Genomic DNA, 72,089 nt, shown 5'->3' with positions numbered 1-72,089 from the left:
CAGGTATTCCCTTACTCAGGTACTCCCAATACTCAGGTATTCCCTTACTCAGGTACTCCCAATGCTCAGGTATTCCCTTACTCAGGTACTCCCTTATTCAGGTACTCCCAATACTCAGGTATTCCCTTACTCAGGTACTCCCAATACTCAGGTATTCCCTTACTCAGGTACTCCCAATACTCAGGTATTCCCTTACTCAGGTACTCCCAATACTCAGGTATTCCCTTACTCAGGTAATCCCAATGATCAGGTATTCCCTTACTCAGGTACTCCCAATACTCAGGTATTCTTTTACTCAGGTACTCCCAATACTCAGGTATTCCCTTACTCAGGTAATCCCAATACTCAGGTATTCCCTTACTCAGGTACTCCCAATCCTCAGGTATTCCCTTACTCAGGTACTCCCAATACTCAGGTATTCCCTTACTCACGTACTCCCAATACTCAGGTATTCCTTTACTCAGGTACTCCCAATACTCAGGTATTCCCTTACTCAGGTAATCCCAATGATCAGGTATTCCCTTACTCAGGTACTCCCAATACTCAGGTATTCCTTTACTCAGGTACTCCCAATACTCAGGTATTCCCTTACTCAGGTATTCCCAATACTCGGGTATTCCCTTACTCAGGTACTCCCAATACTCAGGTATTCCCTTACTCAGGTACTCCTAATACTCAGGTGCTCCCAATACTCAAGTATTCCCTTACTCAGGTACTCCCAATACTCAGGTATTCCCTTACTCAGGTACTCCCAATACTCAGGTACTCCCTTACTCAGGTACTCCCAATACTCAGGTATTCCCTTACTCAGGTACTCCCAATACTCAGGTACTCCCAATACTCAGGTATTCCCTTACTCAGGCACTCCCAATACTCAGGTATTCCCTTACTCAGGTACTTCCAATACTCAGGTATTCCCTTACTCAGGTACTCCCAATACTCAGGTATTCCCTTACTCAGGTACGTCCAATACTCAGGTATTCCCTTACTCAGGTACTCCCAATACTCAGGTATTCCCTTACTCAGGTATTCCCTTACTCAGGTACTCCCAATACTAAGGTATTTCCTTACTCAGGTACTCCCAATACTCAGGTATTCCCTTACTCAGGTACTCCCAATACTCAGGTATTCCCTTACTCAGGTACTCCCTTACTCAGGTACTCCCAATACTAAGGTATTCCCTTACTCAGGTACTCCTAATACTCAGGTACTCCCAATACTCAGGTATTCCTTTACTCAGGTACTCCCAATACTCAGGTATTCCCTTACTCAGGTATTCCCTTACTCGGGTATTCCCTTGCTCAGATACTCCCAATACTCAAGTACTCTGCAGCACTCAGCAGTACTCAGTTACTCCACAGTACCCAGTTACTCACAGTATTTGTTTTGCTTCTTGTTTTGTCTTTTCATTTCATTTTAATCGCACAACATTGATACTTTTTTTTGCTTTTTTGCTCACTTTTAGCATTTAATCTGAGCATCAGATACATACTTTTTGAACTCAGGCTCACTCCTAGTGCTCTTAGCTACCCTGACTTACTGCCCAGTATTATACTCCTTGCACTGATTGCTGATATTACTATTCATATACACTCTAGAAAGAGAGTCTGATACATAGATTGGTCTCCTCTAGCCATCACCGTGGATGCCACACCATGTTGGTCTGTGCTCTGTTTGTCCTGCTGGGTCCTCATGGATCCCAGACCCACAGCTCCCGGGATGGACATTCCCAGCGGCAGCCAATGGGACATGAGCATACGATTTCCCCTAGGTGGCCCCTTAGTGTTTTGCATTAGTATAATAGTATCTACTATCTCTATTACATGTCACAAACTGTTTTATTTCATAGAAATGATGAATCGCATCAACCCCTGAGGAAGTGAACGGTTGTTTATGAAATGGAGTGGAGCACAGGGTTTTCTTATTGGTTTATGATATCGGTTGGGTTGGTGGTGTTCCTATGTCAATTGTCAACATACAATTTTATGGTGTTGCATACTTTAGGGCAATGTTATGTTTATGTCTATTTGTCAATATTTTTTTAAATTTTTCTTAAATAAAGCATACTTTTATTTTATGACATATGGTGTCAGTTATGATTTACCAACAAAGTCCATTTTCAGTTTTCCCATTCATTTGTTTACGAAATGCGTCGGACTACCAGGATGCATTTTCATACCTACCATGGGTCGTTCTATGGAATACTGAACTTGACAATAATCATATAAGATACAATGTATAACATCACAGATCTGTGTGACAATACGGTGCTTGTCTGTGTTTACTTGCTGACATTGTATGTTCCAATATACTTGCATTATATATCTCATCATTGGGCGTGTCACACCTCATTTATAGTCCCAAGGGCAAATCTTTGCATCCTTCTATGTTATTTAGGGATGGAGGTGCGTCACTGGGTGCATCAGGCCATTTTATTATTATTATTATTATTATTATTATTATTATTATTATTATATTCTGCTGCATGTCCTTAATAAAAAATCTAATGTCCTCCATTCCCCTAATTATTTTTGTTGCCCTTCTCTGGACTTTCTCCAATTCCAGCACATCCTTCCTGAGGACCGGTGCCCAGAAATGGACAGCATACTCCAGATGTGGCCGGACCAGAGTCTTGTAGAGTGGGAGAATAATCTCTTTATTTCTGGAGTGAATCCCCTTTTTTATACATCCCAGTATTCTGTTGGCTTTGCTTGCAGCTGCTTGGCATTGCAGGCCACTGCCAAGCCTGTTGTCTACCAGGACCCCCAGGTCCTTTTCCATCCTAGACTCACCCAGAGGTTCCCCCCCTAGTGAGTAGCTTGCTTTCTGGTTTCTGGCCCCCAAGTGCATTACTTTACATTTTTCAACATTAAACCTCATCTGCCATGTAGTTGCCCACCCCGTTATTTTGTTCAGGTCCGCTTGTAAGGTTTCCAAAACCTGCATAGAAGATATTGGCATGCTTAGTTTAGTATCATCCGCAAATACTGAGATTGTACTAGATATCCCCTCCTCTAGATCATTTATGAATAAATTAAACAGGATTGGTCCCAGGAAGAACCCTGGGGGACCCCACTTTCCACACCCGCCCAATCCGAGTACTCCCCATCAATCATCACCCTCTGGACTCTCCCCTGGAGCCAGTTCTCTATCCAGGTACTCACCCTATGGTCCATACCTACCTTCCTTAGTTTGTACAGTAAGCGTTTGTGGGGAACGGTGTCAAAGGCCTTTGCAAAGTCCTTAATCTGCTTGTCTTCAGCAAACTGTTTGCAGACTTTCTTGTCCATCATCTTTAGAAGAGGCTTCCTTCTGGGATGACAGCCATGCAGACCAATTTGATGCAGTGTGCGGCGTATGGTCTGAGCACTGACAGGCTGACCCCCCACCCTTCAACCTCTGCAACAATGCTGGCAGCACTCATACGTCTTTTTCCCAGAGACAACCTCTATATAATGCTGAGCATGTGCACTCAACTTCTTTGGTCGACCATGGGGAGGCCTGTTCTGAGTGGAACCTGTCCTGGTAAACCACTGCATTGTGTTGGCCACCGTGCTGCAGCTCAGTTTCAGGGTCTTGGCAATCTTCTTATAGCCTAGGCCATCTTTATGTAGAGCAACAATTCTTTTTTTCAGATCCTCAGAGAGTTTTTAACCATGAGGTGCCATGTGGAACTTCCAGTGACCAGTATGAGAGAGTGAGAGCGATAACACCAAATTTAACACACCTGCTCCCCATTCACACCTGAGACCTTGTAACACTAACGAGTCACATGACCCCGGGGGAGGGAAAATGGCTAATTGGGCCCAATTTGGACATTGTCACTTAGGGGTGTAGTCACTTTTGTTGCCAGCGGTTTAGACATTAATGGCTGTGTGTTGAGTTATTTTGAGGGGACAGCAAATTTACACTGTTAGACCCGGTTCACACTAGCGCGACTTGTCAGGCGACTTGGTCGCCTGACAAGTCGCGGTGGGTCGCCTGCCATAGATTAGCACAGGACCCGTTCTAATAGGAGCGACACAAGTCGCTCCGACTTAGAAAAAGGGTCCTGTACTACTTCGGGGCGACCTGGAGGCGACCTGCATAGACTTCAATGATATGAAGTCCGTGCATGTCGTGCCGAGGTCGCACAGGTCGCCCCAGCAAGTAGCGTCGCCCCTATGTGAACGGGCTCTTATACAAGCTGTACACTCACTACTTTACATTGTAGCAAAGTGTCATTTCTTCAGTGTTGTCACATGAAAAGATAGAATAAAATATTTACAAAATGTGAGGGGTGTACTCACTTTTGTGAGAGACTGTATGTATGGACTCTGCACAGTACCACTTCTCCTGTCCTGTATGCCGGGTGTAATTCTCGGTATCTGTTCTTATTCTCTATGTATGGATATACAGCTCTTGCTCTCCAGTAGTGAATTGTGATGTAATGTCGCCATCTGGTGGCCAAAATCTAGAATTCCCTTGTAGTACTCCAAGCCTGGAAATTTTGATGTGCAAAATATAATGAGCAGCCTGCACAACTCCTGCAGTTATCAACATTTTACCAACCCCCCACCTCTATATGAGGAATAGATCCCCATATTTCTTCTCCTTCACCAGAGACACCTTTCTTGTCTGCTCTGTATAACTGGGTGTCCCATTGTTGTAAGACATTTCCATGCATGCAAAGTATGTAAAATCATGTAAAATGTAATATTAATAACTATATAGATATAAAATATTATATATATATATATATATATTATATATATATAGCTATAGATAGATATAGATATATTATATATACAGTATCTCACAGAAGTAAGTACACCCCTCACATTTCTGTAAATATTTTATTCTATCTTTTCATGTGATAACACTGAAGAAATGACACTTTGCTACAATGTAAAGTTACAATGTCCAAATTGGACCCAATTAGCCATTTTCCCTCTCCGGTGTCATTTGACTCGTTAGTGTTACAAGGTCTCAGGTGTGAATGGGGAGCAGGTGTGTTAAATTTGGTGTTATCGCTCTCACTCTCTCATACTGGTCACTGGAAGTTCAACATGGCACCTCATGGCAAACAAGGCCTCCAATTTAGAGGGATTAACCTTGTAACCAGACAAGGATCCAAACTCATCTAGTAGCCTATGAAGGTTGGGAAGAGTTATTCGGGGGCTTGTTACAGTGAGGAGGACATCATCCGCAAATAGAGAGATATTCCTAAACTCTCGTCCCCTGATTGTCATGAATCCGGCTATGAACGACTCAATAGTGGGACATCCCAGGGGACCCAGAAGCAAAGGAAGAAGACCCGCTCCGCTGTTTCTGGGACCGGGTGCAGCAAGATCTGCCCATTTGTCAGAAGCGATGTCCCCCATAGAAGCGGATTAGTGCCAGGTCAGTGCAGAGCAGCCAGACTAAGCGGCCATGTCGCTCGACCACCAGCCACGTCCCCCCCCCCCCCCCCCAGCAACCTTTAAAGTGCACAGTCTACTTGCCTTTAGTAAATCAACCCCTATGGCGTGCACCGATCTGACTTTTCTAGTCCCGATACGGATACCTGGCATTGTGTATCTGCCGATACCGATCCGGAACTACACACATACACAATATGCATGCGGCTGCAGTACAGAGCAAAGCCTCTGCTTCCTGTGTACGGCTCCTCCATTCACAGGCGGAGTGCATCTGATATCACTCTGCCTGTGAGCCGGACTATACAGGAAGAAGCGGCTCCCATCCCATACTACTACTACACCAAGTAAGGGATGGCTGAGCCGCGACTCAGCAAAACTGGATTGGCCCGTGGATCGGTTAATTTTACCGATCCCCCGATCCAGCTATTTTGGCAGTATCGGCGACAATATCCGACCTGTGTCTTCTTTGTTCACTCTGTTATTAATGAGTGTAGACACATGTTCATGACCTGCCATTGAAAATGGGTACTTCTCCTAATTCATAGTAAATTACTACTCATTTGAGAGTCACCCAACTCTTGGGTTAGTTTTCTTACCACGTTCCATGCGAGAAAGATTACCAATGTATTACTGTCAGTATACAGTGCCTTGCGAAAATATTCGGCCCCCTTGAACTTTTCGACCTTTTGCCACATTTCAGGCTTCAAACATAAAGATATAAAACTGTAATTTTTTGTGACGAATCAACAACAAGTGGGACACAATCATGAAGTGAAACGAAATTTATTGGATATTTCAAACTTTAACAAATAAAAAACTGAAAAATTGGGCGTGCAAAATTATTCAGCCCCCTTAAGTTAATACTTTGTAGCGCCACCTTTTGCTGCGATTACAGATGTAAGTCGCTTGGGGTATGTCTCTATCAGTTTTGCACATCAAGAAACTGAAATTTTTGCCCATTCTTCCTTGCAAAACAGCTCGAGCTCAGTGAGGTTGGATGGAGAGCGTTTGTGAACAGCAGTTTTCAGTTCTTTCCACAGATTGTCGATTGGATTCAGGTCTGGACTTTGACTTGGCCATTCTAACACCTGGGTATGTTTATTTGTGAACCATTCCATTGTAGATTTTGCTTTATGTTTTGGATCATTGTCTTGTTGGAAGACAAATCTCCGTCCCAGTCTCAGGTCTTTTGCAGACTCCATCAGGTTTTCTTCCAGAATGGTCCTGTATTTGGCTCCATCCATCTTCCCATCAATTTTACCCATCTTCCCTGTCCCTGCTGAAGAAAAGCAGCCCAAACCATGATGCTGCCACCACCATGTTTGACAGTGGGGGATGGTGTGTTCAGGGTGATGAGCCGTGTTGCTTTTACACCAAACATATCGTTTTGCATTGTTGCCAAAAAGTTTGATTTTGGTTTCATCTGAGCAGAGCTCCTTCTTCCACATGTTTGGTGTCTCCCAGGTGGCTTGTGGCAAACTTTAAACGACACTTTTTATGAACATCTTTAAGAAATGGCTTTCTTCTTGCCACTCTTCCATAAAGGGCAGATTTGTGCAGTATACGACTGATTGTTGTCCTATGGACAGAGTCTCCCACCTCAGCTGTAGATCTCTGCAGTTCATCCAGAGTGATCATGGGCCTCTTGGCTGCATCTCTGATCAGTCTTCTCCTTGTATGAGCTGAAAGTTTAGAGGGACGGCCAGGTCTTCGTAGATTTGCAGTGGTCTGATACTCCTTCCATTTCAATATTATCGCTTGCACAGTGCTCCTTGGGATGTTTAAAGCTTGGGAAATCTTTTTGTATCCAAATCCGGCTTTAAACTTCTCCACAACAGTATCTCGGACCTGCCTGGTGTGTTCCTTGTTCTTCATGATGCTCTCTGCGCTTTAAATGGACCTCTGAGACTATCACAGTGCAGGTGCATTTATACGGAGACTTGATTACACACAGGTGGATTCTATTTATCATCATTAGTCATTTAGGTCAACATTGGATCATTCAGAGATCCTCACTGAACTTCTGGAGAGAGTTTGCTGCACTGAAAGTAAAGGGGCTGAATAATTTTGCACGTCCAATTTTTCAGTTTTTCATTTGTTAAAAAAGTTTGAAATATCCAATAAATTTCGTTCCACTTCATGATTGTGTCCCACTTGTTGTTGATTCTTCACAAAAAATTACAGTTTTATATCTTTATGTTTGAAGCCTGAAATGTGGCAAAAGGTCGAAAAGTTCAAGGGGGCTGAATACTTTCACAATGCACTGTATATTTCACTTTTCCTCTATGTGGTCCTGACTGTGCGTGCTTTTGCCTTTCAACAAGCTGTTTTGTAGTTTTTGTACCACTTGATTGTTACATCACATAATGTTACTGTGATGGGACTCGCCGTCACTGGGAGTGAAAGATAGACACTATGTGACATATACTTAATGGACAATGAGAATATGGTTTGGATTGGATCAAGTAGGACAGTAATATTTGTCAGCCATGAATCTCGAGAAATATGTGAGGACTATTCTTGGCCTGTTTGATTCTGAACATATTCATTGAAAGAGCTAATCACATTGGCCTCTGTTCCATGTTCTTCAATGTCAGAGACAGACAGTCTGTCACTGGTGGTCTATTCCTATTGTCTGTGTATTGAGGTGTGATGTGGATTCTGTTAAGCCTGTCTGTCCCATTGTTAATTGTTAATGAACTCACATATTGTTTCGGTCCAGATGGCTAGATAATTAGTTCAGGTTAATTCTATTTCTATAAGGGAAACAAGGGGGGATTGGGACTTTATATGAGACTCCTGACCAACAGAGACTCCATCCCTGATACAATGGAACGGAAAAGCAAAAAAGCAAAATTGGGACTTTATATCAGGTGTGACCAGCCAAAAGGTAGACATGAATATATAGTAAGAGAGAGAGACCAGAAGGGTAATAGTAATAGATTTTAATATTACCCTTCTGGTCTCTCTCTCTTACTATATATTCATGTCTACCTTTTGGCTGGTCACACCTCATATTAAGTCCCAATTTGAGCTTTTTTGCTTTTTCGTTCCATTAATTCTATTTCTATATACAATATCATCTGCATATGATAATGTAATCAGGCAACCCCTGACCTGATGGGGTAATCTGATCAGGAGGGGGATGTCCATGCTGTATATAAACTGTGTGACTGTTCAATAAAGGAGAAGGTTCCAAAAACTTGTACAAGCTAAGTTGTCGGCTAGCTTTGTATGGGGGGGGCGGCTGGAATATTTGATATCTATGTTCAATCAAGACTGAAGGAAGCCGTATACTGACGGAAGCCCACAAACACAGTGTGGGTCACGGTTGCTTTACAGTTACCTTATTTTCACTTTTAGTGTTATGTATATTAAAACTCCCAATATACATTTATTAAAAAATGTATATTGTTGGTTTCAACTACTAAGGATAATACAAAAATCCTTAGTAGTTGAAACCATGCTTAGAGTTGTGTGTGATTTTATGGAACAATACAGTCTTTACTAATATTATTATAAAGGGTTTATTTACATGAATGAACAAAGTGCCCTTGGTGGCCATTGGGCATTTCAGTATTTCAAGTGCCACATCTCAAGTTAACATAAAAATTTACTAATATTGGGCTTTAAAGGCACGTATCATAAAGGGTTTATATCACGCCAACAGTTTGTACGGTGCTTTACAAAATGGAGGGGGATAATACAGCTACAATGCAATTTAATGTAGGAGGGATTAGAGGGCCCTGGTTTTTAGAGCTTACAATCTAAAAGAGAGGGTCAAGTGACACAAAAGGTAATAACTCTAAGGGAAGAGAGCTCATAAGGAATGATCTGATATAAAAAGTTAATTGGGTAGAGTCAGGATTAGCCTCCCTGGAGAGATGAGTATTTAGGAATCAGTTAAAAGATGGACAGAGTAGGAGCTAATTGGACAATTTGGCGTAAGGAGTTCAAGAGGATGGGAAAGGCTCTGGAGAAGTCCTGGAGGTGAGCGTGGGAGGAGCTGAGAAGGGAGCTAGAGATCAGGAGGTCTTAGAAGCAGTGAAGAATATGGTTTGGTTGGTATTTTGAGATGAGGGTGGTGATGCAGCCAAGCCAAAATTATGGATGGCTTTGTATGTTGTCTTTAGTATTTTTAATTTTATTAGTTGGGTGAGTGGAAGCCAGTGAAGAGATTGGCATGGAGGCAGAGGCGTAACTAGAACCTTCAGGGTCCCGGTGCAAGAAACCATGAAGAGCCCCCCGGACCCCTGGCCGGGGCCCTTCCCTTCAAGCATGGGGCTCTTCCCACTGATCCTGGGGCCCTTTACTCTCATTGTGGGGCTCTATATTACGGTCCCGCAGCGGGACTGTTTCACAAGTTCTGCAGTGGGCCCCCTTCCTGCCATCTTGGGGCCTCCCCACGGTGGTGGAATGCCAGGGCCCGGTTGCAAGTGTGACCTCTGCGATCCTGGAAGTTCACCCACTGGTGTCAGTAATTTTTATTTTTTGGTATTTTATTAGTTTTTTTTTATCATTTTATTTTATTTTTTTACAATGTGACTGACTATGACTCTGTCCATTCAGAAAAGGAAGGAGCTGGTAAATTACATATTTACCGACCCCTTCCTGGTTCTCTATTGTGACACATCCCCTGCAGCAGTCGGCAGGAGGAGGGAGGGAGCGCAGTGGGGGGGGGGGGGGGGAACCAGGGGAGCACACAGGGGCCCAGAGACAAGTGAACTGGATAGGAGGAGTAGCGGAGGCAGCATACAGAGGAACCAATCTCCTCCATTTTCCTCCTGCAGCTACAGGAGGAAGAAGGAGGACAGTGATTTCTCTACATGCTCCACCCCTCCTATCCAGGTGTACAGGGGAGCCGCACAGGCCCCCTGGAGCATGGGGCCTGGTTGCAATTGCAACACCTGCAACCCCTGTAGTTACGCCCCTGCATGGAGGGGTAGTGAACACTGAAGCACTGATAAGGTGGAAGAGTCTGCAGCATTCTTGATGGACTGAAGGAGGGTTGCCTGTGTAAAGGTAGGCCAACAAGGAGGGAGCTGCAATAATTGAGGGGAAAGATAACTAGGGAGTGATATATGCAGCTTTAGGATGTTGACGGTTAAGAACGGGCAAGATTTGAACAATGATTGGATATGGGGCCAAAAGGAGAGGTGAGAGTCCAGGATTTGCATTAGTAGAATCTTCCATAAGTCAACATTGGTCCATTAGATTACACCAAATTTTCAAGGACCATTTGGTTTGATATCTGTGTGGGACCTGTGACGCGGGACCTGTGACGTGGGACGTCACTACTGAGTGAAGCAGCGGTCATCTCGTTGGCGGTCAAACATTTCAGATAAGCTCTTTTTACTCTTATTACCTGTAAGCAGTTATTCGGCATAAGAAAATCAATAGTGGTTGATTAGGTGTTGCACTATTTTTGCTTTTTTCTGGTTTATATGAGTGATCAGTCTGCCTTGTACCATCTGTTTGGAGTCGCATCTAATTGGCTTGATCTTGGAATTGCTGAGGATTTCTGGAGGAGCAGTTTGGTGAATCCTATGAGCCTTCTTTTATTAGTGGGACGGTAAGCGGCAGTGTGATTGGGGTCACTCTCTCTCTCTTTGGTGGTGGTGGCACTTCAAGGAGACCAATCAGCTGAACCCTTCCTATACCTGGACTTTTTATATAGCGCTGCTTTTCAATTTTATACTGTTTTTATGTTTTATCCAACATATGTGCAGCAGCTCTTTTATATCTAATAGACCCAAGCACAGCTTTTTGTTTTATTTTTTCAAGTCCAGGGGTTTGTAGTTGTTTTTGGTGCTTAATTTTAAATAGGGAAGGGAAAAGGGAATAGTGGGATACTCCAAATTAACTATTCACATGTTGTGAGGACTCCTGTCTGATGATGCAGCCACGTTGCTGATCCACCTTGCCACTTAGGTAGATTTGGGATTAAGTCTCTTGCTAGAAGACTTGGTGAACTGCATTTATCTTCGGGGAAACTCTCCTCAGTATCACCTTTCTTGACTGCTGACACCTATCCACTGACTATACTACTTTTGGGGTGGCCCCCTCAGGTCAGGCCCCTTGATACAATCCCCTGTACTCACGATACTGTTTTTCTAGGGTCTCCAGTGTCTCCCTACTCAGTTAGCTTTCCTGGACCTCTTGGTTCAGCTCCGTTCCTCTGGTCCCCAGGCCAACTTCCTGTGACTTCCAAGAAACAACAATATCTCTCCTGCGCTCAAGTGGTATGCGGGAAGGTGAATCTTCTAGGCGGTTTTATGACACAAATGAAGTGGTCTTGCTGCCCCCCTCAGGACCAAGGGTATCCAAAAGGCACCACAAGAAAACAACAAGAGAAGGGCGCACCGACCTTGTGCATTACCACTTAAAAGTTTATTAAAATCAAAGAACGGTAGCGTACAATATACTCAAAAACGTAGCATATGAACAAGCATGTAGGAAATGGGCACCGCTCGCTTCCAGGACACTGCTCTACTGCTGGATAGCGTGATGGCGTCCTCAAAACCTGATGTGGCTTACACGTTTCGAGGGAGGACCCTCTTCCTCAGTGGCGGAAGAGGAAGTCCCACAGTGGCGATTTTGGCTCTGAGGAAGAGGGTCCTCCCTCGAAACATGTAAGCCACATCAGGTTTTGAGGACGCCATCACGCTATCCAGCAGTAGAGAAGTGTCCTGGAAGCGAACGGTGCCCATTTCCTATATGCTTGTTCATATGGTACGTTTGTGAGTATATTGTACGCTACCCTTCTTTGATTTTAATAAACTTTTAAGTGGTAATGCACAAGGTTGGTGCGCCCTTCTCTTGTTGCCAACTTCCTGTGACCACATGCCACTGCTACAGAGGAGGAGGCAGCCGCCACCCTCCCCCCGGGACTCTGCTCTCCAGCCAAAGACCCCGCAGCACATGTGCTTCTGGCTTTTATAATGTACTGAGACAGCTGGTCTCTGCCAACCACTAAGACTGTATCAAAGCCTGGGTACCCATTGGTCAGGTTTCCTCCCACTGTCCAACATGCTTCCCTATTGGACCAGTGTGAAACACTATCTAGACCCAATGAATCACACACTGAGCACCATGAGCAGCCCTAACTCTCAGATCCTGCTCTCTGCTAGACAGAAAGCAATATGGATTTCCCTGCTGCTCCTCTGATGGGCAGACAGAGCCAAAAACTATACTCTCTCACTAGCACCTACCTAGGAGGGGGGCTACACTCACCCCCTGCCAAACTGAGCCATGTCCTCACTAGCACCTACCTAGAAGGGGGGCTACACTCACCCCCTGCCAAACCGAGCCATGTCCTCACTAGCACCTACCTAGGAGGGGGGCTACACTCACCCCCTGCCAAACCGAGCCATGTCCTCACTAGCACCTACCTAGGAGGGGGGCTACACTCACCCCCTGCCAAACCGAGCCATGTCCTCACTAGCACCTACCTAGGAGGGTGCTACACTCACCCCCTGCCAAACCGAGCCATGTCCTCACTAGCACCTACCTAGGAGGGGGGCTACACTCACCCCCTGCCAAACCGAGCCATGTCCTCACTAGCACCTACCTGGGAGTGTTCTTCATAAGGTCTCACAATGTTCTGTTTTCTTAGAATACCATTTTGATTGTCTTAGCTAACAATCTATCTTCTTATAAATGGATTCCTGTATAGGTTTTTATTTTTCTATTGAATAATATAAATGCCGAAATCCAGAATTTCATTTTCAGGTTTCTCATATGTTCTTACAATTCATTTGTATGTCAATTAAGTCTTATAATCTGGAATACTATATACATTACGTAACTCTTATTATTCTTGAATAAACTTTAATGTGAAAAAAAAAACAAACAAACAATACAAGGTCACTGCTTCAAACAGCTTTAACGATAATTAGTACAAAAATTGATACAATTATTACAACTCATTATTTAAAAGTGTTTTCCTGACAGATATTTATGATTTCTCTATTGAGTATTATGTTTTCTGATAATTATATTCTGTGGCATGCTTTTTTTCCTGATGTTTAGCTCAGGGTTGAAAATAATAATATAACATTTTGGAAAAAATATGCATCCTAATATTCCAGCACTGGAGGCCAATATGGCGAAAACCTCCACAGCCACCATGTATTTCCCTCTGGTGCTCAGATAGGCCGGGATCATGGCAATCCAGACACTGCAGAACACCAGCATGCTGAAGGTGATGTACTTGGCCTCATTAAAACTGTCCGGTAATGTCCTTACCATGAAAGCCAGAAGAAAACTCACAGCTGCCAGAAACCCCATATAACCCAACATAGAGTAGAACCCAATAACTGACCCTTCATTACACTGAATGAGGATCTTCCCAGGATAGGAGTCCATGTCATACTCTTGGTAGGGAGGAGACACTGACAACCAAGTAACACAGATCAGAACTTGAACAGAAGAACAGGTCAGGACCAAAAAATTAGATACTTTGACTGTGACCCATTTTTTCCAGGAACTGCCGGGTTTGGTGGCCTTGAATGCAATGTACACAATGGTTGTCTTTGTCAGAACAGAAGAGACAGCAATGGAGAAGAAAATCCCAAATGAAATTTGTCTCAGCATGCAGGTTATATCCACAGGACATCCGAGGAACAAGAAGACACAGAGGAAGCTCAGCAAGATGGAGGTCAGGAGGATGAAGCTCACAGTCCGGTTATTGGCTTTTACAATTGGAGTGTCCCGGTAATAAATAAAGTTTCCTAACACAAATAATGTCATGCCTGACAATGTTAAGGATATCAATGAAAATATCAGAGCCATCACATCATTATCATAGGACAAAAATTCATATGTTTTGGATACGCATTTAGTTTTTTTCTCATCAGGCCACTCTTCATCGGGACATTGATAACAGCTGTCACTATCTGAAATGAAACAAGAGGAAAAAAGCAGAAATATATATAAAAATATTCAGTACATCTTTAACCTTTTCACACTGAGTGTGTGTGTGTGTGTGGGGGGGGGGGTCTATAGGTGCATTAGGGTGTGCACCCTAAGACCCCATTCACACTGGGGCGACACGACTTGGTGGGGCGACCTGTGAAGCTGTGCACCGCGACCTCGGCGCGACTTGCACGGACTTCATATAATTGAAGTCAATGCAAGTTGCCTCCAGGTCGCCCCAAAGTAGTACAGGACCCTTTTTCTAAGTCGGAGCGACTTGTGTCGCTCCTATTAGAACGGGTCCTGTGCTAATCAATGGCGAGCGACCGACCGCGACTTGTCAGGCGACCAAGTTGCCTGACAAGTCGCGCTAGCGTGAATGGACCCTAAAGCTCAAACACACGTGTGTGTGTGTGTGTATATATATATATACACAGCATCTCACAACAGTGAGTACACCTGCCACATTTTTTAAAATATTTTATTCTATCTTTTCATGTGACAACACTGAAGAAATGACACTTTGCTACAATGTAAAGTAGTGAGTGTACAGCTTGTATAACAGTGTAAATTTGCTGTCCCCTCAAAATAACTCAACACACAGCCATTAATGTCTAAACCGCTGGCAACAAAAGTGAGTACACCCCTAAGGGGAAATTTTCAAATTGGGCCCAATTAGCCATTTTCCCTCCCCGGTGTCATGTGACTCGTTAGAGTTTCAAGGTCTCAGGTGTGAATGGGGAGCAGGTGTGGTAAATTTGGTGTTATCGCTCTCTCATACCGGTCACTGGAAGTCCAACATGGCACCTCGTGGCAAAGAACTCTCTGAGGATTTGAAAAAAAAAAATTGTTGCTCTACATAAAGATGGCCTAGGCTATAAGAAGTTTGCTAAGACCCTTAAACTGAGCTGCAGCACAGTGGCCAAGACCATACAGCGGTTTACCAGGACAGGTTCCACTCAGAACAGGACTCGCCATGGTCGACCAAAGAAGTTGAGTGCACGTGCTCAGCGTCATATCCAGAGGTTGTCTTTGGGAAATAGATGTATGAGTGCTGCCAGCATTGCTGCAGAGGTTGAAGGGGTGGGGGGTCAGCCTGTCAGTGCTCAGACCATACGCCACACACTGCATCAAATTGGTCTGCATGGCTGTCATCCCAGAAGGAATCCTCTTCTAAAGATGATGCACAAGAAAGCCCGCAAACAGTTTGCTGAAGACAAGCAGACTAAGGACATGGATTACTGGAACCATCTCCTGTGCTCTGATGAGACCAAGATAAACTTATTTGGTTCAGATGGTGTCAAGCCTGTGTGGCGGCAACCAGGTGAGGAGTACAAAGACAAGTGTGTCTTCCTACAGTCAAGCATGGTGGTGGGAGTGTCATGGTCTGGGGCTGCATGAGTGCTGCTGGCACTGGGGAGCTACAGTTCATTGAGGGAACCATGAATGCCAACATGTACTGTGACATACTGAAGCAGAGCATGATCCCCTCCCTTCGGAGACTGGATGGCAGGGCAGTATTCCAACATAACGACCCCAAACACCTCCAAGACGACCACTGCCTTGCTAAAGAAGCTGAGGGTAAAGGTGATGGACTGGCCAAGCATGTCTCCAGACCTAAACCCTATTCAGCATCTGTGGGGCATCCTCAAACAGAAAGGGGAGGAGCGCAAGGTCTCTAACATCCACCAGCTTTGTGATGTCATCATGGAGGAGTGGAAGAGGACTCCAGTGGCAATCTGTGAAGCTCTGGTGACCTCCATGCCCAAGAGGGTTAAGTCAGTGCTGGAAAATAATGGTGGCCACCAAAAATATTGACACTTTGGGCCCAATTTGGACATTGTCACTTATAGGTGTACTCACTTTTGTTGCCAGCGGTTTAGACATTAATGGCTGTGTGTTGAGTTATTTTGAGGGGACAGCAAATTTACACTGTTATACAAGCTGTACACTCACTACTTTACATTGTAGCAAAGTGTCATTTCTTCAGTGTTGTCACATGAAAAGATAGAATAAAATATTTTAAAAAAATTGAGGGGTGTACTCACTTTTGTGAGATACATACAGTATATATATATATATATATATATATATATATATATATATATATATATATATATATATATATATATCAGTAGAGCAGTGTATGGTTTCAGTTGAGCAGTTGACCTATCAGTAGGGCAGAGGTTGGTTTTCTTAGGACAGTGGATGTTGTCAGTCAGCAGAGCAGAAGGCGGTCAGAGATTCCCTAGTGCCATCCTAAAGCACCCCCTATGTGCCCGCAGTAGCAGCTGGAGGGGGAGGAGGGACACAGACCGAAAGGTAAACCAGATTCCCAGCACCAGAAAACCAGTGTAGACTTATGTTCATATTCGTGTGCTCACATGCTCATACTTCTAGGCAAAGAGGCATTAGATGTATCATTCCACTTCATCGTTCTCGCATTCATGCATACACTTGCACATGTACACGTGCACGTGCTCATACCGATTTGCGTGCATGCTGGGCACCCAGCAGCCTGTTTAAACTGGTCTGCACCATAAGCATTTGCTGAATGGTCTTCAGCTTGTACCTGATTCCTGAGACCCAATCCATTGAACCCGCTTACCTGTGTATGAACTAAAAGGGGGGTTTGGAACTATGAATGAAACGTGGAGCACACACGCCTCCATACCTGAATCTATGTATAAAGAAGGGGGGGGACTTTAAATAAACCTAGAAATGGGGTCCGCCTTGGATGTGGGACTTTAAGGGCAATAACCCATCACAAAGTAGACTCAAGTAATAAACAAGTATAAAATTTATTCAAAGTATTCAAAATAACTTAATGAAAGAATACTTTAAATGAAGTATCTGCGGCATGGCCAAAAGATAGTTGATGTTAAAAAACATATTACTTATTGTCTTGAACAGTAAGTAGCATAGCATAATACAGTTAATGCATACAAGAGTAAACGGACGAAGAAAACGATAATAGCAGCATAGCACATTGCATTGTGTGGTGTAAGACAGCTGTCCTCCATGTCATATAATTACTTAAAAGGCAGAATAATATGATATAATCTAAATTAATAAAACACACTAAGCCATCTATAAAGAACATAGTGCATCCAGATATTCCCCGACGCGTTTCATGGATTCGCTCCACTTTCTCAGGGGCGGATGCATCAAATATCTGCAAGGAGACATAGATAAGTAGAGTTGAGCGGACACCTGGATGTCCGTGTTCGGCGGGTTCGGCCGAACTTGAAAAAAAAGTCCGGGTCCGTGTCCCGGACTTTTTCCGAACTTTACCCGGACACCGAACCCCATTGAAGTCAATGGGGACCCGAACTTTCAGGCACTAAAATGGCTCTAAAAAACCAATGGAAAGGGCTAGAGTGCTGCAAATGGCAGCAAAATGTAGTTAAGAGCATGGCAAGTGCTCTGCAAACAAATGTGGATAGGGAAATAACTTAAAACAACAAAAAAAAAAAAAAACAGAAAAATAAAACAATTTTCTTCACCTGTGAAGGACAAGGCCCATATGGAGTAGGAGGGAGGTTGAGGTGGCGGTGGATGTGGCGGTGTAGGTGGAAGCGGCGTTGGAGGGGGACAAGATAGCCAACACTTCTTTTTTTTCAGTCATTTTAAATGAGGGTACACCCCAAAAGAGTGAGAAAGATCAAAAATATAACAATGGCTGGGTAAGGTCGGTATCCATCTCTATTCTGCACAAGGTACGGAAAAGTCCTGTGGGATCCATGCGCTTGTCCACATTGTCTCTGGACAGGCGGCTGTGCTTGTCTGTGATAACGCCCCCAGCCGTGCTAAATACACGTTCAGATAATACACTGGCTGCAGGGCACGCCAGCACCTCCAAGGCGTAAAGGGCAAGCTCAGGCCATGTGCCCAATTTGGAGACCCAGAAGTTGAAGGGGGCAGACCCGTCATTCACTACGTGTAGGCGTGTGCACACATACTGCTCCACCATGTTGGTGAAATGCTGCCTCCTGCTAAGACGTTCCATATGAGCTGCTGGTGCTGCTGTTTGTTGTGGCGTGCTGATTAAGCTTTACCACATTTCGGCCATGCTAACCCTGCCTTCTGAGGTGCTGGCGGTGCCCTGGTTGCGTTGGCGACCTCTTCCTCCTCCTCCTCTGCCTTGGCCTTGTGCTTCCACTGTGGCCCCGCTGTCAGGTGGGAATGCCAGCAGCATCGCGTCTACCAGCGTGCGCTTGTACTCGTGCATCTTGCGATCGCGCTCCAGTGAGTGAATTAAGGACGGTACGTTGTCCTTGTAACGGGGATCCAGTAATCAGTACAAGTTAGAATGTGGGCAACTCGGCGGTCGTTGTGGAGACACTGCAGCATGTAATCGCTCATGTGTGCCAGGCTGCCCAGAGGCAACAAAAGGCTGTCCTCTGTGGGAGGTGTATCGTCTGTGTCCTCTGTATCCCCCCAGCCACGCACCAGTGATGGCCATGAGCTGGCCTGGGTGCCACCCTGCTGTGAACATGGTTCCATCTCCTCCTCCATCTCCTCCTCCTCATCCTCCTCATCCTCCAGAACTGTGCCCCTGCTGGAAAATTTTGTCCCTGGCGTTTGTGTGTGCAGGAACCCACCCTCGGAGCCACTTGCGAATGACTGCCCTGAAAGCCTTGGAAATGTTACCTCTTCATCCTCCTCCTCCTCCTCATCCTGTGCCACATCCTCTTCCATTATCGCCCGAATCGTTTCTTGAAGGAGGCATAGAAGTGGGATAGTTAAGCTGACAATGGCGTCATCGGCACTGGCCATGTTGGTGGAGTACTCAAAACAGCGCAACAAGGCACACAGGTCTCGCATGGAGGCCCAGTTATTGGTGGTGAAGGGGTGCTGTTCCGCAGAGCGACTCACGCGTGTGTGCTGCAGCTGAAACTCCACTATGGCCTGCTGCTGCTCGCACCGTCTTTCCAGCATGTGCAAGGTGGAGTTCCACCTTGTGGGCACGTCCCATATGAGGCGGTGAGCGGGAAGGCCGAAGTTACGCTGCAGCGCTGACAGGCGAGCAGCAGCAGGGTGAGAACGCCGAAAGTGCGCACAGACGGCCCGCACTTTCTGCAGCAGCTCTGACATATCGGGGTAATTTTTAAGGAACCTCTGCACCACCAAATTCAGCACATGCACCAGGCAAGGGATGTGCGTCAAACCGGCTAGGCCCAGAGCTGCTATGAGATTTCGCCTGTTATTGCACACCACCAGGCCGGGCTTGAGGCTCACTGGCAGCAACCACTTATTTGTCTGCTGTTCCATGCTCCTCCACAACTCCTGCGCGGTGTGTGGTTTTTCCCCCAAACAGGCAAGTTTTAAAACTGCCTGCTATCGTTTACCCCTGGCTGTGCTGAAGTTGGTAGTGAAGGTGTTACGCTGACCAGATGAGGAGGCGGTAGAGGATGAGGAAGCGGAGTAGGAGGAGTTAGGAACAGGAGGCAAACTGAAGTGCCCTGCAGTCCTCAGTGGTGGAAGGACATGCGCCAAATTGCTATCCGCTTCAGGCCCATCCGCCACTGCATTTACCCAGTGTGCCGTTAGGGAGATATAACGCCTCTGACCGTGCTTACTGGTCCACGTATCGGTAGTTAGGTGGACCTTGGCACAGATGGCGTTGTGCAGTGCACACCTGATTTTTTCCCCCACTTGGTTGTGCAGGGAAGGGATGGCTTGCCTGGAAAAGTAGTGGCGGCTGGGCACGACGTACTGTGGGACAGCAATCGACATAAGGCTTTTAAAACTGTGCGTCTCCACCAGACGGAATGACAGCATTTCAAAGGCCAAGAATTGTGAAATGCTGGCATTCAGGGCCAGGGATCGCTGGTGGGTAGGGGGGTACTTCCTCTTCCTCTCAAGTGTTTGGGAGATGGAAAGCTGAACGCTTCCACGGGACATTGTGGAGATGGTTGGTGACCCAGGTAGTGGTGTTGCTGACAGATCGTCTGTGGCAGGTGCCGGTATCACTACAGATGTGGATGGAGCGGCCGAGACTGCAGCAGAAGAGGAAGCAGGAGGAGCCAGAGACCTTTCTTGGTTTTGAAGGTGTCTACTCCACTGCAGCTCGTGCCTAGCACTTAGATGCCTGATCATGCAGGTTGTGCTCAGGTTGAGAAGGTTTATGCCTCGCTTCAGGCTCTGATTGCACAGGGTGCAAACCAATCGTGTCCTGTCATCAGCACATTTTCTGAAGAACTTCCACGCTAGAGAACTCCTTTGAGCTGGCTTTGGTGCGCTCGGTCCCTTGCTGCGTTGGGCAGTAGCAGGCGTAGTGTCTAGGGCACAGCCGCTCCGCTTCTGCACCCTGCTCCCTCTTCTGCTGTGCTGGTGGCTCTGTGCGACCACCGCCTCTTCCTCCAAACTACTCAGGTCACCTGCATGACCTTCATTCCATGTGGGGTCGAGGACCTCATCGTCCTCCACATCATCTTCCACCCAGTCTTCACCCCTGCCCTCCTTGTCGGTCTCCAAAATTCTGAGTGCCGCAGCAGTTGGCACCTGCGTTTCGTCATCATCGGAGACGTGCTGCGATGGTCCTTCCATGTACTCATCTTGAGAAATAAGTGGTTGGGCATCGCTGCACTCAATCTCTTCCACTTCTGGTGCAGGGCTAGGGGGATGGCCCTGGGAAACCCTGCTGACAGAGTCCTCAAAAAGAAGAAGAGACTGCTGTATGACTTGGGGCTCAGACTGCTTGCCTGATTTGCAAGGGGGTGAGGTGAAAGACGGTTGGACATCGGCTGCAGGTGCCAACTCTGACCTTTCTGCAGTAGACTGGGTGGGAGACAATGTGAAGGAACTGGAGGCACTGTCAGCAACCCAATCTACTATCGCCTGTACTTGTTCTTGCCTCAACACTTGTAGAGGCGCATGATGCCCTACCAAATACTGCTGCAGGTTCTGTCGCCTACTCACACTTGAGGAAGGTGTTTGACTTGTGCGTGTAGCTGGCACAGATTGACCACGTCCTCTCCTTGCAACAGGAGCTCTACCAGCAGCACCACGACCCAAGCCACGGCCCCTATTTGACGGTCTCCTCATATTTCTGTAATTTATGATCTTGCCCTAGAAAGGTGTTTATTGAATAGCGGAACAAAACAACAACAGTATCGCACGGGTGTATCTCACAGTCAAATATGCAAAGTATGCCACAATTTCATTTTTTTTTACCCCAAAAGGGTGTTTATTAAATAGCGGAATAGAAAAACAGTATACAAATACAACGGGTGTATCTCACAGTCAAATATGCAAAGTATGTCGCAATTTAATTTTTTTCACCCCAAAAGGGTGTATATTGAATAGCGGAATAGAAAAAAGGATATAAAACGGTGTATCTCACACGTACAAACACAGACTAGGCCCCGATTACAATTTTTTGTACCCTAAAGGGAGGATGAGGAAGAGGAGTAGGAGGAGTTCGGAACAGGAGGCAAACTGAAGCGCCCTGCAATCCTCGGCGGGGGAAGGAGATGCGCCAAACAAATTTAAAAAGGTGTATCTCACACGTACCGATACAGACTATGCAGTAATTTAATTTTTTACACTCCAAAAGGGTGTATATTGAATAGCGGAATAGGAAAAATTTTATAAAACGGTGTATCTCACACGTACAAACCCAGACTAGGCCCCGATTACTATTTTTTGTACCCTAAAGGCAGGATGAAGAGTAGGAGGAGTTGGGAACAGGAGGCAAACTGAAGCACCCTGCAATCCTCGGCGGTGGAAGATGCGCTCCAAAAATTTGGAAGGTGTATCTCACACGTACCGATACAGACTATGACGCAATTTAATTATTTTTACCCCAAAGGGTGTAGATTGAATAGCGGAATAGAAAATATGATATAAAATTGGTGATTTTTCAATAGCACATGTGAACACAACAGTGTCTTATGTTTTATGTCACGGTCAGCTCTGCAGCAGGCTATGAAGGATAAAAAAATTCCCCTTTAACTTTGTCATTTTTAAATAGCAGATTAGTACAGACTATGCCACAATTTATTTATTTTTTAACCCAAAAGGGTGTATATTGAATAGTGGAATAGAAAAAAGTATATCAAATTGAAAATCACTCAATAGCACATGTGAACACAGCAGTGCCTTATGTCACGGTCAGCTCAGCAGTAGGCTATGAAGGGGAAAAAAAAAATTCCCCTTTAACTTGATTTTTTAATAGCAGATTAGAACAGCAATCTGTAGTAAAATATAGCTGAACGCTGCACACAACAGACTGATAAAAATATATTTTTTTCTCCCTTCTCCTCCTCCTCCTCCTTAGTGGGCTCAAGTGAGGGCAAAACGATCGTTCACTGCACCACCCCCCACACAGCAAAATCGATGTAGATCGCTAACAGACAATTGTTCTATCCCTGCCTAATCTCTCCAGCCTGTCCCTAAAATGCTCTAATAACTTTCCCTGCCTACACTCTGACCTGTCCCTACATTCTTTCCGGACACAATTTTTCACTGTCTGTCCCTAATCAGCAGCCAGCACGTATGATGTGTGCTCTCTCCCTACACTACAGCAGAATGACGCACCGCGCTGTGTCTCTCGAACTTATAAAGACATGGGTCACATGCTTCAGATGGCCAATCACAGCTACTAATACATTTGTAGGCATGGCTGGGATGGCTTAAGGCACACCAGTTAAACGCTTGTTAATTGGCTGTTGAAAGCCCGCCATTAAAAGCGCGCCAATACATACAAAACAGGAAATAAAATGACCGAACACAGATTTTAAACCCGAACATACAGTAAAGTTTTCGGGTAGCAAAAATCCAATTATTCGGTACGAACCTGAATAATACAGTCCGTGTTCGCTCAACACTATAGATAAGCTAATATGGCCTAATGTTGTACCCAAACATTGGGGATAAAATATACATGGGAGGAGGGAACTACTCATCCCTTTGAAATACTCACATATCGGCCATCTCTGGGGCATGTGTAACTGAAAACTAGGGGCTGTTTGAGATATCTGTCCCGGGAGCTGTGGTAAAAGGGACCCATGGAGAAACCGGGCACAGATGTTTGATCCCCAAAAAAACAAACAAACCTGTGTATGACCCGGCTTTACCCTGGACTTCGTCTCTGCTCTTGCATTAACCTTATTCTGATGTCTCTGACCTTGGCCTGTTTACTGGACCCGTCTTTGCCGACTGATTCCGTACTGCCCTGCCCAGCGGTTGCCGACCTTGGCCTGCTTCCGGGACTTGCTCTGCCTGCTGACTTGGTCTTTTGTTGCCCAGCTGCCACTAGTCACTGCCTGCATACTGGCTCTGCCCCCCCCCCCCCACCCCAAAGTACCTTGTCCCTAACTGATGAATGCCTGCTCTTCCGGGGGACAGTTCGTAATCCTAAATAGGTAAGGGGCAGGGCCACCAGGTTATGTCACCTGGTGGTCCTGCCCCCTTGTGACATCACCAACGTAGCATGCATTGGTCTGTGAAGTCACAAGGGGGTGGCTGGGCTACTAACTGACACTTTTGACACTTTTTGGGGGATCAGTAACATTACTACAGTAATCAGTGCTAAAAATAGGCACTGTTACTGTAATAATGACACTGGCAGGGAAGGGGTTAACAACAGGGGTGATCAAAGGGTTAAATGTGAGCCTAGGGGGTGATTCTAACTGTGTGGGGAATCGGCTTGCTGAATAAACACAAAGACCTGCGTTCCTAAATACGAGGATCCTGTGTTCATTACTAACAGGACAGTGGTCTGCCGTGTTGCCAATCAGCGCGTGCGTGCGCCTTCGGCGGCTCGCATGCCCGCACTAGTGGTACATCGTTTCGTGGGACTGAGCCGACCTACCGCAGTAACCCGGAGGAGCAGGTATCTGGCGGATAGCCTTCCTCGCAGGCGGATCGTTTTTATTCGGGTCTAGCGGTACATCAGGCATCATGATTGACGATGGATCTACATTGGGGGACATTGTTTTTTTTTTTTTAACCACTTGCCTACTGGGCACTTTTACCCCCTTCCTGCCCAGGCCAATTTTCAGCTTTCAGTGCTCTCACGCTTTGAATGACAATTATGCGGTCATGCTACATTGTACCCATATGAAACTTTTATCATTTTTTTCCACACAAATAGAGCTTTTTTTTGGTGGTATGTAATCATCTCTGGGTTTTTTATTTCTTACAAAAAAAAAAAGAAAAAAGACAGAAAATTTTGAAAAAAAAAAGTTTTTCTTATTTTCTGTGAGTAAATTTTGAAAATAAATACATTTTTCTCCTTCACAGATGTGCGCTGATGAGGCGGCACTGATGGGCACTGATAGGCTGCACTGATGGACACTGATGAGGTGGCACTTATGGGCACTGATGAGGTGGCACTGATGAGGAGGTACTAATATGCCGCACTGATGAGCACTGATAGGTGGCACTGATGAGCACTGATAGGCAGCACTGATGAGCACTGATAGGTGGCACTGCTGGGCACTGAGAGGTGGCACTGCTGGGCACTGAGAGGCGGCACTGATGGGCAGCACTGATGGGCACTGAGAGGCGGCACTGATGGGTGGCACTGATGGGCAGCACTGATGGGCACTGAGAGGCGGCACTGATGGGCACTGAGAGTAGGCACTGATGGGTGGCACTGATGGACACTGACGGGTGGCACTGATGGGCGGCACTGATGAGCACTGATGGGCAGCACCATCAGTGCCCACACTCAGAGCCCATAGTGCTGCTAGTCAGTGCCCATCAGTGCCTAGATGAGCAGGCACTGATGGGCACTGACTGGCAGCACTATGGGCACTGATTGTGGGCACTGATGGGGGGCACTGATGGCGGGCACTGTGGGCACTTATGGCATTTTTTCCCCTCTTGGGTAATCAGGGCACTGGTGATCAGTGCCCTGATTACTTTCCTCTGTGTCCCCTTACTGCCGATCGGCTCTCCTCTTCCTCACACTGCAGTCTCTGTGTGAGGAAGGAGCGCTGGCGATGAGAGATGATCTCATATGTTTACATATAAGATCATCTCTCATTGCACGGTCCGATCACGTGGTAAATGGCCGCTGTGATTGGCCATTTACCACGATCTGTGACACAGATTTTCCTCGATGCGCGCTCGTGGGAGCACGCGGGGAGCCTGTCTCTGGGAGGCCGTATAAAGATGGCCTCCCGGAAAATAGAGCCCGCGCTGTAGCCGTCTTTCGGCTATAGCACGGGCGGGAAGAAGTTAATAAAGGAATTGTCAAAAACTGTCTCTTGTCATTATTTATTTTTGACACTTGGGGGAGTGAGTAAGGGTACGATGTACCCTTGTTAAAGGGGGCGTCCTGATTCCGAGAAGCCCCCTGCCAGCAGACCCCCACACCCCCACAACCGCCACCCAAAACACCCCCCATGTTGGGGGTGTGTAGCCTGGTAAGGTTTGGGGGGGGGCACTCGCTAGTCTCCCCCAGACTGACCTTCCATCTTGTCATTATTTATTTTTGACACTTGGGGGAGTGAGTAGGGGTACGATGTACCCTTGCTAAAGGGGGCTTCCTGATTCCGAAAAGCTGCCTGCCAGCAAACCCCCCACAACCGCCACCCAGAACACCCCCCATGTTGGGGGTGTGTGGCCTGGTAAGGTTTGGGGGGGGGCACTCGCTAGTCTCCCCCTGACTGACCTTCCATCTTGTCATTATTTTTTTTTGACACTTGGGGGAGTGAGTAGGGGTACGATGTACCCTTGCTAAAGGGGGCTTCCTGATTCCGAAAAGCCACCTGCCAGCAGACCCCCACAACCGCCACCCAAAACACCCCCCATGTTGGGGGTGTGTGGCCTGGTAAGGTTTGGGGGGGGCGGGGCATTTGCTAGTCTCCCCCAGACTGACCTTCCACGCTGCATACTCGGATAAGGATCCGGGAGGGAACACTCATTCTCCACAATTGTTTTCAGTGAATACGAAGGGTTTTCTGATTGAACGAGGTGGGGAAGAGGGGTGGAAAAAATACACGGCATCCTACAAATGGAAGTACTGCTGGACAAGTGATTCCCTGTGTGCTGTGTGCATAGGGGAAGCCATTTTCACAGAACTCGAGCAGAGCCCAGAAGATTTCAGTTATTACTGTTGTAGCACCAACTACTATAGGGATCTTCAACTTCACCAGTGGCCCACCATGAATGAGGTATGCATATTTATATCGTGCCAAGCTGGACCAATGTAAGCATGACATACAGATAATTCCTAGAGTTAGGCTCTAAGCCAATCAGCATCTCCATCACCAGATGCAGCCAAGGCGGTATGAAGACAAAATTCTGTCCGAGACACCAAAATGATGAAAGGTGGAACACTTGTACATGCTTTGCCACTTTTGTTATTTTTATAGTTAAGACGTTTAGCAGAAAGTGCAGTTGCTATTTTACCCTTCTACATGACAATTACAGTTGTATTTTTCTTTAATCTCTTTTGGCCACTCCTACCTGTTACATTGGACACCGCCCCCTCGGAACATGGGACACATTTATAGCAGCAGACATGGATACTCCCATGTGAAGCTTTTCTGTATCCAGGAGGACATCTGTCATTACATCGGGATATCGGCATCTGGTACATACAATCACAATCAGGTCACATATTCAGACATTCCTGGGCTATTACTAAAATGCTCACCATAGAGTCCCTTTACAATTTTATTTTAAACTTTACATTTGCACCCGCTTGTTGTTTCATGTTTTTAGAGACATATTTTATATACAGATTGATGTCTGCTCTCCAGCAGTTTTATTACAGGAGGTGTAAACAGAGATAATCTCCGCCCATGGGTGTCACATGAGCCAGCAAGCTGCCCAATGTTGGGAGATTAATCATTTTATTAACCACTTAAGCCCCGGAAGATTTTACCACCTTCCTGACCAGGGCCTATTTTGCGATTCAGCACTGCGTGACTTTAACGGACAATTGCGCGATCGAACGACGCTGTACCTAAACGAATTTGGCGTCCTTTTTTTCCCACAAACAGAGCTTTCTTTTGGTGGTATTTGATCACCTGTGCGATTTTTTGATCATGCGCTATAAACAAAAAAAGAGCGACAATTTTGCAAAAATAACAATATTTTTCACATTTTTTTATATGAAATTCCCCCCCCAAAAAATGTAAAAATCTAAATTTTTTAACATTTTCAGCCAATTTGTTTTATGCTACATATGTTTGGTAAAAAAAATCGCAAAAAAGCGTATTTTGATTGGTTTGCGCAAAAGTTATCGCGTTTACTAACAAAGGGAAAGATTTTTGTCATTTTTGTTGTTTTTTTTAACGCATAATGGCGGCGATCTGCGATTTTTTTTGTGGTACTGCGACATTGCGGTGGACAGATCGGACCCTTGACTGACATTTCTGACACTTTTGGGGGTACCAGTGACATTACTGCAGTAATCAGTGCTATACATATGCACTGTTACTGCAAAATAACACTGGTACTGAAGGGGTTAACTTTTTTTAGAGGGAGGGGCTGTGTGTCCCTAGGGGCGTGATTCTTACTGTGATTGGCTGTGGCTTGAGCTGTAGAAACAGTGATCAACGGTCCTACATTGTAGAACCGTGTGATCAGTGTTTCTACACAGGGGAGAATGACAGGCGGCTTGTTTACGTCACACACGCGGGGGGGGTCCGTGACCGTGCGGGAGCAAAAAGCGGGGCTCCGGTGGCGCGCGCTCGCTCCCCAGAGCCTCACAGGCTAGCGACGTAGACCTACGTCACTCTGCCTGTGAGGGGCTGACTGCCGCAGTAAATATACTGTGAGCAGTCGGCAAGCGGTTAAATGTGTTTCCATTGCTTTTGTTGCTCCAAGCTGGTATCAGCTCCTATTCTCTGGTAGATATAAGTATCAAGTTGGGGCGATGCAGGTTTCGGCCCCAATTCTAGCTGTTCACCATTCAATGAATGAATTAGCCTTTGCACCCACCTACTTTCATCATTAAAGCAGAGTTCCGGCCTCAAATACCTTTTTTAACTAAAAATACCCCAATAATACTAATCCATCGCCCTTTACAGAACCGCTATTCTCATACTTACAAGGTGTATAGCAGACATCCCAACCTGCAAAAACTCATTTCAGGGAAGTGGCAAAGTCATTTCAGGGAGGTGAGCCCCCCCCACACGCCGCCGCCGCCCCCCCCCACGCACGCCTGCGCCGCACCCCCCCCCTTTCCAATTTAACACTACCAGAGAATAATGAAATGAAATGTAATCAGTATACCTGGTCACTGGTGCTGGTCACTGATGCTGGTACTGTTCACTGGTGCTGGTACTGTACTGGTCTGGTAACTGGTGTGGGTACTGGTCACTGGTGCTGGTACTGGACACTGGTGCTGGACACTGATGCTGGTACTGGCCACTGGTGCTGGTACTGGCCACTGGTGCTGGTACTGGCCACTGGTGCTCGTACTGGCTTGGTCACTGGTGCTGGCCTGGTCACTGGTGCTGGCCTGGTCACTGGTTCTGGTACTGGCCTGGTCACTGGTGCTGGTACTGGCCTGGTCACTGGCCTGGTCACTGGTACTGGTACTGGTGCTGGTCACTGGTGCTGGTACTGGCCTGGTCACTGGTGCTGGCCTGGTCACTGGTGCTGGTACTGGTGCTGGTACTGGCCTGGTCACTGGTGCTGGTACTGGCCTGGTCACTGGCCTGGTCATTGATACTGGTGCTGGTACTGGCCTGGTCACTGGTGCTGGTACTGGCCTGGTCACTGGTGCTGGTACTGGCCTGGTCACTGGTGATGGTACTGGTGCTGATACTGGCCTGGTCACTGGTGCTGCTACTGGCCTGGTCACTGGTGCTGGTACTGGCCTGGTCACTGGTGCTAGTACTGGCCTGGTCACTGGTGCTGATACTGGCCTGGTCACTGGTACTGGTACTGGCCTGGTCACTGGTGCTGGTACTGGCCTGGTCACTGGTGCTGGTCACTGGTACTGGCCTGGTCACTGGTGCTGGTACTGGCCTGGTCACTGGTGCTGGTCACTGGTGCTGGTACTGGCCTGGTCACTGGTACTGGCCTGGTCACTGGTACTGGCCTGGTCACTGGTGCTGGTACTGGTCACTGGTGCTGGTACTGGCCACTGGTGCTGGTACTGGCCTGGTCACTGGTGCTGGTACTGGCCTGGTCACTGGTGCTGGTACTGGCCTGGTCACTGGTGCTGGTACTGGCCTCTTCACTGGTGCTGGTACTGGCCTGGTCACTGGTGCTGGTACTGGCCTGGTCACTGGTGCTGGTACTGGTCACTGGTGCTGGTCACTGGTGCTGGTACTGGCCTCTTCACTGGTACTGGCCTGGTCACTGGTGCTGGTACTGGCCTGGTCACTGGTGCTGGTCACTGGTGCTGGTACTGGCCTGGTCACTGGTGCTGGTACTGGCCTGGTCACTGGTGCTGGTGCTGCTCTCAGGTTAGGTCACTGTGTCTGTCACAGAGTGGGGTGTCACGATGATTGGTCCCGCGCGCCAAAATGCCTCCTGGAGTAGACGATGTGGCTGTAGTAGAGAGCAAAGCCGCTGATTGCTCTCTGCAGCTCCTCCCACAGGCGGAGTGCATGACTCATATCACTCCGCCTGTGAGCCGGTTCTACTTCGGCTCCGACATGATTTCTCTGTGCAGGCTCAGCTTGCTGACACACTGACTCTTCTGCCTGCATCGATGAGTCATCTGACTCACTTGACTCACACACACAGCCGGGATATTGCCCTGAGCTTGCGGGTGTCCGTGAGCTCAGGGCGGAAAGCGGGAGTCTCCCACGACTTGCGGGAGACTTGAGATGTCTGGTATAGTATTGGATTTTAGTCAAAATATTACTTTTAAAAATGCTGTCTGGGCGCGGCCATCTTGGATGTGGGCATCTGAAGCTCGCAGTGTAATCTGCTGTGTCCTTCTTCCTGATTTCAGGGAGTGTTCTGGGAGTTCTTCCTGATTCCAGCCTCCTGGGAGTGATGACAAACAGCTCCCAGCATGCAATGCAAAGGCGGAAGTGATGTCGGTGGCCGCGACCACAGAGGGGGGAGAAGGAGGAAGTAGAATCAAAAATGCCCTAAAAATAAGGTAAGGGACCCCTGAAAAAAAATTGAAAATGCCCAATTGTTGATCAGCATAGCGAGCACTCCAGGAATCACTAAAGTTGCAAAATAGGCCGGAACTCCGCTTTAAAGCCACTAATGAAAGATGGCTTTCTGTGTTGGACAGTGTCCTAACATCACCCATGCATCCTCAGAACAATTCAGATGAAAGTAAACAGTGAGGTCCGGGGACTGGCTAATGTCATTGATCAAATGTGGCCAAATCTACTCAATGACATCAGTCAGCATCCTTGGACCTTTTGCTCACATTCAACTGCTGGACTAGGATTTGAATTGAATTAGCATCTGAGCAACCCCTATCCTGCAGTGAATGTCAACAATTTTAGCTTCACTGCCATTTGTGGAGAGAGAATCAGAGGAAGGGGATCACCACGGGACATCTGTTGTGTGGGACCGTTTTTTTTGAAAATCCTGGGACATCATTGTGAAACATTATTTTTAGATACCTTTTGGACATGTTGGAACAATATTAATATTTTAATAGGTACCCTATACTCATTCATGCAAAGGGATGGATATCTGGAGTCTCATTTATTTTAAAGAGGGCATCCAAATTCTGATTGATCCTCCAAAATGCAGACAAGCAGGTCCTCCAGGCCAGGGATGTAGGTATGTGGCCCTTGTCCTCATCGGGGACATGGTGCTTTGCCAGGATCTCCTCCAGCAAGGTACCCTCCCTATGTTGAACCTGGTATGCTTTAGCAGGGAAAGGAAGGGGGGGGGGGGCACACACTTGCTGCCCTGCTTTCCAAAGCCAGACAAGCTGCATGCTCAGATTGGAGAATGGGGTTCATGTTCCCCTCAGCCACTGCCCAGCTCTATTTCCTATTAGCCTATTAGACAAAATGAAGCAGCGACCTCCCACTCATCCCTTCTTCTATCCAAGTTCTCAAGTCTCCTGGACTGTTTTCTGATTGAGCCAAGCACTTTGAAAATGCTATATTGTCAAGTTGTTGCTATGGGTAACCCAGGGGAATCCGTAACCAGCAGCTCCCATGGGAGTAGTGCTAGATAATATAGTTCATAAAAACTGTCTATCAGTATTATCACTGCTGATTCTCCAATAGTTTGTCCTTCAGGACTTTGCCACACCCAGTTCTGCCCATTTCTTTCTGGATCGACAGCACCGCCCCTGTTATTCTCTCCCACTGTGAGCTGCAGTGCCTGGGAGGCGAAACATGTGAGACAGAAATGAAGGAGGATTTGGCTCAGTCAGGGAAGGTTAAGGAATTTTTTAGTTTATGAGGCTCGTGCATCACATAGTAACCGGATATGGTACTGGTTTAGGCTGGACTAGAGGAGCATTTAGTTTTACTTAACCACTTGCCGACCGCTCACATTAAGCGTACTGCGGCAAAGTGGCTCGATTCCTTCCAGCGACGTAGACTTACGTCGCTGGACTCCTCCCCTTGTGGGCGGTGCACGCGCGTCAACCGAGGCTCGCTCCCGCTGTATTCAGACACAGCGGGAGTCGGGCCAGGGGAGGAGCGGCGGGGATCGAGAGAGAAAATCCACCCGCTTGTGTAAACAAAGCAGGCGGATCTTCTCTGTGACAGGCAGGGACAGATTACAGGATTCAGCATAGATGAACCTGTGATCTGTGTCTGTGTCACACAATCCCCTCCCCCCACACACGTCAGTAAGCACCAGGCATACATTTAACCCCTTGATCACCAATAAAGTTAACCCCTTCCCTGCTAGTGTCATTATTACAGTAACAGTGCATATATATAGCACTGATTACTGTAGAAATGTCACTGGTCCCCCCAAAAGTGTCAAAAATGTCAGTCAAGGGTCCAATCTGTCCGCCGCAATGTAGCAGTCCCGCAAAAAAAAAATCGCAGATCGCCGCCATTACTAGTTAAAAAAAAAAAAAAACAATAAAAATGACAGAAATCTTTCCCGTAGTTAGTAGCTGCGATAACTTTTGCGCAGACCAATCAAAATACACTTATTGCGATTTTTTTTTACCAAAAATATGTAGCAGAAAACAAATTGGCCTAAAATGTTAAAAAAATTTGATTTTTACATTTTTTGGGGGGAATTTCATATAAAAAATGTGAAAAATATTGTTATTTTTTCAAAATTGTCGCTCTTTTTTTGTTTATAGCGCAAAAAGTAAAAAATCGCACAGGTGATCAAATACCACCAAAAGAAAGCTCTACTTGTGGGGGGAAAAAAAGACATAAATTTAATTTGGGTACAGTATTGCACGACCGCGCAATTGTCTGTTAAAGTAACGCAGTGCCGAATCGCAAAATATGACCTGGTAAGGAATGGGGTAAAATCTTCCGGTCTTAAAGCGGTTAAAAATACGCTCATTGAGAATTTTTTTGTCAAAGACATGTAGCTAAATACATTTTGGCCTAAATATATGACAAAAATTGAATATATTGAATGTTTTTTAACTGTCAAAGTAGAAAAATATTGTTATTTTTTCAAAATTGTCGCTCTTTTTTTATTAATATCGCAAAAAATGAAAAGCGCAGAGGTGATCAAATACCACCAAAAGAAATCTCTGTTTGTGGGAAAAAAAGGACGTAAATTTCGTTTGGGTACAGCGTTGCATGACCGCGCAATTGTCAGTTAAAGTCGCGCAGTGCCAAGTTGCAAAAAGTGGCCTGGACGTAAAGCAGGAAAATCCTCCGGTGGTAAAGTGGTTAAAGGACCAGCCACTGCCTGAGAAGAGACAAAGAAGAAAAGGGCCTACACTTCACATAACCGGCCTGAAGACTTCAGAAAGGCCATTGATGGCGAAATGCCAAAACAATATCAGCAAGTCAGCAAGCGTCGATAATGTGACAATAATTTCATGACTTATTTGTCTGTCTAAAGAATTTTACATTATTTATAAAATTCATTCAAAGTGTTACTAAACCCACAACAGTAAAATCAGCCTGTATATGCCGTAAAGCATGCTTGTTATACACAGTAATCCTCTGCATTGTGTAAAAAGGTTGTTTGATCCTGTATGCACAGATCCTCCACTTCTTGCATTGTTCCCATAACATGTCCGGATAAGACAGAGTTACTGGAGTCAGGCTGCACATGCTCAGTTTAGTGTGTATGGCTAGATAGTTTTTTCTTTTTCTTGGGAGAGTGCATGTGATCGGCACAGGGCCAATCAGCACTGTCCAGACAGGGGGGTCAGAGGTCCTGAATCTTGATAGGACAGCCAGTGCAGTATGAAAACTCCTTCTACAAGCTTTAACCACTTAAGCCCCGGAAGATTTTACCCCCATTCCGACCAGGGGGTATTTTGCGATTCGGCACTGCGTGACTTTAACGGACAATTGCGCGGTCGTGCGACGCTGTACCTAAACGAATTTGGCGTCCTTTTTTTCCCACAAACAGAGCTTTCTTTTGGTGGTATTTGATCACCTGTGCGATTTTTTGATCACGCGCTATAAACAAAAAAAGAGCGTCAATTTTGCAAAAATAGCAATATTTTCCACATTTTTTTATATGAAATTCCCCAAAAAAAAAATTTAAAAATCAAAATTTTTTTACTTTTTCGGCCAATTTGTTTTATGCTACCTATGTTTGGTAAAAAAAAGCGTATTTTGATTGGTTTGCGCAAAAGTTATCGCGTTTACTAACAAAGGGAAAGATTTCTGTCATTTTTGTTGTTTTTTTTTTTTAACGTGTAATGGCGGCGATCTGCGATTTTTTTTGCGGTACTGCGATATTGCGGCGGACAGATCGGACCCTTGACTGACATTTTTGACACTTTTGGGGTTACCAGTGACATTTCTACAGTAATCAGTGCTATATATATGCACTGTTACTGTAAAAATACACTGGTAGTGAAGGGGTTAACTTTATTTGGGAGGGAGGGGCTGTGTGTATCCCTAGGGGCGTGCTTTCTACTGTGATTGGCTGGGGCTTGAGCTGTATGGACACTGATCAACGGATCTACATACTAGATCCGAGTGATCAGTATCCTAACAGCAAGGAGAATGACAGGCAGCTTGTTTACACAAGCTGCCTGACATTCTCCCTCTCCCCCGCCGATCGCCGAGTGACCGGCGGACATCGGGTCCGCCGGTCACACGCGCGGGGGGGTCCGTGACCACGCGGGAGCGGGAGCGCGCCTCCGGGGGCGCGCGCTCGCTCCCTAGACCCTCACAAGCTAGTGACGTAGCCCTACGTCACTTTGCCTGTGAGGGGCTGACTGCCGACGTAGATCGGCGTTAGGCAGTCGGCAAGTGGTTAACCAGACACTAATAGAAGTAGCAAGACTGCTATATACTACTGATGAGAAAAGGGATTTAGCAGTTTATATTTACTAAAATAATTGCATTTTCATGCTCTGTGTACTGTGGGAGACCAGAAATAGTGACTGCAGACTCCTGGATTTAGTAATGGTTTAAGAATAGTGTAAAACAGCTGCGCTATGTGCCACTTAACAAACAATCAATATTTTCCAAAGTTTAAAAGTTATTTTTAAAAATTTTTTCTCATAAGATGCATAAAAAGCAGCTACACAAAAAGATCCCGAAATAATCATAAAACATAAAAAGTATAAAATTGTAGCGCTTAAAATAATAAAAAGTCCATATAATTAAAAAGGAGAAGTCCTTTAAAATCAATCAAACAGTAGATAACCACGTGTGGATAGGAAATGGCGTTTTCACCAACTCTCCCTCTGAAGACTGTGAGACATAAACCACCACCAAGAGAGGTATCTTAAATACCCTTACCAGATCTCACCATCTCATGAGCAATGTATATGAACAGATGTCAATAGACATAAGACCGGTTCTTAGCAGGTATCCACAGTCAGCCGTATCTCAAATGCTGATATTCCCACGTAAACTTGATCTCAAAAGGATACAAGAGAAGCCTCTCATAGTGTAATAAATCTTAGATAATCTTTAATTAGCATAAATCAATTTACATTCCACTCACATTTCTGCAGAGTGGCAGCAGCGTTGAGTATATCCACATGCAGTTTCAAACCGAAAAGATGGCTGCCGTCGTCCTCCACTGCGCATTCATCCGCCTCCACTAATGGGGACACCCAACGTACGTTTCATCATACGTAATGACGTCGTAATGACGCCCCTGACGACGTCATTACGTATGACGAAACGTACGTCGGGTGTCCCCATTGGTGGAGGCGGACGCATGCGCAGTGGAGGACGACGGCAGCCATCTTTTCGGTTTGAAACTGCATGTGGATATACTCAACGCTGCTGCCACTCTGCAGAAATGTGAGTGGAATGTAAATTGATTTATGCTAATTAAAGATTATCTAAGATTTATTACACTATGAGAGGCTTCTCTTGTATCCTTTTGAGATCAAGTTTACGTGGGAATATCAGCATTTGAGACACGGCTGACTGTGGATACCTGCTAAGAACCGGTCTTATGTCTATTGACATCTGTTTATATACATTGCTCATGAGATGGTGAGATCTGGTAAGGGTATTTAAGATACCTCTCTTGGTGGTGGTTTATGTCTCACAGTCTTCAGAGGGAGAGTTAGTAATGGTTTAAGGCCTTTATTAATTTATTTATTTATTTTAAGCAGGCAAATTTTACACATTTGTGCAAAAAATATAAATAAAAACATTTTAAATACTGCACCATCTTATTTTTAAAACCGTACTTGTTTCTCTGTGCACACAAAACACAAATCTTTCATTATCTTACTGTGCCTCCCTTCCAGGCGATGTCTTCTGGGTTAATGTTGAATATTTGATCTATTTTACCATCATCAACGCTGGCCAGTGGTTGGAAAGAAGATTCATAGCGTTCTCCGGTTTTTTGAATGATCCAATTGGCTAAAATCAGCCCGGATTGTACTTCCCCGCCATTGTTAAAGAAGATTTCTTCTCCGGTTGGGTCGGTGTAATGGACGTTTCTCACAAAGTGGTGCAACTTTCCAAGGATATAAACACATATAAACAGTTACTTAAAGTTGAACATAGTAGATACACATAATGCTGCTCTGTATTCATCAACACAACAGTTAATGTGATTTGCTAAATACACACGGTGTAGGCTCCTGGATCTATAGACCAGCCTTTCTTTACCAGGGATAATAGGGGTTCTTTGAACGATGAGCTGATTCTTAGTAGGGATGATCGAACGGTTTGGGTCGACCATCGGTTCGACCCGAACATTGGCTGTTCGGGGTTCGGCCGAATTCCGAACTTTTTGCTGAAAAAGTTCGGAATTCGAAAACCAGAACCGACCAAAATGCAATGGGACAGGAACTGGGCTTTAAAAGCCCGTGATTGGACCAGAACCATTAGTAAAAGCCAATTGAGGGGGCAGGAGAATGCTAGGAATGTGATTGGAGTGACTAGGGGGTCCCTAGACCAATCATTAGTGAATACGCCCCCCAGTATATAAGATAGCCCCGCCAAATTCCTAGCATTGTAATACAAGGACATGGAAGAGAGTGGAAGCAGTTCTGTTACTTCTGCTTCAAAAGTGTCATTTAGCATTTATTAGTGTGAGGAAAGGGATATCTAGTGTAGTTAGAGTGCTTTTTTCCACTTTAGTTAGATTCAAAAATCTAGTTTCTGTAGGGAAAGTGTTAAGTGCCAGGGTGACCGTAATGTAGTGTAGGGTGAACTGACACTGACTGATATGGCAGGGTGACCAAACCCTTCCATGTCAGGGTGACCGCTATAGAGAAAAGTTTGTTTCTCTTAGGTCACCTATAGAACAGGGATATGGCTTCTCGCCTCTCAGCCTGCTTTTTGCTGCAGGCGTTTATAGGGCTTTTTTGAGGACATGTTTGGAGTCAGGCATGACATCTGAACTTGTGTATAGGGGTATATACACACACACACATGTATGTATATATACACATACAGTATATAGGTGTGAAAGTAGCAGAACACTATGCTTGCGCTAATTAAATAATTAACACCCATATGGCTCCACTCCTATCACACCTATATATGTAGGTGTATATATACATATAAGTATGTGTGTATATATACCCCTATACACAAGTTTAGATGTCATGCCTGCCTCCAAAGACCCCAACAAAAATACCCCAAAAAAACGCCTGCACCAAAAAAACACGCCCAGTTGTGTTATTGCAGGGCATTTTTTTGGGCATTTTTTTGGGGTCTTTGGAGGCAGGCATGACATCTAAACTTCTGTATAGGGGTATATATACACACACATGTATGTATATATACACACCTACACATATATAGGTGTGAAAGTAGCAGAACACTATGCTTGCGCTAATTAAATAATTAACACCCATATTGCTCCGCTCCTATCACACCTATATATGTGTAAGTGTATAAATACATATAAGTATGTGTGTATATATACCTCTATACAGAAGCTCAGATGTTTTGCCTGCCTCCAAAGACCCCAAAAAAATGCCTGCAACAACACACCTGGCCGTTTTTTTTTTTTGGCGCTAGCGTTTTTTTGGGCATTTTTTTGGCATCTTTGGAGGCAGGCATAACATCTAAACTTCTGTGTAGGGGTATATATACACACATACTTATATGTATATATACACCTACATATATATAGGTGTGAAAGTAGCAGAAATCTATGCTTGCGCTAATTAAATAATTAACACCCATATGGCTCCGCTCCTATCACACCTATATATATGTAGGTGTATATATACATATAAGTATGTGTGTATATATACCCCTACACAGAAGTTCAGATGTTATGCCTGCCTCCAAAGACGCCAAAAAAAATGCCCAAAAAAACGCTAGCGCCAAAAAAAAAAAACGCCCAGGTGTGTTGTTGCAGGCATTTTTTTGGGGTCTTTGGAGGCAGGCATAACTTCTGAACTTGTGTATAGGGGTATATATACGATCGTGTTTATAAAAAAAATGTTTTGCATTGCTACATGTTCCCCAGGTCAGTACCCGGACCCCCATACACTTTAGTTGGGCAATAACTTGCATTTCACAACTTAAGCCCCGGAGGATTTGGCTGCTCAAAGACCAGGGCCTATGTTGCGATTCGGCACTGCGTGATTTTAAAGGACAATTGCACAGTCGTGCAACGCTGTACCCAAATTAAATTGACGTCCTTTTTTTCCCCCACAAACAAAGCTTTCTTTTGGCGGTATTTGATCACCTGTGCGATTTTTACTTTTTGCGCTATAAACAAAAAAGAGCGACAATTTTGAAAAAATAACAATATTTTTCACATTTTTTTATTTGAAATTCTCCCCCAAAAAATGTAAAAATCCCAATTTTTCATCCTTTTAGGCCAATTTGCATTCTGTTACATATTTTTAGTAAAAAAAAAAAAACGCAATAAGCGTATTTTGATTGGCTTGCACAAAAATATCGCGTTTACAAACTAGGGGAAAGATTTATGTCATTTTTATTGTTTTTTTTTTTTTAACTAGTAATGGCGGCGATCTGCGATTTTTTTTTTGTGGGACTGCGACATTGCGGCGGACAGATCGGACCCCTGACTGTTATTTTTTTACCCTTTTTGGGGTACCAGTGACATTACTACAGTAATCAGTGCTATACATATGCACTGTTACTGTAAAAATGACACTGGCAGGGAAGGGGTTAACTTTATTGGTGATCAGTGGGTTAAATGTATCCCTAGGGGTGTGATTCTAACTGTGGGGGGGGCGTGGCTTGTGATGTAATCACAGAGACATACGATCCTATATAGCAGGATCCTATAGTCTCTGCAGTTACACCAGGGAGAATGACAGACGGTTGTGTTTACATCAGCCGTCTGCCTTTCTCCCTCTCCAGCGGGAGATCGCTAGTGACCGGCGGACATCGGAGCCCCCGGTCACTCGCGCGGGGAAGGCAGAGAACGAGCGGGGGAGGGAGCGCGCCTTTAGCGGCGCGCGCTCGCCCCCAGCGGCGCGCGCTCGCCCCTATAGGCGAGCGACGTAGCCCTACGTCATTTTGCCTGTAGGGGGCTGACTGTCGCAGTAAATAGTCGGTCGGCAAGCGGTCAAGCTTTCAAAATGAGGACTTTCGATTTTTGACGTTCGAATCCCATAGATTTCAATGGAGTTTGTTTGTTCAAACAAACTTTTCCTTTGTTCACGGTGTTCTGGTGCGAACCGAACCGGGGGGTGTTCAGCTCATCACTATAAGCACTTTTCCACTGCAAGTACCGGCTCGTACCGGCTCGGCTCTACTCGGCCCTGCTTGGCCCGGTTTGCTTTTCCACTGCTGGTACGCATGGTATAGTGTCGGAACGGTTCGGTACGGTATGGTTTGCTTTTCCACTAAAGTAGTACTAATGTTAAGTGGGTGGGATAACAACGGGGTGGGTGGGATTCTCTGACCAATCAGTGGCTAGTAGTGACTGCATGCAAAGGATTGTGGGATATGGTACCAGTTTTGTACCTGTTGGAACCACAATCGAGTAGGTACTGTTTTTTCAGAGCCGTACCGTACCGTACCGTTCGGTTCCATGCAGTGGAAAAGCAAACCTATACCGTACCGTACCGAACCGTTCCGACCCTATACCATGCGTACCAGCAGTGGAAAAGCACAAAAGCGTGCCGAACCGGTACGGTACCATGCAGTGGAAAAGCGCCATATGTGGCACTTTGTGTTGGTCTGTCACATAAAACCTCAATAAAATACATTTACGTTTTTGGATGTAACATGACAAAATGTGGAAAATGTCAAGGGGTATGAATACTTTTTCAAGGCTCTGTACCCTCAGTAAGATGAAATTCTCCCCTTTCTAAAAATATTATCTTCTCCTCCTCCACATCCTACTGTCCCCTCCCTGCCCCAGGGGGCCCTCAACACCAGCTATTAGGCAACTTGGCAAATCAATTCACCCATCTCTAATGATAAAAATCCAACTCACAACCTGACTTATTCCAAATCTCCCAGATTTAACTTCCATCAAGCTATGCAGGGCGGTAACCAGAACATTCACCGCTGTGTATGCAAAGGAAGGCTTTCTGTCCTCTATCCCAAAATAAGTTGACCAAATACTGAGTTCTTCTGTACAGTTCACTGCAGTCTCATTTGAGATGCTTTGAAAAAACGCATTATTGGTGTGGTTCCTCATTAGACAGTTATAAATGGTAAACAAGAGCTCTTCTTGTATTGGGTCAGCTGGACGGGTAAATGAAGTGACTCCATTAATGAACGAATCCAGCCCGGGGATTAATTTCTGGGGCCAAAGAAAAATGAAGCTGCAGTTGATTGCTGAAAAGTGAACCTCTAATCCACATTTTATATTATCCGAGGACTCATGGAGAACTAAAGTAATGTTTTCCTTAATAATTTGCAGGTCATAAAATAAAAAGAGAAAATTTGATAAATTGCCAAATATGATTACAACCTTAGCTTTTGATTTGTCATTAAATTGCCTTTTCTTCGCCATCTCATCTTGGTATTTACCAATTTTTATCGTATATGCAATGCAGATGCCATGGTGGCTCATCATCTTACTCAGTTCTTCTATCTCCTTGTCACTACTGCCATCAGCTGGTGCCACCAATCCAACCCAGTTCCATCCAAAATGTTGGAAACATTTTATGAGGGCAGCATAAAAAACCCGATTATTTGATGTCATCCTGTATAAAGTTGGATACAATTTTCTGTCACTCAGGAGAGGGTCAGTGACTTGATAATTAATCTGTAAAGTAAAACAAGTTGTCAACTCATCCAATAAGGGACAAGTACCTTTGGGGGAATCAAAAATGGAGAAAGATCTGTGAGTCTTAGTAGAGGATAAACTAAGCAATAGCATGCAATGTCAAGCGGCAGCTGCCAAAGCCGGCAGAATATTAGCATGCATAAAGAAAGGGATGTATTCCAGAGATAAGACTATAATCCTTCCACTTTATAAAACTCTGGTCCGACCGCATCTGGAGTATTCTGTCCAGTTCTGGTCACCAGTCCTCAGGAGGGATGTGTTGGAGCTGGGGAGAGTCCAGAGAAGGGCAACTAAACGAGTTAGGGGATTGGAGGACCTTAATTATGAAGAGCGTCTGCAATCACTTGATTTATTCTCCCTGGAGAAGAGATGACTGAGGGGGGACATGATAGCAATTTATAAATATCTCAATGGTGATCTTGGCATAGAAAAACAGCTATTCAGACAAAGGGATTGCATGAGGACTCGAGGACATACAATGCGATTAGAGGAGAAGCGTTTTAACCTCAGGCAACGTGGGGGGTTCTTTACTGTTAGGGCTACAAGATTGTGGAATTCTCTACCACAAGAGGTGGTTTCTGAGGGAAGTATGGTGGCTTCCAAAAGACTCTTAGGCTCCATGTACACGGGACGTTGTTAAAAGTCCCTTGAATGCTGGAATTTTTTTTTTTTTTTTTTTTTAGGACGTTCAAAACGTCCGTTGTGTCGCGTTTACACCCACGTTTAGCGGGCGTTTAAAACCATTCCTAGAGGTCAAAAAAATCATTCCACTTTAAAATGGAAAAACGCGAGCGCAAAAAGCGGGTCATCGCGTTCGGTCGTGTTCAGTCGTGTTCGGCCGCGTTTTTGCATTTGAAACGCCGGGAAACACACGTTCGAACGCAAATAATTGCGTTCCAAAAAACGTCCCTGAACTCAACTGCCTGCAAATAACTGTGAACGACCCTGTGTACATGGACAGAGAAGATAACATGTAGGTGGTTTCAGGGGCTTCTGAAAAAAACGCCCAACTGCTCCTAAACGGCCATTTACAACGTCCCGTGTACATGGAACCTTAGACTTACAACTCAAGGATCAGAACATTCAGGGGTATGTGAGATGATTACAGCCACACACACCTACACAGGTTGAACTGGATGGACTATTGTCTTTATTCAACCTCACCTACTATGTAACTATGTAAGTATACTAGCACACAAAACAGTCCTAGCACCTCCTTATGCACTATATTTCAGGAATCCGTATTTGAAATCCTGACAAAATGGTATTGAACCCCCCCGTAGGCTCCACTGAATGTTACCACTGATCTTAGACACCTGCTGAAGATGTGGTCTGGTCATAGAAGCCATCCTGCACATCTTCTGGAAGACCACTCCAGACCTTTTTGCCGAAGGTGAGACGTATAATAATAATATACAGATTTTGAAATCCCATTGGACACTGATTTGTTCCTATTTCACCCTTTCAGCATATTGCGGATTGGATTAACAGATTGTTGTGTGGGGCACGGGGGACCCAGCTGTTTTGGTACACATTGATGCTAATGACAAAGTTAGAGGAAGGTGAAGCATCCTAAAAAATGATTTCAGGGACTTAGGAGCTATATTGAAGAAAATGACCTTCAGGGTGGTATTCTCAGAGATATTGTCTGTACCTCGAGCCACACCAGAGAGGCAGCAGGAGTGCAGGGAACTTAACACGTGGCTAAAGAATTGGTGCAGGAAGGAGGGTTTTGGGTTCCTGAAGAACTAGGCTGACTTTTTAGTTGATTACCGGCTTTATAGTAGGGATGGACCACACCCAAATAGAGAGGGTGCAGCTCCGTTGCGGAAGAGGATGCCCAAAAAGTTAGAGGGGCCTTTGAACTAGGTGGTGGGGGGAGGGAGCAGAGGAAACAATAGCCAGCAGTGAGCAAAAGTTAAGAGGGTGTTAAAGGAGGCATTAGCGGTAGTAAAACCATAACACCCAAAGCAGGGGTGAGTGGGTTGGCAGAACAAAATTACAGCCACAGAGCTATTGAGGAAATAATATGTGGCCATACAAATTTGAGAGGCACGTACACAAATGCCATGAGCTTGGCTAACAAAATGGGCAAACTGGAGCTGCTCATGCATGAGCAGGATTTCTACTTCGTGGAAATATCAGAAACTTAGTTAGACAACTCACATGACTGGCTGCCATTTTTCCAGGGGTATTCCTTGTATTGGAGGGACAGGGATGGTAGAAGAGGGGGAGGAGTATGCCTATATATTAGGAATAATTTACTGGTGAACATAGGGATAACATTGCAAATGGGGCAACAGAAGAGGTGGAGTCCCTGTGGGTAGAACTTCAAAGGAAAGGAACAAATGGGAACTTAATATTGGGGGTATGCTACTGGCCCCTAACCTGAAGGATGAGGAGGAGTTGGAATGCATATCACAGTCAGAAGTGGCAGCAAGGCAAGGGCAATGTCATCATAATTGGGGACTTTAACTATCCAGATGCTGACTGGGCAGAGGGGACAGCTCACTCATCAAAGGCTTGTCATTTCCAAAATGTCTTACAAGACATCTTCATGCGGCAATTGTTAGATGCCCTGACTAGAAATAATGCAGTGCTAGACCTATTAATTAGAAGTAACAAAGATGTGGAAATACGGGGCAACTTGAGAACCAGCAATCATAGGATAAATCCATTTAGCTTAAATCAAAGGAAAAGGAGGCATGAGGGTAGTACAAGAACACTGGATTTCAAAAGAGCCAACTTTTCTAAATTGCACTCAATTCTACAAGATATTAAATGGGACCAAATCTTAGAATCATAGAACACAGAGGAAAATATTAAATAAAAGTATTATCCTGTATTTTCCAATGGGCAATAAATATAGAAGAGCTAAGGTTAAACCTGGGTGGCTAAACTTTAAAATAAAAACATACATTTAAGAGAAAAAAAATATAAGGCAGAGGGGTCATTGTCAGCATTCCAACACAACAAGGAATGCAATAGGAAGTGTAAGAAAGCAATCAGGGCAGCTAAAATTTACAAAAGAGACACAAAGTAGAAGAGAGTAAACAAAAATCCCCAAAATGTTTTAAATACATTAACAGTAAAAAAGTGAGGTCAGAGCACATTGGTCCCATAAAAGATGATCAGGGGAAGTTGGATACAAATGATAAGGAGAAGGCAAATGTACTAAATGCTTTATTCTTCTCGGTTTTTACAAAGGAAAAGGAGGGGTATAGTAATCAAGACTGTATTTTTAGTAACACATCACAGACTGTACCCTTGTGGCTAACAGAAGGCAATTATCGAAAAAGACCTGAAAAGTTTAAAGCAAATTAATCACCAGGACCAGAAGGTTTACACCCGGAAGTCCTCAGCTATTTTTTATAGACAGCATACTGATAGGAATGGTGCCAGCTGATTGGAGAAAGGCCAATGTGGTACCAGTATTGAAAAAAAGGGCAGAGATATATACCTGGAAGCTACAAGCCAATCAGTCTAACATCGATAGTATGTAAACTATTGGAGGGGATGATAAGGGACTATATCCAAAAATTTGCTGATGAAAACACTTTTATTAGTAGTAATCAGGATGGATTTATGAAAGGTTGTTCTTGCCAGACCAACTTGTTAACATTCAACGAGGAAGTGAGCTGCCATATAAATAAGAGAAGGCCTGTGCATGTGATATAACTGGATTTTGCAAAAGCATTCAATACAATTCCACATAAATGCTTAGTTAATAAATTGAGGTCTGTTGGCATGGACCACAAGGTGTGTATCTGGACAGAAAAATGGTTACAGGGGTGTCCCCAAAGGGTGGTGATAAATAGCGAGTACTCAGACTGGTCTCGAGTGGAGTGTCATGGGCTTGCAATAGTGTTTGGCAGCTTACGTGCTCCTTCATGTCTGCATTAGAGGCCAGATTCCCCTTCTGGCTCCTTTTTATCATCTCTCCTTCCTGTTCGGCCCCACCCCGGGCCATCACAGGAAGTCTATATTAACCAGTGCACTGCAGGTCTGCTTTGCTGTTCAACAGTGTTTGTTAGTTGTTTCCTGTCTGCCATGTGCTTGATCTACCTTTCTGTGTACCGACTTTGGCTTGTCTCTGACCACTCCTGTTTGCCTGTGAACCTGACCTTTGGCCTGTTCCTTGGTTACCCTCGTCTGCCTGTTGTTCGGACCTCGGCTTACCCATCACTAGCCCTTGTGTCCTGAGTGACTGCTTCCCCTCTCTCCCTACGGAGCGTGACCCGGGGGACCCCAGGGGCCGTGACCTGGGCCCAGCTGCAGCCAAGTCCATCCTCACCACTAGAGGCTCTGGTGAACACCTGCTGGGTCTTAGACTCCGTGCCCTGAGGAATGTTGGGCTCACATTCCTGTCCATCCGCAGCAGTCAGCTACTGGGTTCACTACCTTACGGGGCACCCCTGCCTCCAACAGGGTGCAGTCATCACCTGGCCACAAGTGACCTGACAGTTTGAACAGCCATGAACCCGGCCGATGTGCCGCACCCTCCAGACGATCCATTACAGGGCTTAGTTCGCAGACTCGAGACGCAAGAAGCTAATCAGACTCAGGTGATGCGATTCCTACAGTATCTGGCTTCCCGTTTTGAACAGCTTCAGACCTCTTTGGGAACCCCGAATCCGCAACCCCAAGAGCAACCAGTGGTTGGGCCTGTCGCGCCTGTCGCAGATTTGCAATTGCTGCAACTACCTCCTCCAGTCCGTTTTTCTGGAGACTCCAAGGCCTGCAGGGGGTTTCTTAGCCAATGCACCATCCATTTTGAGCTTCAGCCGCAAAACTTCCGGTCAGATCGGGCAAAGGTAGCCTATATTATTTCCCTCCTTTCCGGTGAAGCTCTAGCCTGGGCTGCCCCCCTGGAGAACAGAAGGAAGGTAGACTACAGTAGAGAATCATATGATAGGAGGCTGTAATCCCACACATTTGCACTGCCAAAAATCTGCTGAATCTGGCTGCAATTGTTTCTGTAAAAAACAAAATTTACAGTAAAGCCTCTCTGACTTTAGTATATTCTTAGTGTTTTCTAAATGACATTAGTACTCCACCTATATCTATTACTTTTTAGACCTTACCCATGTTTGTGGTTCCAACGCAACTTTTTGTTGTGCGTGGTTGGAGTGATATTGTAGATAAATAATGAAGTACAGTGAGCACCTACCTGTAATATATAGTGAACTGATTACTTACCTGTGTGTACCGATACAGACTAAGTAAATGAGCCATGGCTTGACTTGTATGTAAACCGGAGTCACCAATAAAACCGGCCACTTCCCCGTGTCTCCTACAGGAATAATTAGGAGCTTCAGTCCTTTTTCCAGACAATATCTGCAGGACATATCCCAAGGTTCTCTTTGGATCTCCACAAGTATTAAATATATGATAACCCAGAGTAACGTTGGGTAGAAGATCGGGATCCTTGTTAATTTCATCAACAGCAAAGATCATTGCCAGGATACTTTTATACTCTCCAATGTCAGGGCTGTAGAAAATGAAGAACTATTACAAACATTAATGGAATGGGTTTTAGCACCATGGAGAGCACTGATTTGTCTCTTTCATTGCATTTTCATTGTTGTATACACAATACACTGGTGCCAGAAGTTTAGCTGTCAGACATGAAAATGTATGTGAAAGCTGCTGTAGATAAAAATGGTGGTAATGAGTGTGTCTCATCTATTCACCGTATGCAGATACATCAGCAACACTGACCAAGTGACTATGAGACGAAAAAAAAACAAAAAAAAACCGAAGAAACTGAAAATATATATAATGTTTAACAGCAGCTAAACACACTACACTGGCTGAAGGTGGAGAGCTCAGCAGGGAAACCTCTGGTGAGTGTTGTGTTGGAAGTATTTAGCATGTTAGTGCCGGTTCACACTACCGCGACCAGAAAGTTTAGCGCGACTTTAGTGTGACTTCAGCGCGACTTGTGAATTATTTTAAGCGACTTATATGATAGACGACTTTGTATTTGGCCAATCAGAATATGATGTGTTGTGACCTAATTTCCCTTTCCTGTTTTTTTTTTTACTTTTTTCCAGTTTCCCATGTGTCCTGTGTTCTCTGTGTGTGTGTGTCATCTGTGTGTGTGTGTCTGTCCACCAGTGCCATGTATCAGTGTCCACCAGTGCCACTGTCCACCAGTGCCACCTATCAGTGTCCGGCAGTGCCACTGCCACTTATCAGTGTCCACCAGTGCCAGTGACTACCAGTGCCACTTATCAGTGTCCACCAGTGCCAGTGACTACCAGTGCCACCTATCAGTGCCCACCAGTGCCACTGCCACATATCAGTGTCCACTAGTGCCACGGCACGTAACAGTGTCCACCAGTGCCACGTATAAGTGTCCACTAGTGCCAAGGGCACATAACAGTGTCCACCAGTGCCACGTATCAGTGTCCACTAGTGCCACAGGCATGTAACAGTGTCCACCAGTGCCACGTATCAGTGTCCACTAGTGCCACGGGCACGTAACAGTGTCTACCAGTGCCACGTATCAGTGTCCACTAGTGCCACGGGCACGTAACAGTGTCCACCAGTGCCACGTATCAGTGTCCACTAGTGCCACGGCCACGTAACAGTGTCCACTAGTGCCACGTATCAGTGTTCACTAGTGCCACATATCAGTGTCCACCATTGCCACTGTCCACCAGTGCCACCTATCAGTGTCCAGCAGTGCCACTGCCACTTATCAGTGTCCACCAGTGCCAGTGACTACCAGTGCCACCTATCAGTGTCCAGCAGTGCCACTGCCACTTATCAGTGTCCATCAGTGCCAGTGACTACCAGTGCCACTTATCAGTGTCCATCAGTGCCAGTGACTACCAGTGCCTCCTAACCACATCTCTGCGTCGTCTGGAGGACATTATAGCAGGAGAAGGTGAAATAAAACTGGAGCACGAGAAATCTAAGCAGGGCCAATATTACAGACAATGCAGAGATAACGGTGTATGGGGGAGGTGGAGGCTTGGCTGCACTATGGAATGCCTGGGTAATTTTACTTCTTCCTGTAAAGTCTGATAACAAGTCACTTGACAAAAGATAAGGATCCGACTTGGAGGCGACTCCCATTGAAGTCTATTGGCACAAGTCGTATACAAGACGCCTCAAAGTAGTACAGGAACCTTTTCTGAAATCGGAGCTATTTCAGTGGTGCATATTAAGACGGCTCTCATTCATTTACATTGCATTTGTGATGACAAGCGACTTGGGGCGACTTGAGGGCACACAAGTCGCCTGACAAGTTGTACTAGTGTGAATGGGGTCTTAAGAGCAACAGAATGTCAGGGTGATGGGTCTGAAACCTGATGAGACAGACACTTGATTGTGCTGATATGAGACTATATTGATACTATGTGACATTGGCTTCTAGTACATGTGATCTCCTTCACCTTATGGCTCTGAGCACCTCATACAGCAGACTGGAGATTTGTGTGAGACCTCCTCTGCTGCTAGAAATTTTCAAAACTTTATATCCCATTGCCTTTTATTTACCTGCTCTATTCCTTCCTAGCGGATAGTTACATTCCACTGAACTTGTTCTGTAATATTGAAGACATTTCTCAGCTTATCCAAGCCACTTCTTCAGTTGAGGAACATACCCCAGTTTTTATATCCATAGCAGGTAGCACCAACACCTTAATCCAAATACAATAAAATGTCAAGACAGATGTTCATTGTCCAAGATTCGGAAGGGAGGCGTAAAAGTTGTGAAACCACCCTGCTCTGGATACTTAATTCCATCCTTGGTGTCAGGAAGCCTATATACAGTGTTAATCCTTCATTTTACATTGCAAATGTTGTAAATTGTTTACCAATTGCTAGGGTAGAGATGTTGCAGTCTTGGGCAGTCATTATCTGCCTTGACATATTCTAAAGTGATTGTATTAAAGCGGAGTTCCGGGCACAAAAACTTTTTTTCAGTGAACATACCCCCGGGACAGTCAGGGCTAGTACATTCCACAATGGCTAGCCTCCTATCTGTCCCGGTTTGCACTTACCTACAAGAAGAAATACTCACTTTTAAAATTTCTTCTCCAGCGTTGCCATCTCTGTTGTGGGCAGCTGAAGCCGGCGCGATCCTCTTCTGCGTCCTCTTCCGCGTCTTCTTGTCCCAGAATGCACGGCACCGGCCCCTCTCGTCACTTCCGGTGTGGCGCCACATTCCTCCACAGCTTCTGGTCATGCCCAGAAGCTGTTTAGCAGAGAATGCGGCGTCGCCCCGGAAGTGACGAGAGGGGCCGGTGCCGTCGCATTGATTCCTGGGAGCGATGACGTTCAGCTCCCAGGAATCATCGCAAGACAGGAAGTGACGTCGGAGCCGCGGCACCGAGGGAGGAAGTAGAGAATAGGTGAGTATTTTCAATCTCCAATTACAAGGTGAGTGAAAAAAAAAATGCCTAACTATCCAATTCCTTTTCAGGTGAAGGAGACCAAGCGGATGGGCACAAAAAAAAAAGTTTGTTTTTGTGCCCGGACCTCCGCTTTAAAGGTGACTGAGTTAATCATGTGGTTATATGTAAATGTTGTGTGTAAGAAAGTAGTCTATGCTAGGCTACCTATTGCACTTGCTAAAATGTATCAATAAAATGTGAAAGACGTCACCGGATGTGACGAAACGCGTACGTGACGTGTGACGGAGGTGGAGCGCATGCCGGAAGCTCTCCCGCTCGCCACCCTGCATTCAGTTTGCGCTGACACGCACGATCACCAGGGACCTATAGTGGCCCCTTTTTTTAATTGGAAAAACTTTTTATTTGGTTTTATTTGTCTATATACTTTGTATCAGTGCCAGTATGCCTTTTACCCATGATTTGGGAATAAAATTTGTATTCTAAAAATACTACACTATCCGGAGCATTCTTGTCTTCCTTCCTATTTGGCCTGAGGTGAGGTATCTACCCAAAGCGAGCCACGAGGAGACCCTTATCATACCCTGGAGGCTATCTATGCTTGGTTGGTCTTGATGCCATAAGGCATACATGACCCACATCTTTCGGTAAGTGATCCACTCTTACCATTTTTCACGGTGGAAAAGGAACAAAAAGCTGCACTGATAATCACAGAGCGAACTGAAAAATCTTCACGCTGAGCACCTGCACTTATTTTTTGTGAATAATGATTATTTGCACGAGAGACTCACTATTTATTTCAACTTTTTCATGAAGTCTTCACTACAGTCACCTGTTATGGACTTTAATTTATGAATGATTTATGTATATCACCATATAATTTTATATTAATAGAGGAGTATTTATTTATTTATTTATTTATTTATTAATATCTTTTTCACATTTTATTGATACATTTTAGCAAGCGCTATAGGTAGCCTAGCATAGACTACTTTCTTACATTCTGTTTACATAATTTCTATAGCAGCTGCTTCAAACGCACATCATTGTATTTATTTATCTATCTATACCATTGATTTATTTATTCACATATTTATCCTAACACACCAGGCGCGGGGCATATAGTATATTCCTTACATATGTAAATGTTGGGTTATTTTCCTGACACTCATTGGAACTGAAGAAGTGGCTTGGATAAGCTGTGAAACATCTTCGCCATTATAGAACAAGACCACTTGAATTTGACCAACTACTACTAGATATTCCATGACTTTGACAAATGAGAACCTCTGCCCCAAAAGCAGTGCTAGCCACAGTGTTAGTCCCCGGGACAGACATATCAGTGAGGAATGTGTTCTGCCCTAACACCGGCTCTGCTTCCAGAAGTTGGATATCCACAGCCTTCAGCCCTGGATTAGACCTTGAACTGCCAGGTATAAAGAACCCTTCGACGGGTCACCTCTAATTCAGAAACATATGTAGAAAGCAAAAAAACAATAACAAAGACTTACTCATGACAGAAAAAAGATAATGAGCTATAGTCATATAATCCAACTCCAGAGTGAGCAGAGACTAATCCTCCGATAAGGACGTCTCCCTCTTGGTAATATTCATACTCAAATAACAATTTTGAGGCATTGAGTCTACAGAGAGAGGCTGAGCTCCAAGACATCATGACTCCATAATATGTGACAGAAAGGGGGACAATCAGCAGGTAACAGGCGGAGTGGACAGGAGACCAGTTCATGGTGGACACCAAATTTTTGCTTGACAACAGTGTGGTCACCGGCAGCTCTGCACATCCTCAGCACAGGAGGAGAGACGGAGTCACCAGCACTTTATATACATGAAGTCAGACTAATTTACATCTACAGGCTCAGCTGAAGAACAAAGAACTGATTCCATACTGGTAACATCAATCTAAAAACATAACCTCTATATTGGACAGTGTGACAACAAAGTTGATTTATTCTTATTCTTCATGTCTGGTTCAGCTTAAAGTGGTTGTAAAGGCTCAAGGTTTTTTCCACCTTCATGAGCAGCCTTTATGGATGTAAAATAAAAAAAAACCTTCTCTGTGCAGCAGTCCCCCAGCCCCCCTATTATTTACCTTAGCCCCATCACAATCCAGTGATGTGCACAAGAGCAGTGACTCTCTCCAGGTACTGCCTCCTCATTGGTTGAGACTGTAGCAGGAGCCATAGGCTCCCAGTGCTGTCAATTGGAGCAAGTGAGGAGGAAACGGAGGCTGAGCCTTTGCAATGAGAGCTCAACTAAAGCTTCCAGTCATTTTTTTTCCATCTGTGACTGCAATGGGGAGATTTTCCCTCACTTCCTGTCCCTGTAACCTTACAGCATAATACAAGTGGCCAATCCTGTTTATTTTATTCATAAATGATCTAGAGGAGGGGATATTGAGTACAATCTCAGTATTTGTGGATGATACTAAACTAAGCATGCCAACATCTTCTATGCAGGATGTGGAAACCTTACAAGCGGACCTGAACAAAATAATGTGGTGGGCAACTACATGGCAGATGAGGTTTAATGTTGAAAAATGTAAAGTAATGCACTTGGGTGCCAGAAACCAGAAAGCAAGCTACTCACTAGGGGGGGAACCTCTGGGTGAGTCTAGGATGGAAAAGGACCTGGGGGTACTGGTAGACAACAGGCTTGGCAGTGGCATGCAATGCCAAGCCGCTGCAAGCAAAGCCAACAGAATACTGGGATGTATAAAAAAGGGGATTCACTCCAGAAATAAAGAGATTATTCTCCCTCTCTACAAGACTCTGGTCCGGCCACATCTGGAGTATGCTGTCCAGTTCTGGGCACCGGTCCTCAGGAAGGATGTGCTGGAACTGGAGAAAGTCCAGAGAAGGGCAACAAAAATAATTAGGGAAATGGAGGACATCAGCTATGAGGAAAGACTACAAGCACTGAACTTATTCTCTCTGGAGAAGAGACGATTGAGGGGGGATATGATATCAATGTACAAATACTGTACTGGTGACCCTAGCATAAGGAACAAACTATTCAGAGAAAGGAGATACAATAAGACACGTGGCCACTCACTAAAACTAGAGGAAAGGCGGTTTAACCTTAAAGTACCTAGGGGGTTCTTCACTGTCAGAGTAGTGAGGATGTGGAATTCTCTTCCGCAAACAGTCGTATCAGCAGGAAGCATCGATAGTTTCAAAAAACTATTAGATGGACACCTTAAAGACCACAACATACAGGGGTATACAATGTACAACATACAGGGGGTATACAATGTACAACATACAGGGGGTATACAATGTACATATAATACAAAAATGTGCTGCGCCAGAAATCACACAAAATAAAACAGTGATAATATGTGATAATAATAGATGAAAAACAGTTCATAAGGCACATAATCGTGCTAGTGCTCCAATCAAAGAAATCTCCAAAAGTCCCAGTGTTCAACTGAAATGTGATCCAATCGTGATAAACAACGAATATTGTGAGCACCGTTTAGTGAATCCCTCCACCAGACAGATAAGCCTCTCACCTTCCCATCAGACCCAAATGGGCCAGCAATCACATAACATGGATAATGGATTTCCAGGAAAGGGCCTCTCTACTGTGTAGCTCCAGGGATTCCAAGATATATGTGGGGATAAGAATGGGACAAAATCTAGTGCTCTCTGTATATATATATATAAATCAGCTTTATTGAAGAGAATAAACAAACTCACATTTGCAGGGCACTCAGCCGTGCCTGCTTTGCTGACATGTAGTGTAGATAGTGCTCCGGAGAAACGATCTGCGTCGGCCACGCACGCTCCGCCCCCCCTATACGCGTTACGTCGAGCGTGATGCTCCTTTGACTTCCTCGGTAGGGGTGGCTTGTGCGTGTCAAGCCTCGCTTTAAATATATGAGCGCTCCGGTGGATTGGCCAGCGGGTCATAGTCCCTCCCCTTCCTGTTAGCTTAATGTGAGACACCGGAACCTCCGAACCAGGCATTCGTTCGGCGGTGTCCCTAGCTATTATAATGATTGGGGTAATAAATGGGATCTAAATAGTACTATTGATATAATACAATGGTCTACTGAATAGCGGATACAGCGTGGCGATGCCGATCTCTCTCAGGAATGCACTAAATACATTTAAAACATATAATGATATATTCACATATATTCTATACCCAATTTTCATAAAAAGCATATATTATCATTCAAAAATAAACCAATAACATTAAAAACATTAAAAGACATTCAAAAATCTTTAAAATCATTAAAAATCATTAAAAGTCAATACCAATCATTTACTCTATAAAAAATATATATATATATTAAAAAACACATATATATATTAAAATATATATTAAAATATTTTAAAATTAGGCGGATATGCCCAGATAATTCTAATACATGATACAATGTTGGCCATTAATTTATTTGTCGCTAATGAAGCAGTTCAGGTCAAAATCCTTATTTAAACCCCTGGGTGCCAGAACCTTGGCCTCATACACCCAGAAGGATTCCCTCCTGCTTAACTGGCGAATGTAATTTCCTCCTCTCCAGTGTGGCTGGACATGTTCTATTCCCCAGAACTTTAATGTATGTGGTTTTTTGTTATGGAATTCTTTAAAGTGTTTCGACACATTGTGTAAAACCTCCCCCTTCTTTATATTTGCAATGTGTTCTCCTATCCTTACATTTAAAGCTCTGGAGGTCCGTCCCACATATTGGAGTCCACACCCACATTCCATCATATAGACTACCCCTATCGTGGTACAAGTTATGAGATCTTTAATACGATATTCCTTGCCTGTGCTATTACATATAAAGGACTTCCTTTTCTTTACATTCTTTCTTGTCTGTTGGCATACACCACATCTGCCACATGCGTGAAAGCCCGACAAGAACTGAAATACTGTATTTTTCTTCTGTACAGGAGGATTTATCACCCCCTGGGCCAACCTGTCCTTCAGAATAGGTGCTCTCCTATAAATGAAGCCAGGTCTCTCCGGGAGGTGGGGTCCCAGAATTCTGTCTTGTTTAAGGACTCCCCAGTGTTTTTTTACAATACGTTCAACTTGCTTGTGTTGAGCATTGTAATCCAACACTAATTTGAAATTGTTATTGGCCTCCTTGGATGGAGCTGGTTTATTACTTAAAAGTTCCATTCTATTTAATCCAGAAACTTTCTCTAAGTCTGAAGACACTTTTTTCATATCATACCCTTTTTGCTGAAACCTGTCTACTAATATTTTGGACTGTGCGACAAAGTCATCTTCGTTTGAGCAATTTCTCTTGATTCGGATCAGCTGTCCCCTCGGAATATTGAAAAGCCAATTTCTGTGGTGGCAGCTGTCCATAGAAAGGTAAGAATTACGGTCTGTGGGTTTAAAAAAATTTCTAGTGTGTATTTGACCGTCTTTGATAAAAATCTCTAAATCAAGGAATTGTATTTTTTCTTTGCTCTCTGTCCATGTTAAAACAATATTTTTATTATTAAAATTCATTTTAGCTTTAAAAAGGTTAAAAGAATCCATATCACCATCCCAAATCATAATCAGATCATCTATAAACCTTTTGTAAAAGATGAGTTCTGGAGGTCTGTGAGATAAGATATCTTCTGCTTCCCATTTGGCCATAAATAAATTGGCGACACTGGGGGCAAATCTTGCCCCCATCGCCACGCCTTTGGTTTGTAGAAAAAAGTTTCCCGCGTACCAAAAATAATTATGTTTGAGACAAAACTCCAAACTTTCCAATATGAATTCTACGTGATCCCCTTCCAGCTCCGATTCATCCAGGGCCCATGATGCGGCCCTCATAGCCGCATCATGGCCTATGATCGTATATAAAGAGCCCACATCTGCAGTTGCTAGAATGCAGTTCTCTGTAATAGGAAGGGATTGTAGGTCTTGGATCACGTGTTTGGTGTCTCTTATATATGCCGGCGTGCGGGTAACCAATGGCTGCAAATAAACGTCAATGTATTGGCCCAATCTGGAGCTCAGGGAGTCTATCCCATTGATAATGGGTCTCCCCGGAGGTTTCTCTACAGACTTGTGAATTTTTGGGAGAAAATAAATAATGGGAGTTCGACAGGAAATGGGGTTCAGGTACATTGCTTCTTTCTTATTTAAAATAGCTTCATCCAATCCATTTTTAATCAATACATCAAGTTCTTTTTTATATGTATTTAGCGGGTTACCCCTTAAACGGGAATAAGTATTCGGGTCAGAGAGTTGTCTTGTCATTTCATTATTGTAGTATTCTGTACTCATGACAACTATCCCGCCCCCTTTATCCGCTGGTCTGATTACCAGTTGCTTATTGGCTTCCAGGCTTGCAATCCCTTTTTTAATCCATTGGGGGTCTTGGATTTTTCTTATTTTTAGTTGCTCTAGATCTTGTGATACCAGATTTTTAAATACTTCCATATACTTGCTGTCTTTATTGGGTGGATTGAACACCGATTTATTTCTCAACATGGAATAATGTGTTCTCTCGCTATTCATAGGGCGGTTATCTGGTTTGGATAGGAAATACTTCTTTTGATTTAAACCTCTCATGTATTTCTGTAAATTGACATAAGTGTCAAATTTATTCAAATTTTTTACAGGGGCATATTTTAACCCTTTATCTAGGACTTTCGTCTCTTCCTTAGTCAAAGGTATGCCACTAATATTAAATATGCCTGCTCCTATTGGGTTTTGTTTCTTTTGGAGGCGTCGACCTGCTCGTCGTCCTCTTTGTCTTTTCTTTTTTCCCCAGATTGTTTTCCAATTGATCCCCTGTACCCCCATAGGGCACTGGGTTTCTCTAAAAAAACCTCTGGGGGATTTTTTACGGCTGGCGGGTAGAGCGGGGAAAACCTGTTCATGGTGGGAATGTCGTATGACGTAGAGGGACGAGGGGAGTCATAGATTGACTCCACTCTCCTGTCATGCGGTTGACCCTGGGTACTCCTAGGTTCTTGGAATCCCTGGAGCTACACAGTAGAGAGGCCCTTTCCTGGAAATCCATTATCCATGTTATGTGATTGCTGGCCCATTTGGGTCTGATGGGAAGGTGAGAGGCTTATCTGTCTGGTGGAGGGATTCACTAAACGGTGCTCACAATATTCGTTGTTTATCACGATTGGATCACATTTCAGTTGAACACTGGGACTTTTGGAGATTTCTTTGATTGGAGCACTAGCACGATTATGTGCCTTATGAACTGTTTTTCATCTATTATTATCACATATTATCACTGTTTTATTTTGTGTGATTTCTGGCGCAGCACATTTTTGTATTATTTGTATGGTTTGTGATTTGTGAACACGATTGGTGTCTGCTGCCGGATTAGTATTTACACACCTGAGGATATATATTTTTCCACACTATATTCACACACATTAATTTTGTGTTATATTTTGGTTTGCGCTGATAGTTTTTTTGGTATGGTATACAATGTACAACATACAGGGGGTATACAATGTACAACATACAGGGGTATACAATGTACAACATACAGGGGTATACAATGTACAACATACAGGGGTATACAATGCACAACATACAGGGGTATACAATGTACAACATACAGGGGTATACAATGCACAACATACAGGGGTATATAATGCACAACATACAGGGGTATACAATGTACAACATACAGGGGTATACAATGTACAACATACAGGGGTATACAATGTACAACATACAGGGGGTATACAATGTACAACATACAGGGGTATACAATGTACAACATACAGGGGTATACAATGTACAACATACAGGGGTATACAATGTACAACATACAGGGGTATACAATGTACGGTTAACAGCAAACACTCACACACATCATAGGTTGAACTGGATGGACTGATGTCTTTTTTCAACCTCACTAACTATGTAACTATGTAACTAAGTGTGCTTGTCACTCACACAACAGCAATAAAACCATTGTCAGAAATTCTTCCCCACTCAACAATTTTTTTTTTTTCAAAATATTAGACTTTATTCATTTTTAAAGCAGTGCAACAATAATACACTTACAAAGCACATGGTAAATATAGGTGTGCAAACAGGAGGGTACACCCCCATTGTTTACCAGATCAAATAATCACACTTCATTGTATGAAAAGAAATAAAGTTTAGGGCAACTCATAGAAAAAACTGAAAGGTTGCCACAGGGCAAGCTACCCAGCTAAAGGAAAATAACAAGATGGCCCAGGTTAATATAGGGGAGGGTGGACCATCAAAAAGTGAAGATAAGGTGGGTGGACGATGGGGCAGATAACTAATGTTCTCGGTATGATGGGTGGAACTTCAAGAAAAAAAAGAAAGGAAACAGAGAAAGTAAGATTGGGGGAGAGGATGAAAAAGAAAGAAAAGAGGGGGAAGTCTTGACTTGGCGAGAAGGCCGAGACTTCCAGCTACAGAGAGCCATGGTCGTGTATGGAATCTAGAGGAATGGTTGTGTTTTGGCTGATGTAGAAAAGTCAATCCAAGTAAACCATACTGCCACAAACTTTGGGTGTCGGTTATGAAGTCTGGTAGTTAGTTCCTCCATCCTCATTACTTGATTGATTCTTTGACCCGTTTCCTTAACAGTGGGAATCGTGATCTTTTTCCAATGTCTAGGGATCAGGGTATGACCCACGGGCAAAAGGAGGCCTTTCTAAGTCTACAGTGAATGCTGAGCTCCAGAATATCATCACTCCGTAATATTAAATTCCGGGTAAATGCAATTTGTACATGGCAGGCTTGTGTGTGTGTGTTTCATGCAATGAGATTGATTTTGTTATGTTGAGCCTTGAAATAAAGGACATCTACGCCAATCAGGTTTGCATTCATCTCTATATGTTTACTTCAGAGTATACGCCATATAGCGGACCACATATCCTCCAACAGATATGTGACCCAGATTACACTTTACAGTGAAGTAATGCGTTTTTTTAGCGTCCTAGTGGACGAGGAGACACAGCCATCTTCGTTTCTTGTTTATCAGTCCGGGTAACTGACCTGGTGTAGAAATGCCCTAAAGAGAGGTGGCTCTACCAGGTGAAATAGGTGATGGAGGTCAGTATACAGCAAGGATAGGGAAACTTTATATCTCTTGGAAACCCCAAGAAATTAGGGCAATTGTAGAAGATCTCCCAAACATTTCCAAGTGTCCTAAGAAATGGTACAAAAGATTGATGTGGATGGAGAAAACGCAGCAAGCTACATATACAGATACCGTATATACTGGAGTATAAGCCAAGTTTTTCAGCACATTTTTTTGTGCTGAAAACGCCCCCCTCGGCTTATACCCGAGTCAACAAAAAAAGAAAAAAGTTCCCGGCCGCTCCGACGTGTTTAATATTTAAAAATGGCGCCGCCCGTCCTATACATGTCACTGCGCATGCACCGCCACTGCTCGGAACAGGCCGGAAAGAGCCGAACGTATACCAGCTGTCCCGAGCAGGGGCGGGCGCAATGACGTGTCGGGGGCCGGGCGGCGCCATTTTTAAAATGAAGGCGCCTCTGGAACAGGTAAGTGAGACAGCCGCACTAGTATGCCCGCAACCTCTTGTACCCCATGCTTGCCACCCTGAATTCTCCTCTACATGCCAGCCACACTGCATTCTCCTGTACCATGCTTGCCACCCTGAATTCTCCTGTACCATGCCAGCCACACTGCATTCTCCTGTACCATGCCAGTCACACCGAATTCTCCTGTACCATGCTTGCCACAATGCATTCTCCTGTACCATGCCAGTCACACCGAATTCTCCTGTACCATGCTTGCCACAGTGAATTCTCCTGAACCATGCCAGCCACACTGCATTCTCCTGTACCATGCCAGTCACACCGAATTCTCCTGTACCATGCTTGCCACAGTGAATTCTCCTGTACCATGCCAGCCACACTGCATTCTCCTGTACCATGCCAGTCACACTGAATTCTCCTGTACCATGCTTGCCACCCTGAATTCTCCTGTACCATGCCAGTCACACTGAATTCTCCTGTACCATGCCTGCCACACTGCATTCTCCTGTACCATGCCAGTCACACTGAATTCTCCTGTACCATGCCAGTCACACTGAATTCTCCTGTACCATGCCAGCCACCCTGCATTCTCCTGTACCATCCCCGCCACCCTGCATTCTCACCCTAGGCTTATACTCGAGTCAATCATTTTTTCCCATCTTTTTGTGGTAAAAGTAGGGGCCTCGGCTTATACTCGAGTATATACGGTATGTGGATTTTGATTGATTGTGCAGTACCTGAAAAATATGTGGATATATGGAACTCATTTGGACAAAATAAGGGTGCGCATGCACAAGGGATATCGAAGGGAGAGGCAGATGGCCAAAATACGCATGAAACAAAGATTGATAGGTTGAATGAAATTCTAAAGGAGTGGGTAACAAGCATGTTTGATAAAGGACAGGATATGCAAATGTCATTGGATGTTGTTCAGAAGGAAGGTGAGGATGTGTTGAACTATTGGAATAGATTCAAAGATGCTATACAGAAGCACACTGATTGGGCGACTGAAAGTGAAGATGACATGAAACAACCTAAAGTGATAAATATTTTTGTAAGTGGATTGTTGTCTGAGATTAGAAAAGAGGGATCCCTTAATACCCCAATAATTGTTGGCGTCTTGTGAAAGGTTAGTCTGACAATTAAAAAAGATTGAATATGTTAGAGAAAAATAACATTTTACGGTAATAAGGGGCTTATTTACATAAACATCTCTTTCCGGGAACTTTATCATTTTTGGCAGAACATTTCATATCCTCTGGGACAACGTGAGACACAGTAATTAAAACACCAACTAGAATTCTAAGCATTAAGAAGAATATATTTTTTAGTATATTAATGGGGACTCTTTGACTATATAACGATATATAACAATATACTCTTTATATATTTTCATATCTTGACAATTTAATCAAGAATTAGATACTAAGCAAAGTGAATGTTAGTAAATAAGGTGAACCTGTGTTCATGTAGTTACACAATCTTGTGCATTGGAAGCCCAATTAAAGCTTCAGCCATTGGGGAGATTTTCCCCTCACTCCCTGTCCCTGTGACCTCATGTAATATTAACCGGTTGCCGACTGCGCACAGTATATTTACTGCGGCAGTCAGCCCCGGCCAGGCAGAGTGACGTAGGTCTACGTCGCTCGCCTGTCACTGGTTTTAGAGCCAATAGCGGGCGGGGCGCGCGCCCGCCTCGGCTCGTTCGCGGACGAGTGCGGGCGTGTGACCGGTGGATCCAATGTCCGCCGGTCACACTGCGATCGTCGGTAGAGCAGGAGAAAGGCGGGCGGCTAATGTAAACAAGCCGCCTGTCATTCTCCCCTGTGTAAAAATGGAGATCAGACGGTTCTACTATGTAGAACCATTGATCTCTGTTTTTACACTAGTAGCCATGTCCCACTACAGTTAGAATCACGCCCCTAGGACACACTTAACCCCTCCCTGTCCAATACAGTTAACCCCTTCACTGCCAGTGTCATTTTTACAGTAACAGTGCATATTTATAGCACTGATTACTGCAGTAATGTCACTGGTACCCCCAAAAGTGTCAAAAATGTCAGTCAAGGGTCCGATCTGTCCGCCACAATGTCGCAGTACCTAAAAAAAAATTGCAGATCGCCGCCATTACTCGTTTAAAAAAAAACACCAAAAATGACATAAATCTTTCCCTTTGTTAGTAAACGCGATAACTTTTGCGCAAACCAATCAAAATACGCTTTTTGCGATTTTTTTTACCAAACATATGTAGCAGAAAACAAATTGGCCGAAAATGTTAAAAAATTTTGATTTTTACATTTTTTGGGGGGGAATTTTATATAAAAAAAAGTGAAAAATATTGTTATTTTTGCAAAATTTACGCTCTTTTTTTGTTTATAGCGCATGATCAAAAAATTGCACAGGTGATCAAATACCACCAAAAGAAAGCTCTGTTTGCGGGAAAAAAAGGACGTGAAATTAGTTTAGGTACAGCGTCGCACGACCGCACAATTGTCCGTTAAAGTCACGCAGTAAAAAATCACAAAACACCCCCTGGTCAGGAAGGGGGTAAAATCTTCCGGGGCTTAAGTGGTTAAGGGCATGGTGTCACTCAGACATGGGGCACACAGAGCAATAGAAACTTTGTCAGAAGTTCCTCCCCAATTCACAAAAAAAATGTGAGCTCGTAAAATACCAAATACACTGCCATATTTGCTTAAGGTGATTGTAGGCATATTAGTGTACTTGCAACAGAAACAATTGAGCACTGTCCGTGATACTTTTTTTTAAAATTTGAATTAACATACAATTTTTCAGGACAAGCTTTCGGTATGTAGCACTGCCCCCTAGGGAGCTGCTGAGTGTGGATTCCCTGGGGTTACCCAATGCAATAGTCTGTAAAACTTAGCACTTTAAGACTTGGCTCAGACAATGAACAGTCCAGGGGATTTGGTTTTTGTGTTTTATTTAGAACTGGGATGGGAGAAGGGATAAGTGGGATACTCCAACTTGAACTATGCACAATGTTGAGGACAACTAGCTGTAGTGTATGCCGCAAGGCCGCTGCTTCACCTTGCCACAGCAGTGAAGATAGCTGAATATGTTCCTTTTTAAGTTATTCTTCAGGGTCTAACTTGTCACCCCCTTTCTCACTTGCTGTGTATGCTAGCTCCCATCCACTGCCTCTATCCACTGGAGTGGTCCCCTTCCTGGGCAGACCCCTGGCAAGCTTCCTGGTACTCACGGACACTGTTTTTCACAGGGATCTCTGCCACTGCTGCACCGTCAGTTTCTCCTAGACCTCGCAGCTCAGCCCCACACTCCTGGTCCGCTAGGCCGACCGCCTGTGAACGCTTTCCACTCTAACAGGAGGAGAGATAGCCGTCACCCTCCTCCTGGGACCTGGATTCCCGACCAAAGACCCCCTGTCACATGTGCCCTTGGCTTTTGTGTCCAATCCCAGGATGCACTGAGGTTGTGCCCTCCCGCGGGGACTTACACAAAAGCCTTTGTCACTGGCTGGGTTCCCTCCACTGTCCAAAAGGCTCTACTTTTGGACACAGTGGGGACACTACCACAAACCAAGTGAATCACACCTGGACACATGTAACAGGCCTAACTATCTGGACTTTGCAAAGGCCTTTGACACCGTTCCCCACAAACGCTTACTGTACAAACTAAGGAAGGTAGGTATGGACCATAAGGGGAGTACCTGGATAGAGAACTGGCTCCAGGGGAGAGTACAGAGGGTGATGATTAATGGGGAGTACTCGGATTGGGCGGGTGTGGAAAGTGGGGTCCCCCAGGGTTCGGTCCTGGGACCAATCCTGTTTAATTTATTCATAAATGATCTAGAGGAGGGGATATCTAGTACAATCTCAGTATTTGCAGATGATACTAAACTAAGCATGCCAATATCTTCTATGCAGGATGTCGAAACCTTACAAGCGGACCTGAACAAAATAACGGGGTGGGCAACTACATGGCAGATGAGGTTTAATGTTGAAAAATGTAAAGTAATGCACTTGGGTGCCAGAAACCAGAAAGCAAGCTACTCACTAGGGGGGGGAACCTCTGGGTGAGTCTAGGATGGAAAAGGACCTGGGGGTACTGGTAGACAACAGGCTTGGCAGTGGCATGCAATGCCAAGACGCTGCAAGCAAAGCCAACAGAATACTGGGATGTATAAAAAAGGGGATTCACTCCAGAAATAAAGAAATTATTCTCCCACTCTACAAGACTCTGGTCCGGCCACATCTGGAGTATGCTGTCCAGTTCTGGGCACCGGTCCTCAGGAAGGATGTGCTGGAACTGGAGAAAGTCCAGAGAAGGGCAACAAAAATAATTAGGGGAATGGAGGACATCAGCTATGAGGAAAGACTACAAGCACTGAACTTATTCTCTCTGGAGAAGAGACGATTGAGGGGGGATATGATATCAATGTACAAATACTGTACTGGCGACCCTAGCATAAGGAACAAACTATTCAGAGAGAGGAGATACAATAAGACACGTGGCCACTCACTAAAACTAGAGGAAAGGCGGTTTAACCTTAAAATGCGTAAGGGATTCTTCACTGTAAGAGCGGTAAGGATGTGGAATTCTCTTCCACAAGCAGTGGTATCAGCAGGGAGCATTGATAGTTTCAAAAAACTGTTAGATGGACACCTTAGAGACCACAACATACAGGGGTATACAATGTACAACATACAGGGGTATACAATGTACAACATACAGGGGTATACAATGTACAACATACAGGGGTATACAATGTACGGTTAAAAGCAAACACACACACACATCATAGGTTGAACTGGATGGACTGATGTCTTTTTTCAACCTCACTAACTATGTAACTAGAAATCCTGCTCCCTGATAAGCAGACAGAGCAACTATGGTTTTCCTGCTGCTTTCCTGTTAAGCAGAAAACGCCAATATTATATGTACTATCTAGCACCTTACTAGGAGGATGCTACATCTATAATAGGTAAACTACTATAAAAAGGCATGGGAAGCTGGAAATGGCCATGAGGACATGTGCCAATGCAAAAACAAAACAAAAATATAAATGCCATACAACTGAAATCTCATCCGGACAGGTGTGTCTCAGGTGAATAATCACAGGAAGCTAACATCTGTGCGTCCCTGTTTGACAGATGTCAGTACCACACAGGGACCCCTAGTGGATACTGCATTCCCCATTTGATACAAGAAAGTCCTTTTGTGATCTACAACACACAACCATACAACCGCCTCTGTATGTATCATTAACCCAATATGTGTCCCTCACAGGTGGCACTAAGCCCTAGTGAAATTGGACCCCCATTATATCCAAGTGATCCCCACAAGGGTCCACCCAAGTAAGTGCTCAGGACTGCCTCCTGTATTACCACTTCAACAGCAACCACATAGCCCACCTCTACGTTCTTATTTCCACAGGCCAACAACAGGCCAGTGGATAAGGAACCCCTGGATCCCTGCTCTACCCATACTGGCATCCATACACCACACCATATCGGTTAAAGCCTCTAGACCCCTTCAATTTATCCTAAAAGTAAGACAATTGTGTAGGCTTATTCGGTGTGGCATATGTACACTGTCATGCAATCTAGTATTGAACACAGATTATGCATTAAAGGCCAACACCAGCACTAGGACCTTGCTGCAATCTAAAGGGGTACAGTGGGGGAATGAGCGCCATCTCTCAGCTCCAGCACTACAAGGTACACTGAGGTTTATTTTTGAAGCAAAATGTAACAACTATGAATGTTTGAAAATGTTTAATAATGTTCTTACAAGCACATTGCATCTTTACTAATGTGAGAATTGTTCACTTTTTTAGAAAATTTGGTGATACCTTGACAAAGGCAAAAAATTCCCTACAGCCGAAACGCGTCGGAACCGTCTGTTTTCACTCACATCCCCTCCGGATGTCTTCACAGTTTAAACAACAGAATCACCTGTTCTATTTAAAGTAAAATGTGAATCTAGCGGTCACACCGCTATTGTTTTTGTTACAAGTTCAACAACACTGTTTAATTTTGTTTTATTTATGTATAATAAATATAATCTGTTTTAAATCAATTTTTTGCCTACACAATCCCAACTTTTTTGGTTTGAGGAACCAATATAATCTTGTTCTATTATTTAGGGATGACGGCAACCACCCACACTTTAACCACTTTACCACCGGAGGATTTTGCTGTCTTACGTCTGGGCCACTTTTTGCGATTCGGCACTGTGCAAATTTAACTGACAATTGCGCAGTCATGCAACGCCGTACCCAAACGAAATTTACGTCCTTTTTTCCCCACAAATAGAGCTTTCTTTTGGTGATATTTGATCACCTGTGCAATATTTACTTTTTGCGCTATAAACAAAAAAATAGCAACAATTTTGAAAAAATAACAATATTTTTCACATTTTTTTATATGAAACCCCCCCCCCCCAAAAAAAAAAATGTAAAAATCTATTTTTTTTTTATAATTTTAGGCCAATTTGTTTTCTGCTACATATTTTTGGTCAAAAAAATTGCAATAAGCGGATTTTGATTGGTTTGTGCAAAAGTTATTGCGTTTACTAACTAAGGAAAGATTTCTGTCGTTTTAGGTTTTTTTTTTTTTTTTTAACGAGTAATGGCGGCGATCTGCGATTTTTTTGTGGGACTGCGACATTGCAGTGGACAGATCGGACCCTTGACTGACATTTTTGACACTTTTGGGGGTACCAGTGACATTACTACAGTAATCAGAGCTATAAATATGCACTGTCACTGTAAAAATGACACTGGCAGGGAAGGGGTTAATTTTTATTGGAGAGGGAGGGGTTAATGTATGCCTGGTGCTTACTGACATGTGTGGGGGGAGGTGACTGAGTGACACAAGGACAGATTGCAGGTTGAGCTATGCTGAACCCTGCAATCTGACCTTGCCTGTCACTTAGGAGATCCGCCCGCTTTGTTTACACAAGCGGGCGGATCTCCACACTCGATCCCCGACGATCGGGGAAGAGCAGCGGTGATCGCCGCCGCTCCTCCCCTGGCCCGACTCCCGCTGTGACTGAATACAGTGGGAGCGAGCCTCCGGCGGCGCGCGCGCGCCGCCGAGAGAGGGGAATGTCTGGTGACGTAGGTCTACGTCTCGCCAGACGTTATCGAGCCACTTTGCCGCAGTACAGCTCTAGTGAGCAGTGCGGAAGTGGTTAAGTAGTTCCATAGATTACCCCCAATACAACTGAAATCTGTCCATGCAGCTGAAAGGGAAACACTGAAGATACAAAAATCCACTAAGTGATTAGTACAAATAACTTTACATGGACACTATGGAGTTGATTTACTAAAGGCACATAGACTTTGCATATTTGCAGGTGCTTCACTTTACAAGGAATACCCAGTCACATGCAAGGAAAATAAAAATAAAAACCGCTTTCAAAAGATTTTGTCCCTCTTTGATTATCGATCGACGGGTCTATAAATGGACATACTCCATTTCAGAAATCTATAAATGCCTACATCCTGCCTTAAAATACAGCCATGGCTAAATCTATCTGTGGAGAATGGCAAAGAGACTTTCTTGATGATGATGACCTGAGAAACAAGATCCTGGAGGGATGTCTGAATGAATGCAAATGCATTATCGATGAAATGCGGAGAGAAACTCAGTTCAAATGAATACATTCGTAAATTTATCCCATTTATCTCTACAAATGCATCTCCTCATTCTCCAACATCTCCACAATGTGGATGTCACAAACCTGCCCTGAGTCATCATTTCTGGCACTGTCCTACATTATCAACCTTTTAGAGCCAGATCATCAGCTTTATACATGGCATCACCAATCTACACATACCCAAATCACCTCTCTTACTGCTATTCAGTCACTATACGACTGGGCAGACATGTCCTGGCAAACCCATACTCATATTCCTGAATGGATCACCTTTGTCTTTTGGCAACCTAGAAAATTATTCTGAAAACGTGGACTATCTCTTCCCTGCCCTCCATCTCTGCAGTCAAAAAAGACCTTATGACACTTCTCTATGAAGAGAAACTAGACACTGAAACTCAGAATTTTGTCCCCATTAAAGTTGAGTGAACAGTTCGAGCCAAGCCAAACCAAGTGACCGAACAGCACCTGTTTGCCTGTTTGGCAAACACCAGAATTTGAGGGGCTCTCGGTGGGATGTTCGCCAGCCAAGTGCCCCACAATGCTTTGTGCATTCTAAGCCCTGATTGGGCAAAGCTTTGCCAAATCAGGGCGCACTAAATAGCTAGTTGTTAAGGAGCGGGTCAGGAAGCTGGCCATGGCGTCCTAACAAGGGATGAGTCATCAGCTGTCAACAGGCTTCCCCGCTGACAGCTGAATGAAAAAAAAAAAAAAAACATTGCCGGTAATAGAAAAAAAAAAAAACAGCTTGGGGGTCCCCCCTCAAACCATACCAGGCCCTTCTCCAAACCTGCAGCCTAACAGACCAGAAAAGGGGAGGCAAGCGAGCGACCCTCCCTCCTGAACTATACCAGGCCACATGCCCTCAATGTGGGGGGGTTGCTTTAGGGACAAGGGCCTCTTCCTCAAATTTTAGGCTGTGGTTGTAGGAGTCTTCAGACAGGGGGCTTATCAGAACCTGGAAGCCCCTTAAACAAACGGGCCCCTAGATACCAGCCCCCCTCCTATGTGAATGAGTATGGGGTACATTGTACCCCTACTCATTCACCAAATAAAAGTGTCAAAAAGAAATAAACAAACATACAGTTTTTGACAATTCCTTTATTAAAAATAAAAAAACAATGTGCCCTGATGTAGATTCATCGTCAATCACGATGCCCATCACCACCGCCGGACCCGGAAAAAAGAAAAAAAATGCTCCGCTCAGGATGAAGGCTAACAGCCAATTACCTGCTCCGCCGTTTGACAGTTCCTATATAGGTAAGGGAAGGGGCCACCTTGCGACATCACTTGGTGGCACGTTACCGACCTAGCATGCACCGGTCAGGGACATTACATGGGGGCGGTGCTGCCAGGTGACTTTTCCAGGTAGCCCAGCCACAGAAAAAAGCCGCTCAGGTGAGGCAAGGCATCCCGGTGCAGGTCGGATCCGCCATCCAATCGCCAAGTAATCAAAGAGAAAGTTTGACCGCACTCAGGAATAGATAAACTGGAAGTGTTTTATTCCCATAAACTTGAATACATAGGTGCATCACACAGACATGGGACAGGTTGACGCGTTTCACGATTCTACTGATCGTTTACTCATAACCAGATTGGTTATGAGTAAGCGATCAGTAGAATCGTGAAACGCGTCAACCTGTCCCATGTCTGTGTGATGCACCTATGTATTCAAGTTGATGGGAATAAACACTTCCAGTTTATCTATTCCTGAGTGCGGTCAAACTTTCTCTTTGATTACAGGTAGCCCAGCCCCCTACCTATGTAAGACTTGTCAAATGAATGAGCAGGTAGTCAGCTGTCAGAGTATTCATCGCAGGCGGAGCATTTTTTTTTCTTTTTTTCGGGTGGAGGCGAGCGTCATGATTGACCATGAATCTACATCGGGGGGCATTGTTTTTTTTATTTTTAATAAAGGAATTGTCAAAAACTGTGTGTGTTTATTTATTTTTGACACTTTTTTAGCGAATAGGTAGAGGTATTACGTATCCCATAATAATTCACGGGGGGGGGGATCTGGGCAAATAACTTGCAGATTAGCCTAAAATGGGCACTTTGGATATTTCAAGTTCAAGTTCCTATAAACTTTAATAGGGTTCGCGGTTTGGATCCAAACTTTTGCAATGTCTGAGAGAACCAGGATGTGTTCAGTCCAACTCAAATCCCCACCAAAAGTTTCTTTATGAGATGGCGCTCCTATATACAGCATACCCTTTCTCAATAGGAAATTGCATAATTAATGACATCCTTTCAATACACGGAGTAGCATCTTAAGGCAAAGCTGACCAATTGCAATAAGTAAATCTTACCACCTTGGAGGGGAGGATCCAGCAGAAGGGGCGTGTTCCAATTAGAGGTCAAATGGATCTATGAATTGAGGTCCTTAGTCCCTTATGGTATGAATGTAGATTGGGACATAAATGCTTTTATTAATAATTCTTAATAATTTTAGAGTTCCTATTTATTAGACGTTTTAATGTTCATGTATATTCATTTAATTTGAGCAGGCAGTTAATGTTCATTGTTGTTCGTGGTTACCCCTTATTATTCCAGTCACATTGCATGACTACTGTATTGCCTATTATGTATTGTAATAACGTCTTACTGTAATACCAGCTGGAAGAGGGCAGACACATATTTTTCATAATTATAATATATAGAGATTGTTTATTATACAATACTTGGCATTTTCACCTTTTATTTAATGTTTTTTTGCAATTTTTTTTTTTTTCAACAATGACCACTTTTCAATGTAGGAACCAGTTTCTAGGTCGACATTTGCTGTCTTGAGATTGAGGTTTGACCATCTACTGGTTGCCAAGCCAAATTTCCTACTTAGGTTTTTTTAACCACTTTACCCCCAGCCCTATTTCGGACACTTTTTGTTCACGCGTTAAAACCAGTATTTTTTCCTAGAAAACTACTTAGAACCCCCAAACATTATATATATTTTTTTTAGCAAAGACTCTGGAGAATAAAATGTCGGTCATTGCAAAATTTTTTGTCACGCGGTATTTGCGCAGCGGTCTTTAAAACGACATTTTTTTGGAAAAAATTTGAAAAATCACATTTCACTGCATTTAAAAAATACTAAACAGTAAAGTTAGCCAATTTTTTTTGTATATTGTGAAAGATGATGTCACGCCGAGTAAATAGATACCCAACATGTTACGGTTTAAAATTGTGCCCCCCCGTGGGATGGCGACAAACTACGGTCAATAGAGATCTCAATCTGCGACGCTTTAAATTTATTTAACGGTTACCAGTTTAGAGTTAGAGTGTAGCTCTTTTGTTTTAATTATTGCCCACGCTCTGGCGATCGCGGCGATACCTTACATGTGTGGTTTGCACAGCGATTTCATTCGCGGCTTGACTTGCGTATACGTTTTTTTTTTGTGCGCGAGCTAACGGTGACGGGGGCGGCTAAATTTTTTTTTCCTATTTATTTTTTCTTTTTTTTAACTTTATTACAGGTTTTTTTTAAAAAAAAAAATCTGATCACTTTTATTGCTGTCACAAGCAATGAAAAACATCCCTTGTGACACCAATATGCAGTGAAAGGTACACTTTATGGAGGGATCGAGGGTCTAAAAGACCCTAGACCCCTCCACTACACTTCCCTGTATGCAAAACGCCGAAAACGGCATTTTTGCATACAGCCGTTTTTCAAATCTGCCGCTTTTTGCAGCACAGTAACCCGGAAGTGACGTCATGGACGCCGCCTCCGGGTTACGTCATCGGAGACCCGATCGATGCCGTTTCCGGCATTCATCGGGATTCCATCCAGCCGGCGGACGTGCCGGCTGGGTGCTCGTGGCTCCCGGTGGGACGGGAACCCCGAGCAAAGCCACGGAAGGCGGCGGGAGGGGGGACGTCCCCTCCCGCCCCCGGGTAACGATCGAGCGGCTCCCGAGCCGCATCGGTCGTTACCGACGGAAAGCCAACCGTCGGCTCTAAACAACGGTACCGGGATGATGCCTCGAGCTAGAGGCATCATCCTGGTATAACCACGCAAAGTCAGCCGACGTAGATCTACGTGGCTGGTCGTTAAGTGGTTAATGTGGCCATCTTGTTTTCAAAGTGAGGCTTGGCCATCCACTGGTCACCAAATGGAGGCTTTGTTTTCTACTCAGATCTTGATGTGGCCAATCTTGTTTTAACAGCGATGCTTGGTCATCCACTGGTCACCAAACCGAGGGCCGGTTTTCTACTCGGATCTTGATGTGGCCATCTTGCTTTCAAAGGGAGGCTTGGCCATTTATACAGTTCTCAAAGCGGCCATTTTGGTTTTCAAAACAAGGCTTAGTTCATTCCTTTATTCAAAAAGAGGCTTGGCTATCCAAGGGTTCCTATCCACAGAACGAGGCTTGGTAGAACGGCAGCCATATTGATAACACATGGAATTTGTTTACCAGAGACAGCTGTGCTCTCCCTGTCATGGACACTATATAATGGCATGGAGGTGGACATAGACTCCATGTCCCTGATGATGTCATGTATGACGAAACATGTGGGACGTAGTCTGAACTAACCACACCATCTGAGCTTGTATACAGGTCGTTTTTATCCTGGAAACCACCATTTTAACTGCTGACTATTCACTGGATTGCTGTAAGTGTTTAGAAACTTTTTTTCAAAATAAAAGTGTTTTACAATTTTACACTATGTGGACCTCCTTTTTCTTCCTTATTAGTTACGTCTGAGAAACACCTGGGGTTTGTTTAGCCAGCCATGTTACCTTCCTTTTCGGTATAACAACAGGGAGGGAGCTGCAATAATTAGTGAACTAGCAAAAGGTAACCAGGGAGTGAATTAGCAGCTCTATGGTGCTGAGGGTAAGAAGGGGCATATTTTGGAGGTGTTGTAGATGTTAAGGCAGTAATATTTGAACAGTGATTGAATATGTGGCCAAAAAGAGAGGTCAGTGTCCAGGATTAGACCTAGCACCCTAGCATGAGGAAGGGAACTGATAGTTGTACCCTAGATCTTGATGAAGAGTCAGGAAATGGTGAAATAGGGGAAATTTTCTGAGCTCAGTTTTTGAAAGATTGAGTTTGGAGAAGTGGTGTAACTTTCATACTGATATGTCAGTTAGTAAACTAGTGATGTGTAAAGAGTTCGACAAAGGGAGAACAGAGGTAGAGAGATAGCTTTGGGTTGCATAGTTACATAGTTTGTGAGGTTGAAAAAAGACATCAGTCCATCCAGTTCAACCTATGATGTGTGTGTGTTTTCTGTTAACCGTACATTGTATACCCCTGTATGTTGTACATTGTATACCCCTGTATGTTGTACATTGTATACCCCTGTATGTTGTACATTGTATACCCCTGTATGTTGTACATTGTATACCCCCTGTATGTTGTACATTGTATACCCCTGTACGTTGTACATTGTATACCCCTGTATGTTGTACATTGTATACCCCTGTATGTTGTACATTGTATACCCCTGTATGTTATACATTGTATACCCCTGTATGTTGTACATTGTATACCCCTGTATGTTGTACATTGTATACCCCTGTATGTTGTACATTGTATACCCCTGTACGTTGTACATTGTATACCCTTGTATGATGTGG

At 44.4% G+C, this 72,089-nt stretch overlaps 1 protein-coding gene across 1 annotated transcript; it reads right to left on the bottom strand.

The window, feature by feature from the left end:
- Positions 1-13,367: 13,367 nt before the first annotated feature.
- Positions 13,368-66,515, bottom strand: LOC309552458 (vomeronasal type-2 receptor 26-like; the record flags this gene model as incomplete). Its single annotated transcript, XM_082253427.1, has 5 exons — positions 13,368-14,296; positions 26,742-26,865; positions 46,194-46,502; positions 55,664-55,918; positions 66,351-66,515. The coding sequence occupies 5 exons, from the start codon at positions 66,513-66,515 to the stop codon at positions 13,368-13,370; spliced, it is 1,782 nt and encodes a 593-aa protein (XP_082109553.1).
- Positions 66,516-72,089: the final 5,574 nt, after the last annotated feature.

The sequence above is a fragment of the Pelophylax lessonae genome (genome assembly GCF_965119305.1).
Source record: "Pelophylax lessonae genome assembly, chromosome: 1".
Classification (NCBI taxonomy): Eukaryota; Metazoa; Chordata; class Amphibia; order Anura; family Ranidae; genus Pelophylax; species Pelophylax lessonae.
This window is presented reverse-complemented; position numbering and strand designations above follow the sequence as displayed.